The sequence below is a fragment of the Akebia trifoliata genome, chromosome 4, assembly GCF_017979445.1.
Source record: "Akebia trifoliata isolate Shusen 1 chromosome 4, ASM1797944v1, whole genome shotgun sequence".
Taxonomy (NCBI): domain Eukaryota; kingdom Viridiplantae; phylum Streptophyta; class Magnoliopsida; order Ranunculales; family Lardizabalaceae; genus Akebia; species Akebia trifoliata.
The window spans coordinates 20,192,374-20,264,462 of NC_141378.1; the positions used below are offsets into that span (position 1 = coordinate 20,192,374).

Here is a 72,089-nt window from a genome sequence, read left to right on the forward strand (position 1 = left end):
TTTCAAAATAAGATGTATAATGCTCCATTTTAATAAATAATTCTGAAAAATATTCCAGTTTGATAAATTTCTCTAGTTACAAAACTACCCTTGCATACTTGACTTGGTATGCTCTAACGAGTATGAGAGTGCTGTGAATCAAAAATCCGTGAGCAAAAAACCACTCGATCCAATACGTCCCGTACTTTTATAAGAATGGTGTCTATGTGGCATGTTTTAATAGGAGTTTAAATCATCTCGGACTCCTAATTAAGTTGGTCAGGCAGTCCAATGTGTTTATTCTCCAGCAAAAACGTGCCACATAGACACGAAACTCATGAAAAAAATCAGGTTTCTTTACTGAGAGCAGTCTAAGTTTCATAAGGATCTATTTCTTAGGCATCCACAGGTATAAAATTTCAGTGTGAAAAACTGTGGAGCCTCGCAGATCGAGCCTTTTGGAGCCTCTCGCACGTGTTTCGTTTCATCGTCACAATCAGGGAGTTTACAAAAGACAAAGTTGACAGGTTTTTATGGGAAAAAAACTTTGAAGAGGACAGGCGCTTCAAAATTTTGAAAAAACCTCTCCTTTGAATTACACGTGGCATTTTTAAAGAGGTATTTCAGATTTTGAGGAAATGACCACTATTCCTTGCCAAAGGAATTGAGTGAGGACCGCTCAAAAAAAAAAAAAAAAAAAAAAAAATCCAAAAACATTTCCCATTTTTTAGCTCAAAAAGTAGTTTTAACAGAAATCCTCTCCATTGAATTACATGTAACATTTTCAAAGAGGTATTCTTAATAAGGCCTAAACGTGGAAATTGGTTAGTATGCATTTTTCTGTACAAATTTTAACAAAAAGTTGGCCAAACATTTATTTATTTATTTTTGTTAAATATGTTGAAAGTGCAAGCAATAACTTTATGTTAATTGGCCATAGACATTTCAACTTGCTCGCATTAATCGAATGAATTATACATAACAACATATGTTTTGAGATAGGTTGCATGGGACTTACCGATTGAGCAAGAGTGGGTGCCCCGACACCTGAACTTCTCTACATGGTAAAAAAGTGAGGAAATTAGTTTTTTAGGTACTGAGAAGTATGAGAGAATTTGATCTAGAAAATAAGAGTCATGATAATATGACGCCCCCCTCTGACACACATCCCCATCATAGAACTATAGATCATTTGCCTCAGGATACACAAGAAAAGATTAATGATTATGCGTATTCCGATACAAAAGATCTATTCTATGGTTATATGACGGGGGCATGCCAAAGGGGGGCACAAAAAACAAATACAGAATTAGATTATGAGCTAACTTACCTGTGGATCTTGATTATGCTGTTGGTCACCTCGAACTCGAAGTCGATTCACCAAGGAACCATACCACATCATAAACCACTGTGTTACTATTGCAGGTACATTTGCTAGATTATGAAGTGGATTCATCCTGTCGCCTATAATCAACTAAAAAATACCTGTAATCAGCTAAAAAATATCTTAACATACCAAGATGACTCAAATGAGTCAGCTCAGTTGAAACAAATACAGAATTAGATTATGAGCTAACTTACCTGCGGATCTTGATTATGCTGTTGGTCACCTCGAACTCGAAGTCGACTCATCAAGGATCCATACCACATCATAAACCACTGTGTGACTATTGCATGTACATTTGCTAGATTGTGAAGTGGATTCATCCTGTCGCCTATAATCAGCTAAAAAATACCTGTAATCAGCTAAAAAATATCTTACAATACTGAGATGACTCAAATGAGTCAGCTCGGTTGAAACCGTGTCAAGTGATCAGTGAAGTAAATCACAAATAATGAAAAAAAAAAAAAAAGGCAACAAGAAGAAAACTACAAGCCAACATACCAGGCTTGAGCCAATCCGCTCTAAGTTTAGATTCGCAAAAATAATATAGTGAGAATCTCTATGTTGGTTTTAGAATAATTTCTCTACTCACATGAGAACTAAACATAACTAAATCCGTAGTAGGGGTGCACATGGTTCGGATTTTGTCAAAATTGGAACCAAACCAAACATGATCGGTTCTACAAATTTGAAACCGAACCAATCCAATTACCCTATAAAATCGAACAAATCCAAACCAACCTTGGTTCGGATTGGTTCGGATCGGTTCTCGGTTCTCATACTTTCAAAATAGAAAAATTAGTATTTTTTCTTCAAAAGAGAAATCCTTTGGATCAGATAATAAATATTGCCTACTTTTAAAATGAAAATAATTTTATGATTAAATTTTGACTGAAATCTGTAAAAATTAAAAATTAGAGGAAGCTCATTGAGACTACAAAAAAATCACAATTTTAAAATTTGTATTTTAGATGGATTAGTGAGTAAACTAATCCATAAATGGTAGATTAACGTATCTAAGCCTAGGTTCATCTAACAAATACGGCATAAAGGTTCTCGTAAAAAAACAAGTAATCAAATTCTTTGAAAAAGTTTTTCCATAAATGGGTTGATTCATTTGAGAGTTGAGAGAGAGATTTATATATATTTTTTATGAGTTTTTGTTAGAAAAAAAATAGAGGAGATAAAGTTGAAGACTTTGATGAGTTACCTCTACATGACATACATATAGAGGTATGTCATATATATATATATAGTCGGATTAGTTCGATTTTCGGATTGGTTCGGTTCTATCATACCCCTAATTCGGAACCGAACCAAATTAATCGGATTTTTAAATATACAATCCATATCCGAACCAAACTATGCTCAATCCGAACCAATCCAATCCAAAAGGCTTCGGATTGGTTCGATTCTCGGATTTACCCAATCCAATGTGCACCCCTAATCAGTAGTGGTGAGCACGAACTTTATCTCCTTCAGCAAAGATCTCATATTCACGCGCGCGCGCGTGCGCACACACACACAGAGTAACCCACTCATATTTCTTCAATTGTGAACATTAATTAACCAATAACTAACGCTAAAGAATAATAGATGAACCCAATGAGTTAAAATTTAACCAGAAATAGTCGGAATTAAAAGAGAAATCAATCCTTCTTAATTACCTTAATCTCAACGTTGAGAACAAACTTTCCACCAACGCTAAAGAGCTTCCAACCTTCACTGTCCCTTTCTCACTCTTTGCTTCGCAATATATATTGGGAAGAAAAATACTAAACAAATGAGAACGTGATATACTAACGATGTCTTGAAACCTGGACCGGATCGGACCGATCGGTTGGACCTTGTCCGGATCGGACCGGCCGGTTGGACCTGGTCCTAGCAGACCCACAGGGGAAACCGATTGTAAAAAAAATTAATTTCTAAAAAATCCACCAGGTTTGAGCCAATCCGCTCAAAGTTTAGATTCCCAAAAATAGTATAGTGAGATTCTCTACGTTGGTTTTTGAATAATTTCTCTACTCACATGAGAAGTAAACAAAACTCAATCCGTAGAGGTGAGCATGAACTCTTTATCCCCTTCAGCAAAGATCTCATATTCACACACACACACACACACACACACACACACAGTAACCCACTCATATTTCTTCAAATGTGAACGGTAATTAGCCAATAACTAACGCTAAAGAATAATAGATAAACCCAATGAGTTGAAATTTAACCAGAAATAGACTTAGTGAAGTAGAGAATAGAGATTATGTATTGCTCTTTAAAATGATTTATATAATATAGTCGATCGGAATTAAAAGAGAAATTAATCCTTCTTAATTACCTTAATATCAACGCCGAGAACAAACTTTCCAACAACGCTAAAGAGCTTCCAACCTTCAGTTTCCCTTTCTCACTCTTTCCTTCGCAATATATATATAGGGAAGAAAAATACTAAACAAATGAGGACGCGATAAAACAAAGGAGGGCGAGGTGAGGGTGATGTACAAAGGAGGGCGCGATATAACAAAGGAGGACGAGGTGAGGGAGAGGTGCGATGTTCAAAGGAGGACGCGATATAACAAAGGAAGGCGAGGTGAGTGCGATGTACAAAGGAGGACGCGATGTACAAAGGAGGGCGACGTGAGGGAGAGGTGCGATGTTCTAGACGCGATATAACAAAGGAGGACGAGGTGAGTGCGATGTTTTAAGGAGGACGCGATATAACAAAGGAGGACGAGGTGAGGGAGAGGTGCGATGTTCTAGACGCGATATAACAAAGGAGGACGAGGTGAGTGCGATGTTCTAAGGAGGACGCGATATAACAAAGGAGGACGAGGTGAGGGAGAGGTGCGATGTTCTAGACGCGATATAACAAAGGAGGGCGAGGTGAGGGTGATGTACAAAGGAGGGCACGATATAACAAAGGAGGACGAGGTGAGGGAGAGGTGCGATGTTCAAAGGAGGACGCGATATAACAAAGGAAGGCGAGGTGAGTGCGATGTACAAAGGAGGACGCGATGTACAAAGGAGGGCGACGTGAGGGAGAGGTGCGATGTTCTAGACGCGATATAACAAAGGAGGACGAGGTGAGTGCGATGTTCTAAGGAGGACGCGATATAACAAAGGAGGACGAGGTGAGGGAGAGGTGCGATGTTCTAGACGCGATATAACAAAGGAGGACGAGGTGAGTGCGATATTCTAAGGAGGACGCAATTTAACAAAGGAGGACGAGGTGAGTGCGATGTTCCAAGGAGGACGCGATATAACAAAGGAGGACGAGGTGAGGGAGAGATGCGATGTTCTAAGGAGGACGCGATATAATAAAGGAGGACGAGGTGCGATATAACAAAGGAGGACGAGGTGAGGTAGAGGTGTTCAAAGGAAAGGAGGACGCGATATAACAAAGGAGGACGAGGTGAGGGAGAGGTGCGATGGTTCAAAGGAGGAGGACGCGATATAATAACGATGGCTTGAAATAAGTCTTCAAAAAGGGCACCAATTGTAATGCTGGGGTGACAGGCCATACACTGTGATTCTCACAGTTCTGACGTGGCACAGTATTCACATCACCCATTTAATGAGTCAGCTGCCACGTCATTTAAATATTTTAATTCTCCTCATTAGCTCTCCCTCTCTCTTTCTGAACTTGTTCATTTTCTGGAGAGAAAAAACGCCACCTTTCTTTCTCCAGCGTTACACTCCGGAGTCCAGTCCACCGACCTCCAACTAACCTTCAAATGTCGGTGTCTCCACATTCTGCTGCCATTCCTTGCACACGAAAGTGGGTGGCACCACCGTTCCAGCTCTCATGTCCCTCATCTTACATTAACTAAATCCCCAAAATGCCCCTGATCCTCTCCTTATTAACTTAACTGCCTTTCATCCCCCTCCCCCTTCTCGCTTGCTAACAAGCGTTCCAAAGAAACCAAGAGACCAAACCAAAAATGAGGCAGAGCGAGTTTTACTAAAATGACTTTCGTGTGCATAGGCAGCATAGCGACCTATGCGACCGTGATCTTGAACGATCCAGGTCGAGTTCCAGAGACTTTCGTGCCAGATATCGAAGACGCAGAGACGCCTATCCATGAAATTAAGAGGAAGGTCAGTTGATCTTTGCGTGATTTCTTTTACTTTTCTGTTATTTTTTTTACTTTCAAGTGTTTGATCTTTTGGGGTTTTTGTTATTGCTTATGTGATGGTACTTCTTAATTTGATGTGAGAACTTTTAGGGTTTCGATTTGGGTATTTTGTTTCATGGATTCGTTGGTAGATCTTAAACAACATGAAAATTTGAAATGGCACTCTGGAATCTGGATGCAGGATAATCAAGATTTAATTTTTATGGAATCAGACATTTAAGCTAATATTTCAGCTTAATTAACTTAGAAAACACATAAAAATGAAAATTTTAGTTAAATAATTTATGTAATTTCCACATATCTAATATCACAGTAAGGTTTGCTACAAGATTGGATTGTCAAAAATGGACAACTCAGCAATTTCAGAGTGTGAAATTCTCGCCTTTCTTCCATTAATTCTGGTATTGTATTTGCTGGTGTTTAGTTTCTTCCCACTCAATTTTTGTTTGTAGGATTACTAAGTTTCTCTTGGGAGATGACATGAAAGTTTTGAGCTCTAATGGAAACCTAGGATTTCTTAAAGTTTGGGAAATTTAAGTTCTATGTGCATGTTTGGACCTTTTGAATTTAATCTCACTTTATAAGAAATGTATTTCAAAGGTTCTCAAGAGGAAACATACAGTAGAAGTATGTATGGTCAGAACCTCTAGTGCCTCTACTAGGTTAAACAAGCCCTAACTAACATCCATTTCATCTTTAAATTTTACTAATATATATATATATATATATATATATTAGTTAATGATATTCTCTAAATACATGTCTGGAAAGTTATGATTTTCTATATATTTGAAGGGAAAATCCTACTCTCCTCTTTACTATCTCTTTTCTTTGGCGATGCTAAGTAAGTCTTCTGTTAATAGAAGTGTTTTATGTGTAGATCTTGCAAAATATGAACTTTGAAGCCCCTCTCTTTTGTTAAACCTGATGGGTGGGGCAGAGCACTTCATTAAAGAGAGAGGCTTAAGCCTCCATGTGTAGGGCTTTTGCCTCATGAACCCCACATTTTACTAAATATTAAAAATAAAATAAATAAATAATAGGATAAATTTAGTAAAGAGGAAGTTTAATAAAAAAATATTGTTTCACTTTATATAAAAGGGAAGGAGATGTTTTTTGTTGATGTTATTTAATCTAGAATAGCTATTATTGTTTAATCAAGTGTTAAGAGCAAAACAGAAACCACAAAATGAAATTGAACTATTTAAGCTTGTAAGCCACCTCAACCTACCACCAAAAGTTATGCATGTTAATTACATCCAGATGACACGAAACTTGAAAAGGCGTGGAAGGCTTCAAGATATGCCTTTTTAAAGTTTTGGTAGATGTGTTTTATAAGCTTTTACTCTCTTTTTTTCCCCTCTAAAAGGTGTAGGCTTTCTGGGGAAGGCCAACCCTTAGGAGAGGCTCCAGATGTAGGCCTCTAATGTCTTTTAAAATAATGTATGCAACAGACTTTTCTCCAGAAAATATAGGCTAAACAAGTACATAATATATTTCAAGAATTTATCACGTCCTGTTGTTATACTTGGTGGAAAAATTTTGTTTACATTTAAACTCTATGAATGGTAATACCATGGACCTGGGATTAAACCCCGCCTTCACCATCTTACCTATCAAAAAAAAAAAACTTTGTACATTTACATCATAAATCACAACTTTCAAGGGTGATATATTGCAATATGCTTGCCTAGTTTCTTTGACCTTCTATATGATTTCTTTCTAAATAGAAGTAAAAGTTCCCCACCATCTATTCCAAAGTGTAAAGATGGCATTGTTTCTTCACGATTCTTTTCGCCAAAAAAGTAGCCCCAGTTGATCATATCAACAGAAGGAAAAACTAATGTAGATTGACATTTGGTCGTGTTTCGGTATTAAATTTGGGAGTACTTTTAGAAGCTTGAATTTCTCCAATCCAAAACCTTATTTTATATTGTCTTGATTTTCTTGCAGGCAGGGGCGGAGCCAGGATTTTGTTTTCGTGGGGGCAAATTACAAATAGAAAAAATTTCTGATTTTCTATTGGGGCAAAGCAGTAGAATGTTAAAAGTTTTTGTGGGGGCAAATTACAAATAAAAAAATTTTCAAAACTTCTGTGGGGGCAAAGCAGTAGAATGTTAAAAAAAATTTCAAATTATTAATACCTCCCTATTAATTTTAGAAATTCTTGTGGGGGCAATTGCCCCCACTGCCCCCACTGTAAATCCGCCCCTGCTTGCAGGGTGGGGATTTGAGGTTTTGCCAAAAGTGTTCCCACTATAGGCCTCCTCGTGTGTATCATTGCCGTATTTGCAAAAGATGTGTTTTAAGAATGGTATGCATGAGCTATATTATTTATTACCTAGTCATGGCATACTGGTTATCTAAATAGTTTTCTGTTTGGTGTTAAAACTGCCATTTCTTGAATACAGGACCACCACTGCATCTGGATCAACAACTGTGTGGGCCATGCAAACTATAAAGTTTTCCTTGTCTTTGTGATTTATGCCGTCATCACATGCCTTCACTCCCTGGTACGCTTTAATGTCTTTTTAGTCCTATGGGGTTTTATAGCCATTGGGTTGCAAAGGGGAGATCATGGGTTCAATCCCAGCTTACTTCCCCTAATGATTATTATTGATGCATAAAAAGAAAAGTATACGATTTTGTTTCAGGTCTTGCTAGTGGGTGCTGCTGCTCATGATGCTCAAGAGGATGAAAAGTGGAGTGGGGTCTCATTTAGATTTTATGTAAGTTAAAGTGGCAATTTTATAATTTGAAGTCGTATAACAGCCTACCAGTTTGACTCTGGCTGTGTTTATTGTGCATCTGCTTGCTGGCTGTGTTTATTCAATATCCTGATTAGTGTGTTGATGGCCATCGTGAACGGTCATTTAGAAGTTTACAACAACAACGGTTGAGCATGAAAAGTGAGAAACTAATAGATTTGTTGAGAAAAGTATGTGAAAACGATAAATGTGCTGATTGTGGAGCTCTTGAGCCAGATTGAGCATCTTTAAATCGTGGCATTCTTGTATGCATTGAATGTTCAGGTGTTCATCGTAATCTTGGTGTACACATTTCAAAGGCAAACCGAGTTTCACCATTTTTTTAGTTGAACGTTACAATATAGAAATGGGTCATTTTATTCAATTTTACATACTTGTCAAATAAGAATCAACCATGGTTGTTTCTGTCCCATATTATGGCTTACACCTAATTTCAAGAAATGGTTTAGGCCCAAATGTGATATCTACTACTATATATGAAATTATGTTGGCATTAAAAAAAATATGGCAGAATAAGATCCATAATCCTAGTTTATTGAAAAATTATGATTGGGGGATTAGATAGCTCAATTCCTTGGATTTTTTTGTTTCTTTATTTGAAGAGATACCGAGTGGAAACAGAGTTCAAAAATTCATATCTAATGGTAGTTAGGATTGTTGAATTAATTGATCTAAGAAATGGGTTATATTTAGTTGTTGAGATAATTATGATGGTATTTTTTTTATTAAAAAAAATTGGTAGAATAGTATCCATAGTTGTAATTGCTTGAATAATTAATTATTATAGTGGGATTAGATTGTTCAATACCTTGCATTCTTTTGTTTCTCTATTTGGAAATTTTTTAAGTGAAAATAGAGTTCAACAAAACATTTGTAATGGTAGTCAAGGATTATTAAATGAGAATCTTTGATCTAAGAAATGGGTTATATTTGCTTGTTGAGATAATTGTGTTGCTGTTTTAAAAAATATATAATGGTAGAAGAAGATCCATAGTTCTAATTTCTTGATTAGATTACTCAATTCCTTATTCTTTTATTTCTCTATTTGGGTAATTTTGTCTTGTTTTTATTGTTGTTGTATGTAAATGCATGAATTATCTTATTTTGGCCAAAAGAGGTTTCAAAACTAATGAATTTGTTAATTAATTGATGCAGATGATGATCCAAGAGATGTGAAGGCTCGACTGAAGGTGTGGGCACAAGCAGTAGCTCTAGTCTCTGCCTCTCATCTTGTCAGCTAACCCATCTTCACAAGCAATGGCCTTCTTAATGTTAATTAACTAATCTTCCTTTGTAAAATATCATTAGCATTACCCTATTTGTCGATTCTCCAAATGGCCTAATTAGAGATGGGTTACCACCCATATATTCACCTCTTTTGTCTTCTTGTAGGTTTTGATAGCTTTAAGTGGTTGTAAAAAAGTATTTGATTTTATTATATGCATATGGATTGATCTTCAATTTATACTTGCTTTCAATTCCTTTGATTTCAAGTCCATTTTTTTGTTCCAATTGTTGAATTTATAGTTTGAGTATTTGGTACAAAAGTTAATGTGTATCTCCCATTACAATGTCTCTATTCGCATGTGTATATTCAAGCATCTATGATGTATATGTGCTCGAACCACAGATATCCTACCTAAATTTTTTTATGAAAATGCGTGCATCAGACAAAAATTTAGAGGGGAAAATTCTAGACGGATATTACAAGATTTTGTAGGTTACCATTAAGGAAATCAAAATGACAGTTTTTTTCATTGATAATCTACGTTCAATTTCTATTTCCTCCAATCTCTCCATCCACTTTTCAATCTATATTAACACATAGTCCATAAATTTAGCGATGGATAGTACACACACACACAAAAGAACCTATAAGCAAGATAGATCAAATTATATTTACAATTTAGTGTTATACGTACAATTGGGACAATAAAACTTGTAACTGACAAATCTAAAAACAAATTATGATTGCATCATCTCACAATAAAATCTATTAGATTGCATCATCTCACTGTTGGATGATAATAGGCATATATATCATTCCAATAATCCATATATAGCGATCAAGCCTTGATCGGAAATGCCATTCATGCAAGAGAGGAAACTTCGGTTTTGAAAGATCAGGGTCATTGGAATCCTGATCTAAAGGAATGCATGGATAAGAAGCAATAGATATTGTTTATAAAAAAATACAATTGAGAGGAAAAAAACATAATCTTAAAGAACATAAATTTCACATTGTAATGTCAATCTTATATAGCAAAAATCATGTCTTAATCATAAAAGTTACATTTTGAATAGTTTAGAGAGAAATTAAGATAACTTTTTAATTCAGTGTTCTCTAATACAAATGAAAAGTAACTATCTTTCTAGACATTAAGACCATTACCTAATCACTCCAAAACATACAAAAAAGATATCTATTATATCAAACCCAATATTCACAAAGAATCCAAATTTGTATAACTGGATATTCCAATTGAAAACACATGTTCCTTTTCTCTAATCTCATAAAACAATGCTCTCAAGGCTTCCAATAACCACATGTCATTAGAAGCTTAAGGAATATATTCTCATCTTGAGTCGGTACTTCAACATCGTGTGGCCCTCGTCCTGCACAAATATAAACTACATAATTAACTCGCCATATAAAAGTAACGTTTAGAAGAACATATCCAAGTGAACTAATTTATTTAAAATAATTAAAAACAACACCAAAGTTTTGAAACAAATGTCATATACTGTCTACTTATGAGTGAGAATTACCTGTAATACAAAAAATAGATCCAGACTTCAAAACAAATTGAGACTTGCTAACTAGAAGTCTCCAAAATTTGGTAAATTAGCAAAATGTACAACTTCCCCAACTAACAGAATTCAACTACCCGTGAAATTCTGGAAATTACTAGTCATGAAATGAACAAATTGTTAGGGAAGTTGCACATTTTACTAATTTACAAAATTCAGATGTGCAAATCAACGAATTAATTAACATAGGTTTCAACCATTATCATCATACCAACCAACCTGGCATAATTTAATAACACATTGGTCCATGTAATGTCCTACTGGTACCAGGCACTTATATATGCTTCTCAATCATTTATTTCAGGAGATTGGTATATCTTAATTCCGAAAGGATTTTTCAAAAGAGAAGGGCTTCAAAGTTCATATTTTGAAAGATCTACACATAAAACACTTCTATTAACAGAAGACTTACTTAGCATCGCCAAAGAAAAGAGATAGTAAAGAGGAGAGTAGGATTTTCCTTTCAGATATATAGAAAGCCATAACTGTCCAGACATGTATTTTAGAGAATATTAAACTAATATATATATATTGGTAAAATTTAAAGATGAAATAGATTTTAGCTAGGGCTTGTTTAACCTAGTAGAGGCACTAGAGGTTCTGACCATACATACTTCTACTGTATGTTTCCTCTTGAGAACCTTTGAAATACATTTCTTATAAAGTGGGATTAAATTCAAAAGGTCCAAACATGCACATAGAACTTAAATTTCCCAAATTTTAAGAAATCCTAGGTTTTCATTAGAGCTCAAAACTTTCATGTCATCTCCCAGGAGAAACTTAGTAATCCTACAAACAAAAATCGAGGAGCAGGAAGAAACTAAACACCAGCAAATACAATACCAGAATTAATGGAAGAAAAGCGAGAATTTCACACTCTGAAATTGCTGATATTTTATATGTTTTCTAAGTTAATTAAGCTGAAATATTAGCTTAAATGTCTGATTCCATAAAAATTAAATCTTGATCATACTGCATCCAGATTCCAGAGTGCCATTTCAAATTTTCATGTTGTTTAAGATCTACCACCGAATCCAAGAAACAAAATACCCAAATCGAAACCCTAAAAGTTTCTCACATCAAATTAAGAAGAAACATCACATAAGCAATAACAAAAACCCCAAAAGATCAAACACTTGAAAGTAAAAAAAATCACAGAAAAGTAAAAGAAATCACGCAAAGATCAACTGACCTTCCTCTTAATTTCATGGATCGGCGTCTTCGATATCTGGCACGAAAGTCTCTGGAACTCGACCTGGATCCTTCAAGATCGCGGTGGCATAGGTCGCTATGCACACGAAAGCCATTGTAGTAAAACTCGCTCTGCCTCATTTTTGGTTTGGTCTCTTGGTTTCTTTGGAACGCTTGTTAGCAAGCGAGAAGGAGAGGATGAAAGGCAGTTAAGTTAATAAGGAGAGGATCAGGGGCATTTTGGGGATTTAGTTAGTGTAAGATGAGGGACATGAGAGCTGGAGTATAACGCTGGAGAAAGGTCGCGTTTTTTATCTCCAGAAAATGAACCGAGTACAGAGAGAGAGAGAGAGAGAGCTTATGAGGAGAATTAAATATTTAAATGACGTGGAAGCTGACTCATTAAATGGGTGACGTGGATACTATGCCACGTCATAACTGTGAGAATCACAGTGTATGGTGTGCGTCACCGCAGCATTACTCTTTCTTTTCTAAAATCCACCAATCGGATCGGCTCAGTGAAAACGTTAGTTTTTTGTTTTAAGAATTTAAACACTTAAATTTGAGAGCTTCTATTGGCACACCAACTTTTACTTATAACAACCCAATTAATGAATAAAATACACCATTTAAATATTACAAAGTTTGAATGAAGTTTTTACCACTCAAAATTACAAAGATTATATAACACAATCAAACAACTTCTGCAAATTGTTTGCAATTAGGATCAGGCTCATATAAAATCCTAAATCCAAAGCATAATTTTAAATTAAAATAATTAAAAAAAAAAAAAAAAGAGGGAGAGAAAAGGGGCTTTTATTGACACTCCAACTTTTAATTATTCCCGACCATTGACCTATGCATTTTAGAAAATTTTCCCAAGACATGAGCAACTTATGTCCAATTTGGGATGTTGGTACACTATTTTATTCTAATCCCAAAACATGTATTTTGAGTGAAATTCGTCACTTTTATAATCAATGAATTCGCTAATGTATAACGAATTCGTAGATATTAAAAGTGACCAACTGACAAGTATGTTTGTTATAAAAATGACGAATGCAAATTTTGGAAATTAAAATGAACATTGTAATGAACTCAGAAAATTTTCATTTTCAAAGCAAGAAATGGAGATTCACCATATATTTTATTTAAATTGGGGTGAAATAAGTAAAAGTTGGGGCTCTCTTAACTTTTAATATTTTAAAGAAATATTTTATTTTTAATATACAGTAAGGTGGAGGATTGAAACACTCTTCCAACACCTTAATGCATGCCACATAAGTCATTAATCAGGGAAATTCGAAATGGATAAATTTTAGGCATTAATTCCTTAGATTGGGAAGGGGATCCTTTGTAGTACACAGTTCCTATAGCAACCTTTTAGCACATTTTAAACAGTTGGAAGAGTGCCACCACATCAGTGATAAATTTAGATCTTACACCTAAAATATAGGAGAATTTTGTTCATTTTTAAAGACATGGATCTTCATAAAAAAAAACTTATTTTTGATTGTTTTTTTATTTTTTATAATCATATTTAAGTCATGAACACAAGAGTTTGAAATGTTACTTTTTTTTTTTTTTTTTTTTCACTACCTCCCTAATCCTATCGGTAAAGTGTGCTGTAGGGTTGCTACAGGAACATGTGCTACAGAGGATCCACTTTCCTTTGATTGTGGATTACGTGACATACATTGAAGTGTGGGACACAACGTGAAAACTGGGAAATTTGACAGAAAAAATTGACGAGCCAAGGTCCATGAATTTTAAAAATTGAATTTTGACGGTTTAGGACGCGCCAAATTCTTGAAATTCCCAAATTTGAGCGGCTTAGAGCTGTCGAATTTCTCACATTCTTCATTAATTTGACAGTTTTCGACCTGTCAAAAATAAAAAATTTGACAGTGAAAAAATTCTACGCAATTCGATCTCTTGATCCATCGAATTTTATGAAATTTGACGGCCCAAGGCCATCTAATTTGGGCTTTTTTTCACATTGTAGGAGGAGGGTTTTAATCCTCCGCCTTGGGTGCCTAAGATCCCGGTTCATCTTTTAAAATTAAAAAAATCACTTTTCGTGCCAAGTTATCTGTAAGTAAAGTTTCATGACTGCATGCTCATTATTCTAAATTTTCACTATTGAATTTTAATTTTAATTTTATTTTGCAAGGTTGTGTCTTTTATCCATCTACATAACTTTCGGTCAAGTCAAAAGAAATGTTTTTTTATTTATTTATTTTTTAAATCAGATATATGCAATGAATTTTAAATGGTTGAAGTTTTATTTGTCAAATAATTATAATTACCTAATTATATCAATGATAAATGCTTGTATTTATTTGACTTATTTTTTTTTATTATTTCAGTGTTTTTTTTTAGATTTTTATATTTTGATAAAATATTATTTTTATTTTTGGGTCAGATCGGTTTGATCCAACGGTCAGACCGTTTTGTACCTATCCGAATCCGGTTTTTAAAACATACGCTGGTTGCACTACGGTTTTTCAAGTCAAGGGATGAAGGCACCGGTGTCTATGAAGCATATGATCATTGGAGTTTAAAACACATCGGCTCCTAACTGAGCCGTTATTTTAGTCACACGCAGCCCAATGTGTTTGTTCTCAAGTAAATATGTGTCACTTTGACACCATAGGTTGCTATAGCCTTTATGAATGGGACACTAAAACTCTAACCATGGATGGGTCCGAATCCAACCTAGTTTATAATTTAATGGAAGTATATATAATATACATCATATATAAATAAAATAAAATTTTTATGGTGCAATGTACATGTACATTCAAAAAATTTACATTAGCCACTAGATTCTTTCAAAATTACAAATGATCTTTTTTATTTTTTTTATAAAATATAAAAAGAATTCCTAAGAACTACTAATGGGTCCTACATTTAAATTTGGCATGTTTGTTAAAATTGCTTTTTATGGTATGGACTTAGATTTTCACACACCCATAAAATTGCTTTTATTAAAATTCCTTATCCAAGTGATAGATATCAAGTTGTGGAACCATACATCCATAAATTGAGTTAATTCACAATGAAACCATCAAAACCCACTAAATGAGTTTCATAAATCATTAAACAGTTGATCTTTGGTCTTATAATTATTAAAATTGCCCAAACCCATTAAGAAGGTCCAATAACTACTTAAATTGAGAAAAAACAATTTCGACCTTTAAATCAATTTATTAAAATATTTTAAGTTGGAGATATAATTGGAAAGTCACCTTTACTTGATTCTATAAATACCAAAACCTCGACATTTGAAAGAAACGTAGATCATTTTCTCCCACAGAAGAGAAGCAAGTCACGTTCTCCTAAGGAGGAGAAGCAGATAATTTTCGTAAATTTATCAAAAGTTGATCACTTTTTCGTAAATTTAGCAAAAGTTGATCACTTTTTATCAACAATCATTATATGAGGGGCGATATTATCTCACTTTTAATTATGTATTTTAATTTGAAAAATCTCTAGGGATACAATGTCCCATTATATTCGTTCATTTGACACTTTATTGTTATGCATGGTCATAAAATAAAATTTTATTTGACATTTAGAAGTGCTTTCAATCATTGTCTCACTCTAGTGGATACAATTTAGGAAAATGCTAATCACGTATGAGACAGCATCAAACATTAAGAAGAACACATGTTTTCTATAGATTAATTAGTATAAACTCATTTCAAACCAGCTCACTTTCATGGAGACTTATTTTGTGTCGCTCAGATCCTATTTTCTATTAGTATTATGGGGCCTCAATATTGGTTCAAACAATAAAGTCAACAATAGAGACATATATATCCCCATTTGAGCATAGAACGAGAGCAGAGCATCTAATGTATGACTCAGATGAGATGAAAAACACATGCTTTCTATAGATTGTGTAAATTTTCTATATTAATTTATTCAAACCATCTCCCTAATGGAAACTTATTTTGCGTAGTTCAGAGCCCTTTTACTATTACAATTATGAAACGACATTGGTTCAATACAACAACTTCAATATTAGAGACTTAGACCAACCTGAGTAGAAGGAGAGCTATTGCAAAGCCATAGCCTAGTGCAGCCATTGCGATAGCAAGTCCGATTGTGGATTTGAGGATCATACCATTTCCCAAAAAGTTGCGATCCATGATGAAGATCACCGTCACAACTACAATTGCACTAGCAAAAGATGTGCACAATGACACGAGGCAAACTGTGTAGACAAACTTCATTGTTCGATTGCTTGTATTATCGATGCTAAGTTGAAACAAACCAAATGTCCCAGCTGTAGAGAACGAAATAATCCCAAAAGCAACCTTAAGCACCTTCTTTGAAAATTGAACTACAATCTCTTGAGCTTCACTTAACGCAACCTGGAGTAGATCAAATACATTAGACTCCATTACTCGCATCAACCATAATTTAAAATTATTAAAATGGGCCAATGTCTTAGCTCCATTGGGATGCTCCTTTACAATCATGTTTCTTTTGATGAAAATATCCCTCAAAACACACCTATTTTATCTTAGTGAAGGGGAAAAAAAAGAGTAAGGTGCATGTTTCGGTAAATTTTCCTTTAATATATATATATATATATATAGGGGGCGTTCAATGGCAAACATTTTAGCAAACTTTTTGGCAAAACATTTTTCAAAACATGAGTTAGAAGTTTTGAAATGGGCTGATTTTTTATGAGGATGATCTCTACGGTGAGGAGATCATCATCACCAAAAATCAGCCCATTCCAAAACTTCTAACCCCATCAAAAACAGTTTACAAAAAATGGACGGTCCACGATTTTTCAACTTGTAAACATGGGTTAGAAGTTTTGGAATGGGCTGATTTTTGGTGAGGATGATCTCCTCACTGTAGAGATCATCTTTACTAAAAATCAGCCCATTCCAAAACTTCTAACTCATGTTTTGAAAAATGTTTTGCCAAAAAGTTTGCCATTGAACGTGACCCATATATATATATATATAGGTCCCTTTCAGCAACAAACATTTTGGCAAACATTTTGACAAAACATTTTTCAAAACATGGGTTAGAGGTTTTGGAATGGGCTGATTTTTGGTGAGGATGATCTCTACGGTGAGGAGATCATCCTCATCAAAAATCAACCCATTCCAAAAATTCTATCCCCATGTTTACAAGTTGAAAAATCGTGGACCGTCCATTTTTTGTAAACCATTTTTGATGGGTTAGAAGTTTTGGAATGGGCTGATTTTTGGTGATGATGATCTCCTCACCGTAGATATCATCCTCACAAAAAATCAGCCTATTTCAAAACCTCTAACCTATATTTTGAAAAATGTTTTGCCAAAATGTTTGTTGTTGAACATTTCCCATATATATATGTATATATATGGGTCCCGTTCAGCACCCTAAGCTTTACCCTACACTTTAACAAACGTGTTTTGTCCTACATGGGTTAGAAGTTTTGGAATAGGCTGATTTTTTGTGAAGATGATCTCTATGGTGAGGACATCATCATCACCAAAAATCAGCCCATTCCAAATCTTCTAATCCTATAAAAAATGATTTACAAAAAATGGACGGTCCACGATTTTTCAACTTATAAACATGGGGCTAAATTTTTTGAAATGGACTGATTTTTGGTGAGGATGATCTACTAATCATAGAGATTATCCTCATCAAAAATCGGCCCATTCCAAAACTTCTAACCGATGTAGGACAAAACATCTTTGTTAAAGTGTAGGGTAAAGCTTAGGGTGTTGAACATTTCCCTATATATATATGTATATGGGTAGCGTTCAATGACCAACATTTTGGCAAACACATTTTTCAAAACATGGGTTAGAGGTCTTGGAATGGGCTGATTTTTGGTGAGGATGATCTCTACGGTGAGGAGATCATCATCACCAAAAATCAGCCTATTCCAAAGCTTCTAACCCTATCAAAAATGGTTTACAAAAAATGGACGATTCATGATTTTTCAACTTGTAAACTGGGGCTAGAAGTTTTGGAATGAGTTGATTTTTGGTGAGGATGATCTCCTCACCGTAGAGATCATCTTCACCAAAAATCAGCTCATTCCAAGACCTCTAACCCATGTTTTGAAAAAGTGTTTGCCAAAATATTTGCCAAACTGTTGACCATTGAACGAGACCCTATATATATATAGGGTAGCGTTAAATGGCAAACACATTTTTCAAAACATGGGTTAGAGGTTTTGGAATGGGCTGATTTTTAGTAAGGATGATCTCTACGGTGAGGAGATCATCATCACTAAAAATCAGCCCATTCCAAAACTTTAACCTCATCAAAAATGGTTTACAAAAAATGGACGGTCCACAATTTTTCAACTTGTAAACTGAAGCTAGAAGTTTTGGAATGGACTGATTTTTGGTAAGGATGATCTCCTCACCGTAAAGATCATCCCCACAAAAAATCAGCCCATTTCAAAACCTCTAACCCATGTTTTGAAAAATGTTTTGCCAAAATGTTTGCCATTGAACGGGACCCATATATATATAGGGTCCTGTTCAGCACCAAACATTTTGGCTAACATTTTAGCCAACCATTTTTATCCTACATGGGTTAGAAGTTTTGAAATGGGCTGATTTTTGGTAAGGATGATCTCACCAAAAATCAGCCCATTCCAAAACTTCTAACCCCATCTAAAATGGTTTACAAAAAATGGATGATGATCTCCTCACCGTAGAGATCATCCTCACAAAAATCAATCAATTCCAAAACTTCTAACCCCATGTTTGGTGCTGAACATTTCTCACACACACACATATATATATTGGTCAGGTTCAAGGGACATATGAGAAAATATATGTAAAAACAATGTAACATTAATAAAATTTTAAAATATGGGTTAGAAATTTCGGATTGAGCTGATTTTTTGTGAGGATGATCTCTATGATAAGAAGATCATCCAAAAAAAAAAAAAATAGTCAAATCTAAAACTTCTAACCCCATTAAAAGTGATTTTAAAATGTGGACCGTCGATTTTTTGTCAATTTTTGTCATTAATTTGTAAATCACTTTTGATGGATTTAGAAGTTTCTGATTGAGTTGATTTTTGGTGAGGATGATCTCTCATCATTGTGACCATCCTTGCAAAAAATCAGCTCAATCCAAAATCTCTAACCCATATTTTGAAGAACCATTGTTTTTTCATATGTTTTTACATATGGCCCTTGAACCGCCCCCTATATATATGAGAGCGGTTCGGCAACCCTAAAGTTTGCCAAACAGTTTTTTGTAAATCACTTTTGGTGGGGTTAGAAGTAGGCTGATTTTTTGTGAGGATGATCTCTACGGTGAAAAGATCATCCTCACCAAAAATCAGCTCATTTTGAAACTTCTCACCCTAGTTTACAAGTTGAAAAATCGTGGATCATCTAATTTTTGTAAATCACTTTTGATGGGGTTAGAAGTTTTGGAGTAGACTGATTTTTGGTGAGGATGATCTCCTTATCATAGAGATCATCCTCACAAAAAATCAATCAATTCCAAAACTTCTAACCCCATGTTTGGTGCTGAACATTTCTCACACACACACATATATATATTGGTCAGGTTCAAGGGACATATGAGAAAATATATGTAAAAACAATGTAACATTAATAAAATTTTAAAATATGGGTTAGAAATTTCGGATTGAGCTGATTTTTTGTGAGGATGATCTCTATGATAAGAAGATCATCCAAAAAAAAAAAAAAAAATAGTCAAATCTAAAACTTCTAACCCCATTAAAAGTGATTTTAAAATGTGGACCGTCGATTTTTTGTCAATTTTTGTCATTAATTTGTAAATCACTTTTGATGGATTTAGAAGTTTCTGATTGAGTTGATTTTTGGTGAGGATGATCTTCTCATCATTGTGACCATCCTTGCAAAAAATCAGCTCAATCCAAAATCTCTAACCCATATTTTGAAGAACCATTGTTTTTTCATATGTTTTTACATATGGCCCTTGAACCGCCCCCTATATATATGAGAGCGGTTCGGCAACCCTAAAGTTTGCCAAACAGTTTTTTGTAAATCACTTTTGGTGGGGTTAGAAGTAGGCTGATTTTTTGTGAGGATGATCTCTACGGTGAAAAGATCATCCTCACCAAAAATCAGCTCATTTTGAAACTTCTCACCCTAGTTTACAAGTTGAAAAATCGTGGATCATCTAATTTTTGTAAATCACTTTTGATGGGGTTAGAAGTTTTGGAGTAGACTGATTTTTGGTGAGGATGATCTCCTTATCATAGAGATCATCCTCACAAAAAATCAGCTCATTCCAAAGCTTCTAACCCATGTTTTGAAAAATGTTTGGCAAACTTTAGGGCTGTTGATATATATGGGAGCATTTTAGCAGCCCTAAAGTTTGCCAAACATTTTTCATAACAAGGGTTAGAAGTTTTGGAATGAGATGATTTTTTGTAAATCAAAAGTGATTTACAAAAAATGTTTAGCATAATGTTTGGCAAACTTTAAGGCTAGCGAACCGCTTCATATATATATATATATATATGAAACATGGTGGTGGAGGATACTAATGCCCCCGTTGAAATCTAAGACCTTAGTATTCACTTCTTATTAATGTAAAGATTGCATTGCATACAACATTTGAGGATCTCCATCGAACTTATATACCACTTAGATAATATTTCATTATCTTCATAAAAAGTGTATACCACTAAGATATAAACAAACTAGGATCCAATTTGAAAAATTATTTGCTCATAGAAATTCACGATCCACCAATCACATGAATTCACGTGTGTTGAGTGGCATCTCTAATTTAAAAAACTATCCTTTGTTAGTTACAAGGCAAATTTATCAAACCATACACCAAAAATTGAATAATTTCCAAAATGGAACAATTTTGAATTTTTTTTAAAAACGGTAAGTTACCATTTTTCGAAATATTTTATTTTATCAAAACAGTACAAACAATAACTTCCCATAGACAAAGAACATTTAAAAAAAAAAAAAAAATTCAATGTCAACAGGATTCTTTTGACTTGAGATCAAAATTTATTTTTGTACAGTTTCAAAAGATTCCATTGACATTACACTTTAAAAAAAAAAAAAAAAGATATTTTCGATATTAAAATTTTGAAAATTATTGTTTATACCGTTTGGTAAAATAAAATTTTCAAGAACTATTACTTACCATTTTAAAAATAAGATGTATAATGCTCCATTGTAATAAATAATTCTAAAAAGTATTCTATTTTAATAAATTTCTCTACTTATAGAACTACCCTTGCATGCTTGACTTGGTATACTCTGAGGAGTCTGATTGCACTGTGAACAAAAAAATCCGTGAGCAAAAAATCACTCGATCCAATACGATGTCTCGTACTTCTATAAGAATGGTGTTTTATGTGACATGCTTTAATAGGAGTTTAAATCATCTCGGACTCCTAATTAAGTTGGTCAAGCAGTCTAATGTGTTTCTTCTCCCACCAAAACATGCCACATAGACACGGGAGCAGTTTAATTTTCGTAAGGATCTATTTCGTCGGAATCCATAGGTATAAAATTTCAAAACATGCCACGTAGACATGGGAGCAGTTTAATTTTCGTAAGGATCTATTTCTTCGGAATCCACAGGTATAAAATTTCAGTGTGAAAAACTGTGGAGCCTCCCACACGTGTTTCGTTTCATCATCACAATCAAGGCTTTTTCAAAAGTCAAAGTTGACAGTTTTTAATGGAAAAAAAAACTTTGAAGAGGACCGGCCGCATCAAAATTTTGAAGAAACCTCTCTTCTGAATTACACGTGGCATTTAAAATAGAGTATCTCAGATTTTGGCGGAAATGACCCCTACTCCTTGCCAAGGGAATAGAATGAGGTCCGCCCAAAAGAAAAAAGAATCGAAAAACATTTCCCATCCTTTTTAAAAAGTAATTTTAGCTGAAAACCTTTCCATTGAATTACACGTGTCATTTTTGAAGGCGTAAACGTGGAAATTGGTTACTATGCAATTTTTTTTTTTACAAATATTAACAAAAGGTTGGGCAAATATTTTTTTATTTTTTTTATCTTGTTAAATATGTTGAAAGTGCAAGCAATACCTTTATGCTAATTGGCCATAGACATTTCTACTTGTTCGCATTAATCAAATGAATTATACATAACAAAATATGTTTTGAGATAGGTTCCATGGGACTTACTGATCGAGCAGGAGTGGGGGGCCCCGACACTTGAACTTCCCTAGATGGTAAAAAAGAGAGGAAATTAATTTTTTAGGTACTAAGAAGTATGAGAGAATTTGATCTAAAAAATAATAGTCATGATAATATGACACCCCTCTCTGACACATGCCCCCATCATGGAATCATAGATCATTTGCCTCGAGATACACAAAAAAGATTAATGATTATGCATATCCCGAGACAAAAGATCTATTCTACAGTTCTGCGATAGGGATGTGTCAGAAGAAGGGGGCGGGAGGCACATCAGACGTTCATTACATAGAAAAGAAATACAGAATTAGATTATGAGATAACTTACTCGTGGATCTTGATTATGCTGTTGGTCACCTCGAACTCGAAGTAGATTCACCAAGGAACCATACCACATCATAAACCATTGTGTTACTATTGCAAGTGCATTTGCTAGATTATGAAGGGGATTCATCCTGTCGCCTATAATCAGCTAAAAAATACCTGTAATTAGCTAAAAAATATCTTAATATCCCAGTGAAAAGTGAACTGTGAACTGTGAACAGTGAACGGTGAACAGTGAAAACCGCGTGGTGAACAGTGAAAACCGCGTAGTGAACAGTGAAGTAAATCACAAATAATGAAAAAAAAAAAAAAAAAGGCAACAAGAAGAAAACTACAAGCCAACATACTAGGCTTGAACCAATCCGCTCTAAGTTTAGATTGGCAAAAATAAAATAGTATAGTGAGAATCTCTATGTTGGTCTTAGAATAATTTCTCTACTCACATGAGAACTAAACATAACTCAATCCGTAGTGGTGAGCATGAACTCTTTATCTCCTTCTGTAAAGATCTCATATTCACACACACACAGACACACAGAGTAACCCACCCATATTTCTTCAAATGTGAACGTTAATTAACCAATAACTATCGCTTAAGAATTATAGACAAACCCAATGAGTTAATTTAACCAGAAATAAACTTAGTGAAGAAGAGAATAGAGATTATGTATTGCTCTTTAAAATGATTAATATAATATAGTCGGAATTAAAAGAGAAATCAATCCTTTGTAATTACCTTAATCTCAACGCCGAGAACAAACTTTCCAACAACGCTAAAGAGCTTCCAACCTTCAGTTTCCCTTTCCCTTTCCCACTCTTTGCTTCGCAATATATAGGGAAGAAAAATACTAAACAAATGAGGACATGGTGTCATGAAACCTGGACCGGATCGGACCGACCGGTTGGAGCTGGTTCTATCAGACCCACAAGTCTTTAGAAGGGGAACCGATTGTAAAAAAAATTAATTTCTAAAAATATCCGCCAATCGGATCGGTTCAGTGAAAATGTTAAATTTTTAAGAATTTAAACACTTAAATTGAGAGTTTCTATTGGCACCCAATTTTTACTTAGAACACCCCCAATTAAAGAATAAACACACCATTTAAATATTACAAAAGTTTGGATGAAGTTTTTACCTCAAAATTACAAAGCATTATGACACAATCAAACAACGTCAGCAGTTGTTTGCAATTAGGATTAGGCTCGTATAAAATCCTAAATCCAATACGAGAAATGTTTAAAAAAAAAAAAAAAAAGAGGGAGTGAGAAGGAGGTTTTTATTGACACTCCAACTTTTAATTATTCCCGACCATTGACCTATGCATTTTAGGAAATTTTCCCAAGATGTAAGCAACTTGTGTCCAAATTGTGAATTTGGTACACTATTCATTATAATCCCAAAACATGAATTTCGAGTGAATTCCTCACTTTTATAATCAATGAATTTACTAGTATATAACAAATTCGTAAATATTAAAAGTGACAAACTCACAAGTTTATATATTATAAAAATGACGAATGCAAGTTTTGGGAATTAAATGAACAGTGTAGTGAATTCAAAAGATTTCATTTTCAATGCAAGAAATGGAGATTCACCCTATATTTATTTAAATTGGGGTGAAATAAGTATAAGTTGTGGCTCTCTTAAATTTAATGATTTAAAGGAATATATTTTTTTAATATACATCAAGATGGAGGATTGAAACCCTCCTCCAACACCTTAACACATGCCACATAAGTCTTTAATCAAGGAAATTCGACACGGAGAAATTTTAAGCATTAATTCCTTAGATTGGGAAGGGGATTCTTTGTAGCACACAGTTCTTGTAGCACATTTTAAATGGTTGGAAGAGAGCCACATCAGTGATAAAATTAGATCTCACACCCAAAATCTAAGAGAATTCAGTAGCCGTTCATTTTTAAAGACATGGATCTGCATTAAAAAAAAAAAAACTTATTTTTGATTGTCTTTTTTTTTTTTTTTTTTTTTTTTTTTAAATCTGATTTAAGTCATGAACACATGAGTTTGAAATGTTACTTTAAAAAAAAAAAAAAAAAAAAAACCCCTCTCAATTGTTTAAAGTGTGCTACAGGGTTGTTACAGGAACATGTGCTACAGAGGATCCACTTCCCTTTGATTGTAGATTACGTGGCATGCATTGAGGTGTGAGAGGAGGCTTTTAATCCTCCACCCTAGGTGCATAAGATCCCAATTCATTTTTAAAAAATAAAAAAAGATCACTTTTCGTGCCAAGTTATTTGTAAGTAAAGTTTCATGACTGTATGCCTATTATTCTAAATTTTCACTATTGAATTTTAATTTAATTTTATTTTGGAAGGTTGTGTCTTTTATCCATCTTCATAACTTTCGATCAAGTCAAAAGAAATGTTTTATGTATTTATTTTTTAAATCAGATATATGCAATGAATTTTAAATGGTTGAAGTTTTATCTGTCAAATACTTATAATTACCTAGTTTATATCAATGATAAATGCTTGTATTTATTTGACCTTTTTTTTTAATTATTTCAGTTTCTTTTTTTTTTTTTTTTTTATAGATTTTTATATTTTGATAAATATTATTTTTATATTTGGGTCAGATCGGTTTGATCCAACGGTCAGACCGTTTTGTACCTATCCGAATCCGGTTTTTAATATACGCCGGTTGCACTTCGGTTTTTGAAGTCAAGGTATGAAGGCGCCGGTGTCTATTTAGCATATGATTGCTGGAGTTTAAAACACATCGGCTCCTAACTGAGCCGTTATTTTAGTCTCACGCAGCCCAATGTGTTTGTTCTCCAATAAATATGTGTCACTTTGACACCATCGGTTGCTATAGCCTTTATGAATGGGACACTAAAACTCTAACCATGGATGGGTCCGAACCCAACCTAATTTATAATTTAATGGAAGTATATATATGTGGGAAATGTTCAGCAACAAACATTTTGGCAAAACATTTTTCAAAACATGGGTTAGAGGTTTTGAAATAGGCTGATTTTTGGTGAGGATGATTTCTACGGTGAGCAGATCATCATCACCAAAAATTAGTCGATTCCAAAACTTCTAACCCCATCAAAAATTATTTGCAAAAATAGACGGTCTACGATTTTTCAACTTGTAAGCTGGGGCTAGAAGTTTTGGAATGGGCTGATTTTTGGTGAGGATGATCTCCTCACCGTAGAGATCATCCTCACCAAAAATCAGCCCATTCCAAAACCTCTAACCCATGTTTTGAAAAATGTTTTGCCAAAATGTTTGTTGTTGAACGAGACCCTATATATATATATATATATATTATATTATTATATTATATATATATATATATATAGGGGCGGTTTAGCAGCCTTAAAGTTTGTCAAACATTTTTCAAAACATGGGTTAGAAGTTTTGGAATGAGCTGATTTTTTGTGAGTATGATCTCTATGATGAGGAGATCATCCTCACCAAAAATCAGCTTATTCCAAAGCTTCTAACCCCATCAAAAGTGATTTACAAAAATGAATAGTCTACGATTCTTCAACTTGTAAATTAGGGTTAGAAGTTTCAAAATAAGCTGATTTTTAGTGAGGATGATCTCTTCACCGTAGAGATCATCCTCACAAAAAATCAGCATATTCCAAAACTTCTAACCCCATCAAAGGTGATTTACAAAAAAATGTCTGGCATAATATTGTGGAAACTTTAAGGTTGCCGAACCGCTCCCATATATATATATAATATATATATATATATATATATATTATATGGGAGCGGTTCGGCGGCCCTAAAGTCTAACACTTTGTTGCCAAGTTTTTTTGGGTGTTAGATCGAGTGGCATCCGACGGTTCGGATGGAAAACACGGTTTTAAAATTAAAAACCACGTTTTTACTAATTGCCCCCTCTAAAGTGGCATCCGACGGTTCGGATGGAAAACACGGTTTTAAAATTAAAAACCACGTTTTTACAAATTGCCCCCTCTAAAATTATTTTATTCTATTTTAAGTCCCTAAGCCTTCTCTCATTCTCTTCTTTGAAGGTCCCTCCCTCACAAAACCCAACTGAAACATCTCTCTCTGGCTCGAAAACCCATCTCTCTCTCAAGTTACACTTTGACGCCATCTCTCTCTCTCTCTCTCTTTCTCTCGCTCACTCGCTCTCTCTCTCTCAAAAGTTTCAGTTCGAACGACCCGAAGCCATCGCCGACGAATGTGACTCGATCTCTCTAGTTTCAGTTCGAACTTACTTGAGATCTCATTGTCTTCGGAGCTCTCTCAACCCTCTCTCGCCGTCGCCATCGCCGTCAATCTCTTTTTATTCGATCGAACGGGTATTTATTTAACTCTTTATTTTTAGGAAAATCGATTGGGTATTTATTTTTTTTTATTGTAGTTCTTGAATTTGAAAGATAATGTGGATGGGTTTTTTTTTACTTAGACGATATTAAAGAAATCAGGTTTTTTTTTTTTTTGGGTTGTAATTGTTACCCTTGTAAATTTTGTAGTTTTTACCATATGAAGAAGAGGGTTCTTCTTGCTTTTTTCCTGTTTTTTTTTTTTTGATCTTAAGAACAAGATATGATTTTTAAGAAGGTTAAATATGATGGGTTTTGAAGATGATGTTTTATCCCAAAAAAAAAAAAATTATGAAGTCTGATTTCGACTAATCTGAACTGAAACCCTACCAAATAATGGTCGAACCCGAACTTGTTTACCATTGTTCACCAAGAAATTTTTTAAAAGTAGGAAATTTTTTAAAATACATGTGCACTTCTAATGCTAATTTTTCATAATTTACAAGTGCCTATATCGAGATCATTTCTCACGACAGCAATGAAGAATCTAGTGTACAGATTTGTTCAAAAAGCTCTTATTATAGTGCTGTTAGATTCAACTTTGCTCTCATAAAACTTACACAGGTCCTTTAACTTTTCTTTGCTAATTATAGTTCTCACCTGGTACTGTAAACACCATGTTTCCATGTATTACTGTTCTAAAAAATTCACATATGTATTCTTGTGTACATACAAGGTGGTGCTTGCTTGGCTCCATTTTGGTCAGTCACTAATTTTTTCCCACCAAACAATGTTCTCCCAAACAATGCAGGTGCGGGGGGGCTAGTGTAACCCTCCTCAGCACCATTTTGATCTCTCTCAACCTGTCTTCCAATACATGGCTCAATACAGAGTTGGGAGTTGTACCTGTTGCGTACAGAAGGTATGTTATGTGCTATTGTGTTGTCCATCAGTCCATGTCTTATAACACCAATTTTTTTTACTTGTAACACCAATCCTTTCTTCCCAAATCATATCAAATAGCAATCCCCTAACTTAATAAATGAATTGCTGCGAAATTAAAACTTTAGTTACATTCAATCAGGTTAAAACCCATCCTGATTTTATGCAATCAGTACCTGCATCAACCCTTCTCTTTTGAAGTTTCTGCAATGTGTGGAGCTTATAAATTTTGAACATGGTGGTCACTTGCTTATAACTTAATCTGCATATTCAGTGTTCAAGCTTATAACTTTTGAATGATTTGTGCAGATGAGTTTATACGAGAACTTGGTAGCAACTCGGGTACCAGCAAAACATAAATGGTTGAAACTTCGATGTTTCCAAGTGGGGATGCTGATGGCTAATGCCAGACCCTAATCATAATTGTAAACAACAATTGGAATTGATTGTACGAGTGTGTTTGTTATAATGCTTTGTAATGTTGAGATTATAATATGAGCCAAACCTTTGTAATGCTTGAAGAGTGTAATAATCTTTAATTGGGGTGTGATAAAAAAAAAATTTAAGAAATTGGGGTATAAAAGTTGGGTTGCTAATAGAAGCTCTAATTAAAATAGTCCCCAGCTTTAATCTGCTATTATTGATTTTTTTAGTTTTGAAATTTTAATAAGAAAGTTATTGCAGCGGGAATGTCAATAGAATTACCAAGTGGGGATGCTGATGGCTAATGCCAGACCCGTTATTACTCTTCTTTTTGTATTCTGTTTGACAATGACCTTCACACATTGAGGGGTATATTACCCTTTATTCAAAGTAAACTATCTAAAAGATTGGCGCCATTGCTTTGCTTGGGTAGATCTATAATCGTCTCAAAGATTTGTTACAGCAATCATCATTGGTCTAAATTTATCAGTTTTATTCTTCATTTTTTTTTTTTTTTTTTTGAACTAAGCTGACCAAAAGGTAAGAATAACAGAGCTAAGATGACACAACAGAGTCATCTGTCCTTGAAGTTGTGAACTTTGTGTCACCAACTCTTAAAGCTATGAACTTATTAGATGAAAATGAATCTAGCTCTAAGCAACAAAAAAATTCAACAATGGATCTTTATTTGGAGTCTATGATTCTCTTTAAGATAGCAACTTTGGAAACCTCATCAACTGTTGGTGTAATACTGTGACTTTTTTATGAATACATTTTGAAAAGGGTATATTCCCAAATAATTACCGAAGTTTTTCTGTATTTCCAACATGTGGTCTTGAGCTCATGTCCTCCACTCTCCCAAGCCCATCTCTTCGACCTTTCATAATCTCTGTCCGCAAACATCATCTGATGCAACCTTCTCTCTGATGGGTGCCTCCCGGAGGTGAAACCATCATTTTTGGTGTCCTCCAATCATTGTTGCCTTTGAGGACATTAATTGCACCAGCAAGTGATGCCATTCCCTCGGTCCCAACATGCCAAGACCTTTGATAGAAAACAATAAAGAGCCTGTCGTGATTGCACGTGTTGCTGCACTAGCAGCCTGAGACACTCATGTTGGAAGCTCAACGTCTTTCTTCTTCAAGCTATTTGGTACCAAGCTTCAATGGAATATGCTGGAAGAGACAATCTAATATTCTTGAATTGGCAAAGTCTTGTATACATTGAATCAGTCTCTGCCTTGTTGGTGATGATGACAACAACAAAGCCCAGGTAATGAAGACATGGACCTAAAGATTAGAAAAAAAAAGAATATCACAATCAACAAACTCCCAACATGGGGAAAAAAATGGTTAGATGGTCCTCAAGATTTGTGTGGCATTCACAAGTGTTTTGGTTTATGAAAATTGGTCTTAGTATAAGAACTCAAATCATTGGTGGTGGTGTGTACAGGCCTCTGTAGGATTTGCTGATAAAAAATTATTGGTTCCTTGGAAAAAAAAAATAGAAGAGGAAATTGCTTCTGATATTTACAATTGTATGGACTCTGTAGGATTTGCTTATGAAATATTATTTGGTTCCTTGGAAAAAAGAAAGAAAAGGCAATTGCTTCTGATAGTGAAGGCCATAGCTAAATTGCATGTTTGAGGGTTGAACCCTTCTCTACCACTCCAATCTTTTGTGATAGTGAAGGATTTTTTACCAAATTGAAAGTAAAACTCTTAATCTTAAACTTACAAGTTTCGAAGCATGCTTCTTGGTTGACATTCAGAATTGTTAACCAAATCGTAACTATCTAAATTCGACACCTATGGGACCATATATGAGTTGACCCATACATGTTGGTACCTATGTACCAACATGTGATAGCTTCATTTTGTGGACATGAAATCCTAACCCAACTGGCCATTTATTGCAACATAAACATATTGGGAACTATTTCTACATTTTTTCCGTAGACATTCATTTATAATTTTATCATCCCAACATAAACATACACCATTTCATAAATTCAGAGTACAATTCAAGAAGAAAAAAACTATAACAACAGTTCCATTTTGTTTTCCTAACATACACCATTTCATATACGAATCAATGTCAATTATAATATGGGTAATTCAACTAAAACTCAGTACCAGAACCTCTTGAGCAATGTCCACGCGACAGCAATGGCGAGAACTGTTGTTTGGGTGCCAAAATCCGATGGAGAACCATTGGGTTCTCTTGAGAGAGAGAGAGAGAGAGAGAGAGAGAGAGAGAGGGATTTTAGAGGGCGAGAGAGTTTCAATTCTGAGATGGAGTGAGAGTTTCAGTTGGCATCGAAGCTCCCTTTTGGAGAGAGAGTTCAAAGAAGAAGAGGGTTTTTACAATCGGTTCTGTGTAAGAAGAGGGAGAGAGAGATAGTGCGAAGATGGAGTGAGAGTTACAGTTGGCGTCGAAGTTCCGGTGAGAGAGTTCGAAGAAGAAGAGGGTTTTGCTGAATCGGTTCTTATGTAAGAACTGGGAGAGAGTGCGAAGAGAGAGGTTCGTGTATGAAGAAGAGGAGGGATTTAATAAAGAATTAATTGATTGATTAGGGGGCAACTTGTAAAAACGTGGTTTTTAACTTTAAAACCGTGATTTCTATCCGAACCGTCCGATGCCACTCGATCAACGCCCAAAAAAAAACTTGGCAACAAAGTTGTTAGACTTTAGGGCCGCCGAACCGCTCCCATATATATATATTATATATAATAAAATATAAATTTTATGGTGCAATGTATATGTACATTCAAAAATTTTACATTAGCCCTTAAATTCATTCAAAATTATAAATAATCCTTTTTATTTTTTATAAATATGAAAAAAATTCCTAAGAGCTACTAATGGGTCCTACATTTAAATTGGGTCTGTTTATTAATTATTTTTATAGCATGGACTTAGATTTCACACGCCCATAAAATTACTTTTGTTAAAATTCCTTGTCCAAGTGATAGATATCAAATTGTGGACCCACACATCCATAAATTGAGTTAATCCACAATGAAACCACCAAAACCCATCAAATGAGTTTCATAAGCCATTAAACAACTAATCTTAGGCCCTATAATTATAAAAATTGCCCAAACCCATTAAGAAATCTCTATAACTACCTAAATTGAGAAGAGACGTTTTTGACCTTTAGACCAATTTATTAAAATATTTTAAGTTGGGGATATAATTGGAAAGCCACCCTTATCTGATTCTATAAATACTAAAGCCTAGACATTTAGAAGAGGCCTAGATCATTTTCTCCCAAAGAAGAGAAACATATCACTTTCTCCTAAGGAAGAGAAGTAGATCATTTTCTCTATAATAATAAAAAAAACTACATCTCCGAAGAAGAAGAAGAAGCTTACAAGCCCTCCTCCAGAGAAGTAGTAAAGATCTACAATACTTAAAAACCAACATTCACAAAAGATCAAACGCGAAGCCCTTCTTCAAAGACAAAAAATCACATTCTCAACAGATAAAGTGCGAAGCTCAAAGAAAAGAAAATCACACATCATCATCTTCCAATATTCAACTGTTAATCAGATAAGGTCACTTCATCTAGCGAGTGTACACAAAATTGTATTATCATCATTTTCATCAAAGATCAATAAAATCATTTGTCATATTGTTTCACGCTTTCATACGAATAGATCGCAAAATTTGTTGTTGGCAATACATACACAACCAATATATTTCAAACACATGGACGGAGTCTCTATTGAATATAAAGATATATGTTTGGCACCAAACCGATCCAATAACATATAGAAACCCAAATCTTTGATTCAGATTTTTTGAAAGTTACTTTCTTGGTGCCCATTCACACCCTTTTTTTAAAATGAATGGTGGTTACTCCAAACCCAAATAGGAGAGATCTTTAGACTCGAAAATCTCATACCTACAATTTAGTGACTCTAGCTCTGTGCTGACAAACCCCAGCTCCCTGCTAACAAAAATCCAATTCCGTGTTGATTAACTTTCACAAATTCAACATCAAGCCCAATCCAGAGCTTTCTTAATTCAACTTTACCAATTAATATAATTTGACTTAATGAATCATCATGTATCCTCATTATGTAAATAATATAATAATAATCAATCTCTTGTCTACAAAGTGGCTAAATGACCCAAAAAGATGTACTTGCTACCTGATAATCCTCAGTATTTTCTGTGCTCACAACCAACCATGAGCACCTTAGAGCAACCTCAGCAGCTAGTGACAGAAGTAATATCAAATTTCACTTTGAAGTTAGATGTGGTAATGAAGGCATTCGAAAAACATGACAAAATTCTAGATCTGTTAGTGGAAAATCCAAGCATCATTTAAGTTGTTCAACATCAAGCTACTAACTCAAATCAGGCTATGCTGAAACAACGACTACAACAACAATTGCCACTAACACAAAATACCTTACCACCCATGGCTCCCGTCAATTAAGAACCACTAATTCACATTCATTCCAACCAACAGCAACATGAGGTCATTGAAGAGGAAGAATGTGAACTTAAAGCAGTCGAAGTAAGAAGTACTACAAAAGAAAAACTAACCAACAAGCTTGAGACAGTCAAAGAGGAAATCAGAAAAATAAAAGGAAATGATACTACAAACAGAATGAGGTTTAAAGATCTTTGCCTATACTTAAATACGCCATTACTGTCAAAGTTCAAGTGCCCTAATTTTGAGAAGTATAATGGCATCAAATGCCCTTTGTCTCACTTGAAGTTCTATTGTGGATCTATGTGCCAATTTGGAGATGACGATAGATTGTTAATCTAATTCTTTTAGAAAAGCTTAACGTAAACGACCCTTTCATGATTCTCTCAATTGAATCACTCTCGAATTAAGAACTGGCAAGATCTGGCTATCATATATTAAGAAGAGTACATATTCAATATCGACATAGGGATTGGATATGAATGATATGGCTAAGATGACTCGAAAACTAAAAGAAAACATGAAGGAGTATGTCCAAAAGTGACGGGAATCGACCTCTAAAGTAAAACTACCGATGATTGAATAAGATATGAAAACTATATTTATCTCAACTCTGGGTCATTCATTATACACACATTTGGTAGGTCACACAACTACAAGCTTCCTATCATTGGTCCAAGTAGCGGATCGAGTTGAAGACATTCGATTAGGTATAATCTACAACTTGTCTAGTCTAGGGGCATCAATAGGTGGGTCTACCCAAATAAAACCGATAATTTTGTATAAGAAAAATGAGGAAACACAAGTTAACAATCTATAACTTGTATACATTTCTTCATCTCAACACTAGATGTGAACTAGAGGCCACTAACACCTCAGGTCCCCTTTAGGGTAAACATACCTTAAGCAACACCTATTCCGCAAGTACCTCAATTCGATCAGGACCCAGAGTTTGGTCATAACCTACAGTTTTTTGAGAACCATCAAATTGAGTAGCGTAAACACAACATGATCCCTCGAATCTTCACTCATCTATCGATAACACTATCAGAAGTACTCCCAGTACTACTAAGGAGAGAATATCTCACCAAAAGGTAATCAAACCCAAAGACGAGAAAGGGACCAGGATACAACCCTAATCAATTTTGTGAATTTCATATGGGTGTATCAGGGCATGCCACCGACCAATGTTGGCAACTTAAGCACCAAGTCCAAAATCTGATCAACAGATAAACAATCATCCTAAAAGGTTCGGCAGCCCAAACGCCTCAACAGAACATCAATCAAAACTCATTACCAGTATACAATAGGAGAGACAATGGGCCTACAAGTAATGCCACAAAGAGAGATAAATTTAATTTCACCCTTCAGCTCTAATAACACCTATTGGCTCAAAGGTTAGAGTCAATTTGAGGAAGGAGTCAGCATCCTCAAGCATAAATATTTTACCTTAAGATACAACTAACCCATTACTATCCCAAGTTTTGTAACTCCCAATCAGAATAGTCGGTATTACTATTCATTCCAACTCCCAAATCTTGAATCCTTTACGACCACCCCACATCATACCTTACACATTACCAACTTCAAGTTTCTTTTTTCCTTTTGACCATCCCTTGTCATACCCTATACCACACTAACCTCTCAAAACTCAAATTTTTTCTTCTGACCACCTCTCGTCCTACCCTACATTAGCCCACATACCCCTCATCCTGCTACACCAATTACCAAACCCAGTCCACCACCTATTATCCTTCATCTAAAACTAGAACCTCAACCCATGACCATGATATCCCCTAAAACTTTTTTGTATCACTCAAAACAAATCGTTTCATTGAGTTATGAGATGATGATCGTCACATCAACAGGGATTGAGAAGTCAAAAGAGGATATGATTACAAATATTGGTCATATGACTAGATCATAGAGGTGCTACAAAGTGCTAGAAAATGAGTAGAAGAAGTAGATAGAAGATGATGAAAAAAAAAAGAAAAACTTGTGGAAGATAAATGGATACCGCAGAGGGAGTAAAAAAGAATAAGAGTATGGTAACCGACAATGAAGTGACTGATCTCCTCAAATTCATTCAAAAAACGAGTATAAAAAAATGGAGTTGTTGAACAAAATACCAGCTCAAATCAGCATCTTCGACCTACTGCTAAATTTTGAACAACATTGGGACGTGCTACTTAAAATCTTCAGTGGTGCATATGTACCTAAGACTACCTTATCGGAAGAGTTGGAGAAAATGATGGAATGGATTATGACCCTTAATTCGATAATCTTCATAGAAGATAAATTCATCAACGGAAGATGTGGTCACATTGAGCCATTATACATCGTAGTAATATGTAAAGGCATGATGGTAGCAAGGGTGTTGATTGACAATAGTTTAACTTTAAATGTATATCCTCTGCAAATCTTGTACAAACTAAATGTAGATTTGTCTAACATCAGGCAAACTAAGAGGACTGTTAGAGCTTTTGACAATAAGAAAACTGAGTCGCTAAGGGAATTGGATATTTATGTCACCATCAAATCATGCACCTTCGAAGTGCCACTCAAAATCTGCATTCAATCTCCTTATAAAAAAAACCCTAGATTCATGTCGTAGAGGCAGTCCTTTTTTTTCTTGCATCAGCGGTACAAATTCATTATGGGTAGATGGTGATCTTTATCTTTGTTGAGAATCTCATACTAACTGATCGATCACCAAATGTACCTTATATCGATGTAGAAATGATTGGGGATAAAGAGGGGTATCATGTCTTTCAGTTCACATTCGTCAAATCATATCCCAAAAGAAAAAGAAAAAGATAAGGGCAGAGCTGTCAAAAGCAAATTTGATGATCGAGCGAGTAATGAAGAATGTGATGTATCGTCCGAAGCAAGGGCTGGGACCTAGAGGAAAAGATAAGGCCACTCTGATTAATACCCCAAAACATACTCCTTACTTTGGCCTCGAATTCAAGCTTACAAAGAAGACATCTTTGACATGAATGATAAAAAGATAGAGCTTCGATTCATACGAAGACAAAATCGAAAGTCTAATATATGGAATTTGGGTAACGTACCCTATGTTAGCATCAACTTCCCACAATCTTTGAAAAGACCAAATGATCTGTCAAAGCAATCATCGGCAAACTACACAAGAGAACCAAATGTTGTAAGTATCAAGCATATTTAAGTACAAGAATACTAATTTGTTGAGTCCCCACCCCTTCTATGGTGGGTATGGATATCTTATTCAAAGAGGATTTTGAAGGAGCCAAGAAGAAGAAGAAAGAGAATCCACCGAAATGAAAATCGGAGTATGCAAAGAAGAAGAATCACTATTTCCCTTCAAGATTGATTAAGGATCTATTATAATTCCACCCACCCTTCAAATATCTATACCTGGATGACGACAATTAGTTGCAAGTGATGGTCATATTTGAACTATCAAAAGAGCCACTTTCCTGACCTATCTACCCTGTAGAGGAGGGGAAAGTCCTTAAGAATTGAAAGGAATACCCAATCACTTATGAGATCACGATGGGATCCAGAATCTCACTTGTTTGAGGACCATAATGAGCCCTCGTCCTTGGAACAAAGTTGTTTTGAAGGCTCACTTTCATTACTAATGAATTTGTGTGATTTTTTTATCTTGATTTAGAAATTCAGATAGTTCACAAAATTCAAAAAAAAAAAAAAAAAAACTTTCAAAAGCTAAAAGAATAAAAAATCTCTCAAAATCCAAAAAAATAATTTTTTTTTTACAAAATTCAAAAAATCAAATTTTCTCGACATATCAAGACGTTCGATTACTTTAGACTCTTAGTGATCACTGACTAGTTATCTTCGTTTATGCCTATCAAACGTGCATGTGCTTCCCATTATACATTTTCACTCATGTACAACTACCTTTACATTACATGTTACTGAAAAAGATAAAAATGAATAAACCCGAATTCCAGTTGTGATGCCATTATCATACACATCCCATACTACGTATGAGTTTTGTTGTCCCTACCATACATCCCAAGATGATATGATGGATTATCCCTTTAGGCATTCGCAAAATCTTTAACAGTTCACAAAATATATACATATATATCATTTTTCTTTGACAACAAGTAAAAAATTAATATCATAATGTTGAGAATAGATATCCAATTTCCTACCATACAACTATGCCCATTTGGGCTAAATTAAATAACAATACAGTATGGTGCATTCTTGTACAAATTTAAACAACGTATCGTGCTAACAAAAAGTAAATAAACATGCAAATCAGCTTGTGAACAAAAAGTAAATTAACCCTCAATATCCGTTCATCAACCCACACATCACAATAATGTAAAATTTAGATATCACCCATCGAGTGTGATTCTAACATTTTACCGTTTCCTCTATCTTTTTTTTTTCTAATATTAATACTTTTTCGATATTTATCAAATCAATATAAATTCATTTAATATCAAATCATTTTTCAAATTTTAAAATTCATTTTAATTGAAAAATTACAAAATTTGGATCAAAACGGGGTCTTGGTAGTGACATGTGACCGAACTAAAGAAAATAATCTAGTGAAATGTCCCACCCACATATAAATTGTTATAAAATACAATTAAACACATATATTTCTTATGAATTTGAAATAAACTAAAAAAATCCTATGTTTCAAATTAAAATCATAAATTTGATAAAATCTTAAATGTATTTTTTAAATCTATGATTGCTAGTAAGAATCATAAGTCCCTACATATCGTTGGTCATTAGAAACAAAGAACGTGTGCGAAAATTGAGACAAATCAGATTTGGATATGATAAATTTTTTAAACGAACTTGGTAATTTCGAAGATCTCGACAATGACGTCATTTTTCCCTTATTCGATGAAGGACAGTATAGACTCTAAGTCGATGAAATTTTAGGTTGAAAGGGACGAAACTTACTTTATGATCTTGTTGATTTTTGATGACAAATAGAGAAGCAGAAGAGAGAGAGAGAGAGAGAGAGAAAGAGAAAATAATGACGTGGATTTGTAATGTTCAATGACGCGGACAACGTTCACTTCTTTGTCAACGATCAATAGAGTCTCGATTGCAATGAAATTGTGACTCAAAGACGTTGAAAAACCAATATTTTTTTAAGTCATATACTTGTTGGTTTTTGGACTTTTGGAAAAGACAATGAATATAAAAAAAAATAGAAATTCTTTATATAAAGAAATATCGGGACAAAATCAGTATTTTCATACTTATTTCCATTTTTATGATAATTCGACTTTCTTGGCTTAAAAATCGATGAGTGAATACTCTATTTTTCATAATTTTTTGTTATGAACCTAATGATGCGATCATATTCTTCCAATTCTCACTCTAACCAAATTCATTTTTTTGGCTTCGTTAAAATCGATGATTTGCTTGTTTTTTCTGTTTAAACTCGAATTTGAACATGCTTACAGGCTAAAATATGTTTTTCGACCATTTTGAATCCAACAATGAAGTCAAATTTCATTAAAAGTTTACTTTAAGTTTAACTTCTAGAATTTTCTCAAAATTTCTACTATTTGATTTTTCCTCAAGATATGATTAAAAACTCAGGGTATTATAAGAACTACGATGTTCTTCCAAGCTTTTTATAGCCGATCACATAATTGTCACAAGGAAGAAAAATGGGAAAAAGACCCAACCAGCCCACCAAAATCTCCGTGAGTTACCATGCCTTGTTTTTCTCCAAACTGCCTTAACACACAAAGAGAGATGTAGTAAGCAACCCTCATCAAATTGATCAATATGGCAAAACAACTATGCGAAAAAAAGGACAGGGGAAATCGAAGGCTGAAAGATACCTACCCAATGCACCTCTTCATCAAGCAAAGCCTGTAAACCTTTGAACTAACCTAATTCGCCACCAAAATGGATGGGGACTTCTCTTTTATTCATCAAAACTACTAAATATGCATGAACATTAAAAGGGTGACTAATGGTCGCGATCGAAACCAAGTGATCAAATAATCAAAGCTGCACCAAAAGGGAAGTCAATTCAACATTAATCCGAACCATAATGCTTCAAAATTTAAAACAAATAAAAACCTTACCTGCAAAAAAAAAATAAAAAAATAAAAAGATAAAAAAAATGGCATTTTTACAAAAGTTGAATTCAAATTACCTAAAACTCATTGAAAAAATCCAATTTTAAAAAAAATCACCAAACTATCACAAATTCAAGACTTCAAACGACCTCCATGTCACGAGGTCGAGGAATTCAAAAGGCTAACCCTGTTTGACCCTGTGCTTGAGTGGCCACTTCTTTTCATCAAATTCGTCGATCAACTCGATGTTTTCAAAACTGGTTTGAACAAAATTCCCGGGCTCATACATATAAGGGTTTCATCTATTCTTTGCACGTAATTCCTGTAAAGAGGGGCAGTTGTAAACACTCAAATTTGAACGAGCCCTTAATGTAAAATGCCCAAAAATTCATGGAATTGAAATGGACCTCAAAGTCCAAACCCTCCAAAAACTTGTGTTATCCTTTAACCTTGTTCATGGGTTAGGAACCTTACTTCTCTACCCCCACCACCCTACTTTTCAACCCAACCCAATCCTACCCTAATCAAATCCAACCCACTACCAAGCCCCCATTAGACTCAAAGCCCAAGTCTCAACTCAATAATCACAACCAATCACCAAGATCATCATAAAGGGACACATGTCGTCATTTTTTTCCAAATTTCCATCACAAGCCATCCCACACCCCCAACACCTTTTGGACACATGGTACCACATCTTCCACCCTTCCAAAAAAACCTACAATTACTCCCTTACACCGTCATTCTTCTAACCAAATCCCGTTCCATTCAACTCACCTAACACTTAATCAATAACCACTTCTTTACACCCCCATTCTTCTAATCAAAACCCACTCCACATAACTCACTTAACACTCATCCCAAATAGGTTGAAAAATTCAATCTATTTGGATCATAAATAACCCATTAGTCCCCTTTCACAAATACCCTTCCACCATCTTTAAATTACACACATCCTATTCATAAACCTCACACAATTTTACCTTTTTCACTATTTCACCCCATTCTACCCCTAAAAATTACTTACAAAATCTTATAAAACTCCCCTCCTTCTCAACACTATACCCCCAAGAAAAAGATATTTGAACAACCTTAAGACTTAAATTCCCTTACTGAGTCTCAACTCTTAACTTTTTCCTCTTTTTCACAATCACCGTACTCACATCCACCAAAATTAAAATCAAAGCTCATCAAGTGGAAATCAAAAAGAAAGATTAAAGAAGAAGAAGAAGGTAGGATGTGGACAAAAAGAAAGAAAATTAATTCTCCCTTTTCTCCACCTCTTTTAATCCCCTCATCCCTTTTTTTTGTTTTTATTTTTATCTTTTTACTAGAATAACCCCAAGATGTAATGGATACCTTCCTTTACCTCTTGTAGATTGGACTTCGGTTTGATCGAAATGGTAAGGATTGAAAAATTATTTTTAAAATATTTTTTAAAAAATCCCTACACTAGTGCACATACTAAAAAAGGTTTTGAGACTAAGACATTGGGCCTTTTCCTTATGAAAATGGACCATTGACCAAAATGTGTACATTTATCAAGTTTGGCAAAGGTATGAACCATAGAAGGGCCCTTTCCTCAATAAGAAAATCCTTAATGATTCAAACTAAAATCAAAATCCCTTACACTCAAGGGTACAAATTAGATTTTTTTGACTTTTTATTTATTTTCTAAAATTGACTGAATCCAAGGTTACCACCAATAGTAAAGGGAGTAAGGTGCATAACACCTTTCTTATTCCCTAATATGGACCCCCTTACATAGATCTAGGGTAGACCAATGAACCCTATTCGTACGAGAGTCACTAACAAAAAAAAAATTTTTTTTTTGAAAATTACTATCTAGGTGCCCATTCATACCATTTTCTAAAAAGGAATGGTGATGACTCCAAATCCAAGTATGAGAGATCTTCAAACTCGAAAATATCATGCCTACAAGGGTGATATTTTTATCATTTTCATATACAAGTAAATGTTATGTTGAGATGCATTTTAGTGAATTCATATGCCTGTTATTGAAAGGATTATTGAGGGTTATTTAATTTATTATTTAAAAGTTTCTTTGATGAGGGGTATTTTTTGTAGTTTCAGGATACAATTGAACATATCTTCGAGCAGGGATATTTTCATAAATTTATGTGAATATTTTGGTACCAAGTAGTTTATAATTTTCTTAATATGTGGTATTTTAGTAACTTTGGCATGTGTAGGTTGGACTCAAATAATTTTGCAAATCATTTGCAGTATTTTCTGTGTCGTAAATCATTTGCAGAAATTTCTTAAGAATTTTAGTGATCCATGCAAATTTTTTTGCAATACATATCCTTTTCTTTGTGTAACCAAGCACTAGTAAAATGGATTTTAGAAAATTATTTGCAAATAAAGCATACCAAACAAGGCCTAAATTGTAAAATATTTTCTTTGAAAATCATTTGCTAATGCAAATGATTTGTGATTTGTAATGTACCAAGCAGGGCTAAGGATGTACTTAATTGCAATGTAAAATGGGTAGGATAATGGTTTTCCTTAAAAAATAAAATTTAATGTGTTTCATTATGTATTTTCTTTGGAATTCAAATTCTAGTCCAATGTGATTTTTTCCTTTAGAGTAGGGCTTAAAATAGGGTGGGTTCGGGTCGAATTTGAGTATATACATATCCATATCTAAAAAAATTTATCCATATCCAAATCAGAGTCGGATCCTATTAGCTAAAACCATATCCAACTTGAAAAAATTACTTAATTCAAGTTGGTCAGTGTAGACACCCCATTTTCGCACTTGCCTAATTAATCAACTCGTCAACCCCATCGTGACGATTCCCAATGATGGATGTTTATTCCAATGCTTTATTTGTTAACAGATATGTTTCAAAAATTCAGATAAGATATCTCAAACTAACAAAACTATAGAAACCACGCTACGTTAGGAAAATATAATCCCAGAAGCATTGAAATCATCATTTCACAGACAAAAAGAAAATTTACGATAAAAATCACTAAAAAATGACCAAATTACCAAAATACCCCTAACATCAAAATATCCCTAGAGCCCACAGTACGCTTAAGAAAATCCTTTCAAATACATAAAATAATAAATTAAAACCAAATAAATCATTTCGTTAATTTTCATCAAATTCGATAAAATTACGAAAATGCCCCCTCAGAAGGGTTGACAATCATTTCATGTCAAAAAAATTTATAAGTGACATAAACAAATAATCTCATTGAATTCCTTATGAAAAATTGATTCCAAAATATCCCGGAACATCGAAAATCTACTTGAAACGTAAAAGTTCTCTTCGGGGGTAAAATGGTAATTTTTTAATTTTTAAAATTTTTAATTTTAAAATTAATAAATAAAATATTAATTAACGTAAAGTAAAATCTTAATAAAATTAATTTAAAAATCTAAACCAAGTCAATCTCATAAGACTTAAGTCAAAACCATGATCTAAAAAAATCAAGTCAATCTCATAAGACTTAAATCAAAACCCTAATTAAAATCCTAACCAAGTCAATCTCATAAGACTTAAGTCAATCCTAATTAAAATCCTAACCAAGTCAATCTCATAAGACTTAAGTCAAAATCCTAATTAAAACCCTAACCAAGTCAATCTTATAAGACTTAAGTCAAAATCCTAATTAAAATCATAATCTAAAAAGACCAAGTCAATCTCATAAGACTAAAGTCAAAACCCTAAAAAAAACCTAATAAAACACTTACTCTACCCAAAAAACTCTATAAATAGAGAACATCCACAATTAATTTCGTTGGTCAAAGAAAATCCTAGAAAAAATAGGTCAAAAAGCCCTCATATCCTTCCCAAAACCCTGGTTTTGAAGTCCTAACTCCTTACCTATCATCCAAACCCTAACTTTTATATAAAAAAAAGACTCTCAAAACTCTCCAAAAATCACCTAGAAACCCATCACAAAATTAAGAAAAACTCAGATCTAAGGACGAGATATTTCATTTTGGAGATCCAAAATAGATCCGGTGATAGAACAAAGCGAGGAGAATTTATATGAGAAGCTGTTCTACCATATCTGAGGGAACAAGTCGTTGCGATTGTCACAGGTATAATCTCTTTGTCTTTTTTATTTATTTTAGGTCTTTAGCAATGTAATATTCTTGGAAATTAGTAGAGACCGGCATTTGCCATGCAGGGTTGGTGCCTAACACCTTCCAACCCCGTAACGTGATCCCCGGACTTAGTTTCTTTTTGTAAATTAGTTATTTTTATCCATCTTGAGTCAATATTCGGTTCATAAACCGTAATAACTAAGTGGCGACTCCCAAATCTTAAAGTCAAAAACGGATCCGCACACCCCACAGATCGAGGGTACTTTCAATCAGGTTGAGATAATTTTGGTTCGTTAGTTTTTTTTTTTTTTTTTGCTATATTATTATATATATTTTTTATTATAATTTTTTTATTTTATAAGAATTCATGTTATATTAAAGTAGTAAAAGAGAGATATCTTAAAAAATATAAAAATATAATTTTCAAAGTAATATCATTCGGATCTAGGGATGGATCCAAATTTGACCTGGATCTGTATTTGATCTGGATCCGACTCGGGTCAAGGGATATCAACCCATATTCGACTTGTTTTTAATTCAGATATACTCCAAGGAACCAAACCCACTAAATTTGAATTCGGATTGCTCGAATTCTGGATAAAATTTGACCCATTTTATGCTTGTCTGTAGGAAGGAAAATGAATTCCCACCCACCCATAGGAAAATAATTTTTCCACATCCCAATGTTATTCTTGATGATTATTCTGCACAAAAAACTAACAATCATAGTTTTAAAACTCAATTTGACTTGGATCTCCATAGAGTGGAGGCAAGTATAACTCGAATCAACTCAAATGAGAAAATTATATATATATATATATATATATATATATATATATATATATATATATATATATATTATAATTATGAATATTTAAATATGGGTCCGATTAGTTGCACGACACTTGTTACCAATTGCACACTATCACTTAAAAATTTTCCCTACGCTCCATTTGTATGATTGCACTTCAAAGAATTTTTTTTTAAAGGGTTGCTTTCATTTTCTTCTTTTTCCTCAACCATTATCACAAAAAGTATTATTTATTCAATTGTTTTTGCAAGAATAGATTTAGCCCTTTCTAATAAGGTTCGTGAAAAATTCTTATTGAAGAAAATCATTTTAACTTAATCAATTAACCAATAAATAATGATGACTCAATAAAATCATCTATTTATTTTAAAGAAAAGAAATGATGTGTGAGTAGTTATAATGGTAATGTATTCTTTTCTATGTTCATCTTCATTGCAAGAGAGAAAGAAAAGAATAGGCAAATAGTCCAACCCGTACGAGCTTCTGGGTCTAGCTGCGTTCAAGGGTCGAGGTCCAAATGTAGGCTTTTATTAAGGTATCATAATGAAGTACAACTTGTATGTTAAAATATATATATTGGGATGCAACCAGTTACTAGTGATGTGCAGCAAGTTGGTCCCTTAAAAAATAATTTTTACTATCTTAAAATAAATAGGAAATAATAATTTTTGTTCTCCTCAAAGATATTATATTTTTTGAATAACTCGAATATGTGATCAAATGGTAGAAAATGAATTTCCACAATATTCATTTTTCCATAAATTTTTTTTTTGAGCAATCCAAATTCCTTTCAATAATTGAATTCCCTACCATCAAACATACCCTAATTCTCGAGGTTTTTAGTGATTTGCGATCCTAACTTGTTCAAGCCTCATCTCTTATAAATTGGGAGTTTACCCTCAAAAGTTGCCACATTAACAAAAAGTATATTTTCATGTCCAAAATGACTTTTACACTTATCTGACACTAAACATGTTATTGTTGTCCTTTACAAGCGTAATTATTACAGTTATTCATAATATAATATATTTCTCTTACCTCTTCGTTATTTTCATTAAAGGTTTCATCAGAATAGTTGAAGAAGATGAAGAAGAAAACTTCAGACGGAGAAGAGGTTTCATAAGAAGATTAAAAACACAGATAAGAAGATTTCAAATGGATAAAAAGATATAATTGAAAAATGGGAAAGTGCCTTTGTAACAAAGTGTATTACCTTTGTATCGGAGCATAATTTATTTGTAACACGACACATTATCTAATGATATCAAACTTTATAAAGGTGTCATGGGTACATCGTTGTGGTATGTTGAATTCCTTACCATCAAGCATACCCTAATTCTCTAGGGTTTTAGTGATTTGAGATCCTAACTTGTTCAAGCCTCATCTCTTATGAATTGAGAGTTTACCCTCAAAAGTTGCAACATTAACAAAAAGTATATTTTCATGTCTAAAATGGCTTTTACCCTGATTTGACACTAAACATGCTACTGTTGTCCTTTACAAGTATAATTATTACACTTATTCATAATATAATATATTTCTCTTATCTCTTTGTCATTTTCGTTAAAGGTTTCATCAGAATAGTTGAAGAAGATGAAGAAGAAGACTTTGGATGGAGAAGAGGTTTCATAAGAAGATTAAAAACACATATAAGAAGATTTCAAACGAATAAGAAGATGTAATTGAAAAATGGGAAAGCGCCTTTGTAACAAAGTGTATTACCTTTGTATCAGAGCATAATTTATTTGTAACATGACACATTATCTAATGATATCTGACAAAATAAGAATTAAGAAAGCTGTGTTTTTTTGTTATTCTATTTCTGTGTCAAGAGGCTACAATATATACACATATATAAGATCAAACCATGATCTGAATAGCAAGGAAAGAAAATAAAAATTCAACTAATTCCCTTGAATAAAGGGATTACAAATTCTTAAATATAAACAGTAAAGATTATTTCCAAAATTATATTTAATCAAATCTCAACAAATCTTAACAATATCAAATTTTATAAAGGCATCATGTGTACATCATCATGCCATGTTGAGTCATCACACATCTTTTGATATGCGAAATAGTTTCCTTTGGAGGTGTAATTATTATACTTTTTAATAATATAATATATTTTCTCACTTCACCGTCATTTTCGCTGAAGCTTTTATCGAAATAATTAAAGAAGATGAAGATTTCAGATAAATAAGAAGAAGATTTTAAACGAAGAAGAGGTTTCAGAAGAAGATTGAAAACATAATTACAAAAAAAAAAAAAAGATTTCAAACGGAGAAGAAGATGTAATTGAAAAATGGGTAAGCACCTTGGTAACGAAGTTTATTACCTTTGTATCGTAACGTAATTTATTTGTAACGCAACACATTATCTAATGATATCCGACTTTATAAATCTGTTATGTGTATATTGTCGTGCCATGTTGAGATGTCATGTGTATTATAACCCTATTAATTTCTCTATTTTTTTTTTTTTATAGATTTTTTTTACTATGAAGAAAATGAGACAAATGAATGTAAGTATGGAGATTTGAGCTAATACCAAAATTTCATTACATAAAAATGAAGCTTCTTTACTTAATAATGGAGTTTTGTTCTTGTTAATCATGTAAAAATGGAGGGACGAACAATATACCAATAGCTTGAAGGTGTAAAAATGAAGGAGGGAGCAAAATACCTACAAGTAAAGTTTTATCGAGAAGAGAAGGAAGATGCATGTAAAAATGACAATGTAAACTTCAATGAGAAGTTTTGTGTAAAATTATCCGCACTATTTATTACGTACTAGATTTCAGATCTAGGTAACAACTCCAAAGATAAACCTGACAAGATTGAGCGATATTTCGATCTTTTGATAAAATATAAGGGTAAAATGCCATTTCATAATGGATGAGACTTGAACTCCAAACTTGTGAAAGCAAAAGTCCCAATAAATCACCCCATTCTCTTCCCATTTCAGCCTTTCTTTTAGTCTCATATTGGACGTCATGTACCTTTATAAAAGCCCAATAAATACTGCATTTTCAAGGATGTATTTTAAATTTTAAAGAAAATATAGTGGTGTGAAATCAATTTAAAACGCCACGTGTCTTGCAACGAAGAGGCCTTCTTCACACGGACTCGGATTCATCTACTTTCTATTTCGTAACCAAACAGGTTGCATTTGAAGCAGCGGAACAGGCCCCCAAAACTCTCCTTTTATACCAAAAGTATAGATAGAAGGTAAATGGAGTGACTTTAGTGGGACACAACGTGGTAGTGTGGCGACTGTAGATGCATTTTGTCCGAGATACGAGTAAAATGAATCTACCGACATGGGCTTCACCACGTCAAGGTGTCCTTCGTGTGTCCCGCTGAGGTCACCTTACCACGACCATGGAAGCGAGAAATTATCTAGTACTTCGCGACAGTAAATAAAAAGAACACAAACGTTCAACACATCCACGAATCGACCACCATAATTCTTTACTCTAAAGCCTAAAACAAGAGAGAAAACGTAAACAAAGGTTCTCAGAGGCCAGATTACCATAAGAAGCCATATTCAAAACCACTGGTTTTCCCAAAACCGCCAAAAACAGTGGTCAAGTGATTTTACAAAAACCACCCAAAAACCCTAACAATGTCTTCATCGTAGTAAAATCTTCTCTAATTGAAGAAAAAATGCCTCTCTATCCAGAGCACTCTGCTTCAAACCTTTACTGTGGAGAAGACGCTGGTAGCGTGGTCTCTTGGGATGAAGACACGTGGATCTTCAATCCATTTCCAATCATCAACGAAGATGATGATCGTTGGATTTCCAGACTCGTTGATTCAGAGCTCCATTACTTCCCCCAATCTGATTATCTCCAACGCTTACGCGACCGTTCGATTGATCCCATTGCCCGTCAAGACGCCGTTAACTGGATGTTAAAAGTATTTATTTATTAATTATTTCTTTTATTAAATTTAATATTATTTATTTTAGGGTACTCTGTGATTCGCTGCTACGCAGGTGCATGCTTACTTTGGCTTTAAACCAGTAACGGCATCTCTCTCCGTTAACTATTTCGACCGTTTCCTCTCCTCTCATACACTCCCGGTACGATATCTGACGTTTCAGTGAAACTTCATTTTTTCCGTTAACTGAATCTGACACATCTGTTTTGCTATTCTCTTGTTGTGATGGACAGCAATCGAATGGTTGGCCTTTACAGCTGTTATCGGTTACGTGTTTGTCTCTAGCAGCGAAAATTGAGGAACGAAACGTTCCTCTTCTGTTAGATTTACAGATATTGGAATCCAGATTCGTGTTTGAACCCAGAACGATTCGACGGATGGAGCTCTTGGTCTTGAGCAATCTCCAATGGCGAATGAACTCTGTAACGCCTTTCGATTTCCTCGATTATTTCGTCGCAAAGATTCCTTGTTTCGATTCTCGTTACGTCCCTTTGAATCGTGTTTCGTCGCGTGTGTCAGATCTCATTCTCAGAACCAGTCAAGGTAACCAAACTTCCTCTCTTTTATTAAAAAAATAATAATAATAATTTCTAGATCCTTTTCTGTAAATTAAGGTATTTATGAGGTCCTTTTTCGTAATTATCAGTAATTGATTTCTTGGGTTACTCGCCGTCGACGATAGCAGCGGCAGCTGTGCTATTCATTGCCGGCGAAAATGTCATGTTTCCGGCAGGAGATGATCAGAAAATGGATGCTTTTTACGAGAGAGTGAACAAAGTAATTTCTCGCCGATATGTTTTGTAAATTATCGATTTTGTTATTTTCTCATGAGAAATTAGAACTACTGAAATTTTGGACAGGAAATGGTGAGAAGCTGTCACCAACTAATGGTGCAGTACCTGACTGACGCGTGTCCTAGGGCTGCTCGCCTTAGACACGTGAGATTGGAGTCGGCTCCACCCCAGAGCCCAGTTGGCGTTCTTGATGCGGCTGCGTGCGGAAGCTGTGACACTCAAAAGTCAGGTTCTGATAATCCGGAGCCTAACGAAGCCGAGCCTCCGAACAAGCGCCGAAAATCGGCTCCATCAGACGTACACCAATTATAGATAAGATCTTATTTTCCTTTTTGAAAAAAAGAACCCTTTTTTTGCACGGTAAGATGACGGTCAGGATCTGAGGAAGTGAGGAGAAAGAAAAAATTTTGTTGGTATTTATTTATATAAAATTATATATATATATATTTAATGGCTCGTTCAAGCAGCTTAGCTATAATATAATATATACTTCACCTTTACATTGTCCGAGGGTATTTTCGGAAATAAAAATGAGATTAACAGCGCATCTTTTATGGTTCCCCATGATGCTTCAATTATTCCCAATGTATCTATTTCAATCATCTCTGCATGGAAACCGTATAACTTATGATTATAAATTACGTTTTCAATATGACTAAAATACCCCCTTGCAATATGCACGTTCTCCAAGTCAATTTTCGAATAATAAAGTAGAAGGGTATCTTTGTCATTAAGAGATTAGTGGAGGTTATTGTTGGAATCTTTTTATTGTTTTCGTATAGAGTACGGTGGTCCCCACGTCTGAACGCTTTGTCGTACGCCACGTATCAATCCGACAAAAGTACGTCTGTGGGTCCCACTATAATGTGTTCCGTAGAGATCTAACAAGATCTCGTTAAAGGCAATTTGATTTTGACGTGATATTTTCCACTGATTTAACTTTAGTGTATCTAACTTCGATATTAATATTCCGATTATACCCTTTCATTCTTTAACTATATTAGGGATATTATTGTAGTTTCACCTAGTGTTTGTCGACTGTGGAGTATGTACCTTGATTTGTTATAGTTTTATTTGGTCAGATTAGTGTATTTATTGGATAACGGAAAGATTGTGTCTGTGAGATAAAAAAAAGAAGAAGGGACTCCCAACCGTTGAAACGGGATGACGTGCGCGTGACGTTGTTTGTTAGTATTTGAATTTTCCCACCACGTGGCGCCATAATAAAATTGGGGTGCTTGCCAGCTTGCCAAGATCCTAACCGTACACGTGTAAATATATTGAGCCAAAAAAAGGAAAACACTAGATCACATCACGCAAATTTCTTGTAAGAAACAAGAGGAAAACACTCATTGCTGTCCCCATTGGTCCATCACTCCAACTACAAATGTTTTTCCCTTGTAAACCTTATTTTTATTTCGTTCTTCCTTTCTTTGTAATTTTTAATGCCACACCAATTTTTTCTATTAGCACCAACTGTAAATGAAACATATGGAATAGGACTATTGTTTTAAAAATCACTCATTTTTTTAGAGTGAAATGATTCATTGAGTCATGTTGATATCGTTTGTAAATTCTATGTGATTATCGAGATGTTTTTTAGCTTTAATTATTCAGCTTTTTGATTCATTGATTTGTGAAAGATTATCTGGTTCACGATATTGAGATTACTCATCCATTCATTAGTGAGATGAGACATGATTCTAAGATTAAAAACCATAATTAGGTTAATCAGACTTTGTTTTTAATCGTCACTTTTTATTTTTTATTATGTTTCACAATTTAAAATCCAAAAAATGCTTTGGTAGAGACAATTAGTAAGGTCTTTGAGCATTGATGTGCTTGTTATTTACTTGATGGTATATGTATAACCTCATTGATAGATTGTATAGGCGTGTTTTTTTTTTTTTAAAGAATTATTACATTAATACAAATAATATTTAAATTAGTTAAATATATATATATATAATAAAACACAATTGTAGACACCATTCTAACTACAGTGAAGTGGAGTTATCTACACTCCACACTACTCTCATCTCCTCCTCATCCCTTCAACTTTATAATCTTTCATTTTCTTACCTTTCCCTTTTTTAATAATACCTTTTCAATATTACGATCTATCTTCTTTTAGCCCATTTTTCAATATTAACCTTTGAACGTATTATCTTCCTCCTTTATTCTTTAACCCCAAAGTGGATACATGTGCCTTCTTACCCAATTTATTAATAATGACTCAAACGTTATTAGTTTTCCTCTTTTATCTCTTTTAATCTCAAACTATTTTAATAATACTCTTTCTACTTTATTATTTTTCCGATTTTACTCCCCTTAACACCAAAGAGGGTGCATGAGCAAAAACTCTAGTACATTTATATACATAATTACAAAATGTTATCTTGTGATGCTGTTACTAGGGTTGTCAACGAGTTGGTTCCAATTGGATTCCTATAAGAATCTGAATCTGATTCGTGGATTCTCAAATATATAGAATCAAAATTGGAATCATAAAATATTTTTCTTTCATCAATTTTGATTCTCAATCAGTTCAATTCCCAAGAGACCCAACTCTAATCGGTTCCAACAGAAAATGACTTCAAGTAAAAGGATACCCATTGACACCATTAGCTGTAGTTAAATATTATTTACAAAATAAAAGCTGGTGAGACCCTAATAGAGGTCAGGTGGGGTCATTTTAACCTTTTAGTTCTCTCCTCCGTATTAGGAAAAAGGAGGGAAGATTATATATACATGTGACCCTGGCTGACACAGTGAAGAGTCCCACAAAGAGACAGGAGCAGTAGCGGGAGTAGTAAAAGCGTTGCAGATGTGAGGGATAAGGCCTGGGCGAAAGGACAAGGACCGGTGGATGAGACAAAACCGCATTTAACAAACCCCCTTTCTTCTTTTCTTTGTGCGAAAACATGTCATGTACAAACTAGGCCTCGCATTGTCTTTGATTATTCCACATGGGCCTCTCTGATCTCAAATCGACAATGTCATATGTGCCCCTCTTAGTCTTTCCTCTTACTTAGGGCAACTCTTAACCACTTAATTTCTTGTCTCTTAAATAAGGAAAAGTTTTATTGATTTGCGTGGCCCAATTTCTTGTCTCTTACGATAGCCTTGTTTGATGGAAACCTCTTCATTCTATGACATTAACATTAATGGATGGCCCCAATCCTCACCTATACAAGCAAGGGAGGTACATGAGATCCATCATCCTGTTTTGCAACAAGTGATGAGTTGATCGAAGGTTGTCGAGTTCAAACTCATCTTCATCGTTGACCATCTGCTTCATCATCATGATAGGTATGCTTTAGTTGTAAGTTTAATCTTTATAAATAAATAATGGCATAATTTAGTAAAAACTTTTTAATCATAGAAATAGTAAAAATAGATTTAAAAAAAAACTTGCTCAGGCTTTCTTGATCGATCTAACGAAGAGTTTAACCGATGGTCATTGTAAGAACAATAAAAGAAGAAAAATAAAATAAATGGTTAAGGAGAGAAAATGAAAAGATTCTTTATTAATCCTTCATTCCGAACACCAGTTATTGTCCTCTTGATTACAAAGCTTAGAAACTACGAAAGAAAGAAAGCCTAAAATTTAGAGAATAAAAGAATAATAGAAGGTAAAAAAGCTTAATTCTCTCAATAGACTATAGAGATTTTTTGCTATCTTTAAAGTTCTATGTGGTTTCCTATATATAGAGAGACCGAATTAGAGTTTCTAAGATTCAGGATACTTTTGTAACTACACGACTTCAAAACCCTAATTCAATATGACGATTTGGTAGTCACCAAGCTTATGTGCAAATCTCAAGGAATGATCCATCGCCACGTCTCACCAAGGGGCCACAGCGCCGGCGTCCATGTGGATCTAACGGGCCTGAATTTTGGTCATTGATTTTGTTTCGAATTCTGGATTACAGTAGAGTCTTTGGATTTTTCTTATTCATCTTACAACTTTTTCCTACTACACGGAAATAACAACAATTAGGTCTGAAATACATTATTTATTTAAAATCATAGATAAATAAGGACTAACAATGAATTACATCTAATTAAGGGTTTAGTAAATAATTTATCCGTAAAATTTATGTAGTTAGAGCTCCAGAAGTCACTTTTTAAACCCTGATCATGATTATTAACAAGATTTTAAAATTCGTGATCACATGTAAAATGTTTTTGTTTTTAAGATCTTAAATTGAGTTTTTTTCAAAATTATTTTGTAAAAAAAAAAAAATTCACTTTAATACAACCAGTCTAATAGGTCAAGTGGAAAAATGTTATAACCCAATTTAATGTGGCCCATTGACCTACACATTTTAGTAATTTATTTGTACAATGATTCTATATGTTAGTGACGTCAATAATAAAGGATGTTTCCCAATCAAATTGGAATTAGAAATACACTTTTAAGTTTTAGTCGGAAACCTTGATGGATAAGAATCTTACTAAAAGAAGTTATCTAGGCCCTTTATCCCCATCTACTTAAGTGGATTGATAATAGTAAGAAGAATTAGAGAAAGAAAAGCACAACACTCATAGGATTCTGAGTGTGGTGATCTCCATCAATCACTAGAACTCTAACCAATCCAAATAGAGAGGAGAGAGAAGATGGGTATGAAAATTGAAGTACTTGATTAGGGATTTGTGCACCTCGGTGCATTGGCACGTTGATTGCGAAAAACACACCTCCAACGTATATCTTGAATCATCAATTGACTTATGGCACAAGGTAAATACATTAAACTTTGATTCTTAGAAACATAAATAAGTTTTTTGAGATATATGAATGATTATTGATCTTTGGGAATTATAGAATAATAATTATGTAAATAAGATTTTGTATGTTTAAAATCTAACAATCTAGAAAAGCAGAAATCCTAATATTGGATGGTTTTGGTGAGTATGGACTATGGAGTTGCATAACTCATGAAAATGTTAAGGTGAGATAGAAAGGAGTCAATATACATTCTCAATGGTTTATATGTTAAACAATTAAGCTATATATATGGATTAATTCCTAAATCTTAAGTAGCCATTATCTTATATATTATAATTGTTAAGAAAATAGGTGCAATCAAAACAAGAAAACAAATAGAAGATGCAATTACACAAAGATTTTACGTGATTCCCAAAAAATTGAGGTACGTCCACGGATCACACCGATTCTACTATGAAGAGAAAACTCGCAATTACAAATTTTACCCTTTCACCAAAAATGAGAAATATATATACCCTAGGAAATCTAACTAGGGTTTTACAAATAAAACTGCATATTAGCTCAACCGACGTGAAGGTGTGGCTTGATTTACAGTACCTCATTGTTGACCAGTACTACTAGACTCCACAAACTACAACAATAATTTGTTCATGAAAAAAAAATTTAGAGTCAAGAGTTAATGATAAAAATGCCCCAAATTCTATTCACAAAGCTAATTTTCAATTGATTTTACTAAACTAAAGGGATTTAATTTGGCACAAATAACTTGCTCTAATACTTCCGCCGCTATCAACTACCAAACACTTTAGATCTTCTTTTCATATATGCTACAATCTTTGGAACTTACATACTAACTCCTGACTGTATTAATCCATCATTTTACTTACATTTAAGATCAGTTCGATTGGTGATTTTCAACCACATGATCCAAGCATTTTGCCATCATAGGCTTAGGTGTGTTTAAAGCCCATTTTCAAAAGTGCTTCGGTCCAACGGTTATAAATCTCAAGGATTCAAGGAAGAGTAATATATTGAGTCAGCCACGTGGCATACTTAATCGACACCCCTGACATGATAGGCTCGAAAATTGTAGATCTGCTCTCATTGGGATACAAAATTACACTTTTTATGGGGAACCATAGTTCTGTATCCCGAGGAGAACAAATCTTCGATTCCCGAGTCTGTCACGTCAGGGGTGTCAATTGTGTATGGCATGTGGGTAAGTCTGATTATCACGATTCTAATATATCATATAGTGTGAAGGTCCACAAAGGGTAGGGCCATGACACTTTATCAAGCATCAAGCACATCCCTGAAAACATTATTTCTAAGAATTATATAGATAAACGAAGATCTGCCTTAAAATCATACCCAAATCCTAATCCATTCTGATCTAATAAATTTGGGTCTGGATCAAGGATTTGGATCTGATTCAATATCTTGTTGGATTGGTTCTGGATCAACATGCCGTAATAGGGACCCGATTTGATAAAGTGAGAAAATTATAATGTAATTATGCATTTCCTTTATATGCAGTTCATTTAGATTTTGTATATTAAGTCGGTTTTGACCCGATCCGATTGTTATTCATTGACTTTGGATCCATCCAATAAAAATCTAATCAGATAAGAGTCCGATCCTTATTTGATTGATACTAAATCGGCGCTGATCCGATCTGAATCTGGGTCCAATCCATTGACAGCCGGCCCTAGATAAACGTATCCAAAACTAGTCTGTTTTTTAATTCTGAGTCAAACGTCGTTTGAGAATAGAGATGGTCAAAAGAAATAGCAGCGTGTGCGAGGCCTAACATCCAATTGAGTCTGCGCGCGTGTGAAAAAAGAATGGAATTTTACCAAATTAAAAAGAAAAACATTTTTCTCACAACTTAGTAAGATTTTAAATCTTACTAAGGATCGATAAGCTTAAATGGGTTACCACATTGTCAATCCAACACCACAGCCCTCTAGATTTCATGGAAAAACTCAGATCCAAAATAAAATCATTTTTTTGGGGTTTGTTCCATGGTTTCAAAAATAAACGGCTACTCTGTGGTACTCCCAAATTTAAAATTAAAATTCAATAGTGACAAATAGTATTTTATGAATTTTTTTTAAAGTTCAAAAAAAAAAAAAATTCCACTACAACTGGGTGCTTCGAATTGTGTTTTTGGATGCCTAAAAGTAAGCTCAACAACTCTTAGTAAGAGTTGAAATCATACTTAAATTGGTAAAATTAGTCGAACTCAATTAAAAAAAATAACATCCCTTTTGTTGCAATTTTATTACAAAACTTTCTTACTTTATCAAGTTTGTTACGTAACAAACCTTACTTTATGAATTATGCTACCATGATTAGCTTAATAAGATTTCAAATCTTATTAAGAGTCATTGGGCCCATAGAATTATCAAATTGGCAATCCAACAACACCACAGACTTCTAGATTTCATGAAAAAAATTAGATTCAAAGAAAAAAAAAAAAAAAAACCCTTTTCGAACTTGATCGTTAGAATTAAAAATAGATGGTTACCAAACTCCCAAATCTAAAATTAAAATTCAAGGGTAAAAATTAATATTTTTTTTTTTAATTCTTAAAAATTTATTTTTTATAACCCTGTCACATCATATCACATTTTTCAATGCCACAAATTGATGCGGTTAGAATCTACTCCAAAATGTGTTAAGTAACAAATTAACATCATAAAATTTGAATTTTATGATGTGGATCTCCACTTCAGGGTTCGCTAGTTAACAAACTTGATAAAGTGAGATTTGATGGGTAATAAACTTCACAAAGTAAAGTTCCTTTGGAGTTATCGGAACTTCAATGGAGTTTTGATAATAAAAATGCACCAGTTGGGTCTGCCGAATAAATCTCTCTTAAAAAAAAAAAAAAAAAAAGGGTAAATGAGAAATTTAGTAAGAAAAATACTGAACTGCCTTCGTTGGACACTGTGTTCAACACCCGGATGATGTAGTTATTTGTATTTCAAGGAAAGAAATGTGATTATCTGTTCATTGCCACGTCAGTTCAGTGTTGAACACGGTTTCCAACGAAAGCAGTGTAGGACGGCTGGTTAGTTCAATCCATTTCCCTGCGCTGCCTAACGTGCGCATAGGTAATTTTACCAAATTTAAAACAGAAGAAAGGAAAATTTTAGTTGGAGTTCCACTTTGTTTTGGCCAACTAGGGTGCAAGTACCTCAATTGTTTTAGAGAGATTCTACTGTCACAAACTTTTGTTAACGCCACCTCAATATGTGTGTCTATTCTTTGGTGATTTACATATGAATTGGAGTGGCCTTGGAAAAAATTGGTGTAACAATAGAATCTCCCTTGTTTTATTATTTTTATGCTTCTTCTCCCCACTTAACTTCCCAATTCCCAAACTTGGATTTGTTGTTAACAAAATTAGGTGATAGATAGTAAGGGTGACAATCAGTCGGGTTAGGTCGTGTCGTGTTGACGCAAGAGTATTATGAAAATGTATCAAACCCTAACCTAACCCATTTAATAATCGTGTAAAAAACTTAAACTCAAACTCAACCTATTTATAGATAGGTATACCTGGCCCAACCCATATATAATCTATTTAATAAAATTCTTTTTTTTTTTTTTTTGAAAAAATAAATTCCATTTCCATCATCAAAATAATATATATATATATATATATATATATAGAGAGAGAGAGAGAGAGGATTAGGATCAGTATACACATAAAGCTACTCATAAAGCTACAACATGTTTTGTCTTATATGGGAAAAAATGTTTGGAATGGGCTGATTTTTTGTGAGGATGATCTCTATCGTGAGGAGATCATCCTTGTCAAAAATCAGCCCATTATAAAATTTCTAACCCCATGTTTACAAGTTGAAAAATTTTAGACCGTCCAATTTTTGTAAATCACTTTTGATGGGGTTACAAGTTTTGGAATGGAATGATTTTTTGCGAGGATGATCCCCTTACCACAGAGATCATCCTCACAAAAAATCAGTCCATTCCGAACCTTTTTAACCATATAAGACAAAAGCGTTGTAGCTTTATTAGTATATATATATATATATATATATTATATATATATATATATATATATATATATATATATATATATGTCAAAAATAATATCACACATCTGTATATTAAGTTCAATGGTGAAAAATACATTTTTTTGAATTTTTTTTAGTGATGCTAAATGGATGTAGTTTTTGATGCATGCCCTTGACGCCCTCTAAGGTGTTGGCTCACAACCTAATATACATTTGACATGTAGCGCGAATGACATCAACAATAGAGAAAGCTTCTCTCTCTTGCTCGTTGCCCACATTTTTATTTTTTTAGATTTCAAATTGTGAAAAGGGTCGTTGGGCCCACATTGATTATCACATTAACAATCCAACAACACATCCTTTTAGATTTCATGAAAATATTCATTTTCAAAAAAAAAAAAAAAAAAAAAATTAATATTATTTTTCAAGCTTGATCCAAGGTGTTGAAAATAGACGACCACTAAGCACCCAAATTTAAAAATAAAATTCAACGGTGAAAAATAACTATATATATATATATATATATATATATATATATTATATATATATTAAGATTCATATAATTTTGTCCTCTACAACTCCATTGCATCAAATCATGTTTTTGAATGTCACAAGGTGATCAAATCAAAAAGTTTTTTTTTCCACTATTGGAAGAAGAGCGAAAGAAAGGGGCGTTGGACAAAAACAACATCCTTTCAGCATTATTCCTTTTATTTTTTTCAAAATTCATAGAATTTTGTCCTTTACAATTGTGGCATAAGATCATGTTTTTGAATACCATAAGGTGATATAGTCAGAAAACTTTCATTAATTAGTAAAGAAAGTATTTTTCAATATTATTATTATTATTATTATTATTGGCTAAGCAAAATGTATTTCAGTATCACATGAGACATACTAACCTTATTGAGTAAGATCTTCAATCTTCTTGAGGGTCATTTTGCCCGTATAAGGAATCAAACACTAGATACCTCTAGATTTCAATGAAAAACCTAGAGTAAAAATTTATAAATATACATAAAAAGCTTAGTATGAAAAATATTTTTTCTTTCCCTAACTAAAACTTATAAAACACCTTTTATATTTTATAGAATTTGAAAAAAAAAAATTATTATGAAAAAGTTCTAAGAAATTGTAGAAAAAAAATAAATAGTTTAAAAAAGTCTTAAATAATTTGTGATATATTTAAAATTACACGTTAATGATAGAATAACTAAACATGTCAAAACGGGTTAAGCAGGTTGACGCCCAAAACCCTTACCCGACCATATAATATCGTGTTAGATGGGTTGACACTATTATGACCCAAACTCATTTATTTCATGCTGTTTTCAAGTCATGTTGAGATTGCCACCCCTAATAAATAGTCACCCAATTAACATAGAGACACAAAATGAAAAAATTATTAATAATTACAAATAAACTACAAAAGTTTATAATTTTAATTGAAAACCTCATGCTTGTTTAAAAAAAAATCAAAAACTTCTCTACATTGCTCTTTATCCCTTCTTATAATTTGTCCCATTCTTTAAATTCGAGTAACTGTAGACACCCCATTTTTGTATCCGCCTGATTAATCAACTCGTCAACCCGATCGCAATGATTCCCAATGATGGAATGATGAAGGTTGGACAGAAATATTAAAACGTTTTTAGAAAATATTCTAGTGAGAATTAAGTCTGAGAGCCTATTAATAAAACATAGATCGTGTCGAGTAAATTAATTTAGAATCTGAGTTCACTCAATTTCGTTATCGGAAGCCTAAGATATCATCGATGCAAGTTCAATCTGTAAATCTGGAATTATTTCTGAATGAAAGTTGGGACAGCAATGTTAAAACTTTTTTAGAGAATATTCTAGTGAGAATTAAGTTTGGGAGCCTCTTAATAAAATATAGATCTCGTCGAGTAGATTAATTTAGAATCTGAGTTCACTCAATTTCGTTACCGGAAGCCTTAGATATCATCGATGCAAGTTAATCTGTAAATCTGGAATTATTTCTGAATGAAAGTTGGGACAGTAATGTTAAAACTTTTTTACAGAACATTCTAGTGAGAATTAAGTCTGGGAACCTCTTAATAAAACATAGATCTCATCGAATAGATTAATTTAGAACTTGAGTTCACTCAATTTCGTTATCGAAAGCCTCAGATATCATCGATGCAAGTTCAATCTGTAAATCTGAAATTATTTCTGAATGAAAGTTAGGACAGCAACGTTAAAACGTTTTTACAAAACATTCTGGTGAGAACTAAGTCTGGACACCTATTAATAAAATGTAGATCTCATCGAGTAGATTAATTTAGAACTTGAGTTCACTCGATTTCGTTATCAGGAGCCTTAGATATCATCGATGCAAGTTCAGATTGTATTTTCTTAATTCACAGAAAATCTGAATTTATCTAATGTTGGCACAATTAATGTTCTTGAGAGTGAGCTCATCTCAACCATTGTCATTCTATCATCAATGTAACACCTATTGGAATCTCGATTTATTTTGGATCACCCAAAAGTGATCATTGATTGGACCTTAAAAATTATAAAAATTATGCCTGTTGCAATGTTTGTTTGATCATTATCATATGCTATATTTATTGATTAATTTACCATGATCTTGCTTGAAATACATGATTGATGTTGATCGTAATGTTAATGTGCTTATGTGATGGGAATAATGTGATCTTAATTGAATATTCATATGATTTGAATGATTCTGATTTTGATTAAATGTATGATTAGTTTGATTGGATCCATGGGCCCATTTGTTTGAAAAAGGTCCCGGGCACACCCCACCCTGTTTTGCACACACCACATGCACGTTTGCTGTTTTACTCACTTACACATCCCATTTAGCCAACATGGCACTAGTACGTGGCCCAGTCTCTTCGGAGATGCGACGTCATTCATGAAACCCACAACTACAGTCACGTACCTTAGGGTATATCAAACTGGGGGCATTAATACCGTCTGATCAGGTGATTCTGAAAGATATATTGATGCACCCAGGCTAGAGCGACCTGAGCCTTTTACCTATTGTGAGCCACACAGTCACATATCCCGATTGCCAACGTAGTACTAGTACGTGGTCGGTCCCCTCGTGAGATGCCAAACCATTTATGAAAACTACAACTCTTGACTCGTACCCATAGGTATATAAAAGATAATCCAAGTATATCAATTGTACTTCTTGGTCAAAACCGGTGCCTAAGCAAGATCTTGCCCCGCTGTACCCTACTGTACGAGGGGGATAGACTACGTCTATTCTAGATGAGAGGTATTTAAGTGGGCCCTTGCTCAGTATTGTGCGCCACCTCTCAACTGGAGATTAAACTGGCTGTTTTTGGCTTCAGAGAAGTGAATTGAGGTTTTAGATTATCACCTATACGGTATATCAAACCAAGTCACCACGTATCGAGAGGTATATAGGTGTGCTTGGGCAAGGGTGGCTAGATAAAAATGCATTACACGTAGTAAACCTAGAGTCTAAAAGCCTTCCTATAGGTCACGACCCGAACTGACTATGGGTGTTCCCGGGTTGCTTTATTCAATCCAACCAATAGGTAGGTGGGCAAACTGATCCAGAATAATCAAACAAAACCTACAACATCGGTCCGACCCAATCGGTGAAATGTACCGATTAATTTGAACCACTTAAACCAGTTGACCCAATGGACAAATGGATCAAACTGATCGATACCAAATCAGTTGGACTAATTGGTTTCACTTTTAAAGATCCAGACCACTTTATCTAGAAAGATTCGATCTTAAGATCAAATTAATTTATCTGATCAAAGGTTCAATCCCAATCAGGGGTAGACCCGCATCTAACATTTCTCACTTTCTTGGTCACTATAGACTTATGGTGCATTTGGATTCGATTTTTCGTCAGACTTGGACTATTTTATGTCAAAACTTTAATCATGTGGTTAAGAGTCAAACCTTTAGAGTCAATGGTTAACCTTGGTTTACTTCTAATCAGGTGATAATTGGTCCTAAACGTTCTAAACCTCAATCTATACCACTTTGGGTCCGTGAAAAGAGTCGTCTTTCTAAAGTACCATTGCCAAGTAGTCAGTCATTACCACAAAAAGAAACGAGTACCATGGATGAAGCTACGCTCCGTCAGATTTTAGAATCTTTTCAAGCCCAGATTATTGCCTCTGTCCAAACACAAATTGTATCCCTGAAAATTGAAAAGGGAAAAGATAAAGCTATAGAACCTCAGGATGTGTTTGACCTCGTTGAAAACCAAGAAGATGATCAGTTACACGTCGACCCTGTCCTAGCTCATCGAATAACTCAAGTTGAAACTGCTTTGAAGAACATCAAAGACCCTGATGATCTTACTCTTGGATTAGGGTCAATGACCTTGTTTCCCACGGTCCGTCTAACAGAAAAGTTCACAATGCCTGATATGGAGAAGTTTGACGGTATTGGATGCCCTAGGACTCACTTAAAAGTATATGTCGGCATAATGCAATCTCAGGGTTTAAGTGAAGAACAGATGGCTCAACTTTTTCAAAGAACCCTGACAGGTCCTGCACTACGCTGGTTAATGTCATTGGACTCATCTCGGGTAAGAACATGGCATGAATTGATGAAGGAGTTTATTGGTCGGTACTCATTCAACACAGATATTGAACTTACAAGAATAGACCTAGAAACTACTAAACAGAAACCCGGAGAAACTTTCACTGAGTTCATTGCTCGATGGAGAGCTAAAGCCGCTCAACTGTGGGATCGACCTCAAGAAAAGGAACAACTCAAGATTATCCTCAGGAATCTCACTCCAAATTATGCCAAGTACTTGATGCCTCAATACTTGCCTACTTTTCAATCCCTCCTTGAGGCTGGAAATCAAGTTGAAGATGCTTACTCTTCGGGACTTTTTGGTAACTCGTCTGAGTCAAAACCCAAACATTTCAAACCTAATGTCAATTCCTTACAAGTAGCCAACACCTCATTCGCACTATCTCCACAAGCTACTCAACTTTCACAAGCTAAGCCTAGGAGACAGTTTGCCAATCTTGGAATGTCCCTTAGTGTTGCTTATCAAAAATTGATGAAAAGGGGATTGCTGGCACCTTTACAACCTAAGCCTTTACCTAATCCTCTTCCCCCAAATATGGATAATGGATAATTCTGTGAATTCCATCAGATGCCTGGTCATATTCTTGACAGGTGTATTACTCTCCGACATGCTATCCAAGTCCTTATTGAGGAAGGAAAAGTCACCATACCCACTCCTACTACTCCCAATGTTAAGACTAACCCTTTGCCTACCTTTCAAAATCAACCCCCTCATACTCTAAACCTAATATCAATATCCAAACCTGAATCAGTTGACCCAATTTCCTTCATTCACCCAATCGGTCTAAACAGTGCATTCGCTCCATGCCAGAATGAACTCAACTACCCTAAGGCAGTGACAGACTGAAGAATAGAGAAATTATTGAAGCAATGGGTTGTCCCGCATATGACAAGAATATGAAGAGATAGTAAAAACAGGCAAATTCAAGTCATCCATCAAAGATAACTGAAGTGACATAGACTCTAGAATTGTGTCCCTCCATTCATAATGATGTCATAGTTTTTTTTAGCTTTAGTTGCATCAGTCTTTAAATTCAGTTAGTCATCTTTATTTTTGGGTTTTAGTAAGGTTTGTCAGTCTATGTTCTTTTCAATTCCAATAAATAAAAAAACTTTTGATTATCTTGTGTGCAATAATGATGTGAACATAAAATCTAAAATGAGAAATGACTTAAAGCTCACTAACTGAACTTAATAAACATTGGAATTAAAGAGTACACTCAAGAAGTGCAAATTGGTGATACATTATCCTCAAGAGAACATGAGAGAATAGTAAACTTACTTGAGAAATTCAACAATATTTCTTGTATGATCTCATAAGGATATATGGATGAATTACACAAAAACATAGATCAAGTCAAGAGTGATTTCAAAGTCAAAGATTATCGGTCAAAGATAATATAACTGAAAGCATCAACAAAGATGCTAAGACTTACAAGTGGATCTACCATGTTTTTTACACAAGTGAAGAAAGTTATCATTCACAAAAGAATATGAGATTTCTTTTGAAGTTTGGAAATAGTTGAACGAGTCAATGTCAAATACAAAGAACTCAGTCTCACTCAACTCCGTAGAAGAAGACTGAAGATTACTCTTTCTCAGAAGAAGATTGAAGACTCATTCTCAAAAGAAGACCTTACTCGATAGAGCAATCAAGACATCAAGTTCCTAAAACCTTGGCCAAATCAAGTAGTATTTCACAAAAGGAGGCATTCATTGGTCGAACCATTTTTCTGTCTTACCAAGATGAAGATAACCTTCTTTAGCCCCTCGCAGCCTTTAAAAAAAATCAATAGCATTTTTTTTCTAAACCACGCCGACCAACCTTGGGAGGGAATCTTAGTATGAACTACGTTTTGACCTGATCCCAAAAGAGAAAAGAAATATTTGGGGTACGTAGACAACCTGAGAAGTTACTTCAGGCCCGGTCATGAAAAAAAAATATTCTCTTAAGGAAAGTATTATCCAAAAGGAAAATCCCCTATTGAAAGGTTTAAAAGAAAAGAATGTCAAACTAGGGGCATTAGAAAAAAGAATCAAAAGAATTGATAAAAAGAAAAAATGCCAAACTAGGGGCATTTAGAAAAAAAAATCAAAATAATTGATAGAAAAGAGAGAATATCAAACTAGGGACATTTTGGGAAGTTGAGCCTTATATCTTTTCTTTCTAAACCATATCCTAAGCCCACCTATTAAGTCCTCCTGAAGGCTAATTGACTCGGTTAAGGTGCAGGGAACTAAGAAGTTGTCGAGTTGGTTATACAAGATCATCAAGAAAAAAAAAAAGAAGCCCGCTAAGTTGAAAACCTGAAAATGCGGCTTAGGCAAAATTTAGGGCATAACCATAAAAAAGAAAGCCTGCTAGGTTGAAAACCTGAAAAGGCGACCTAAGCAAAAATCAAGGCATCATTAGAAGAAAAAAAACAAAGCCCGCTAGATTGAAAACCTAAAGAGGCGATCTAGGCAAAAATTAGGGTATCATCAAATGGGAGGAAAGGTCCCGTCAAGAAGAAAATTCAGAAGGAAGCTTGTGCAGAAACTGCAGAACCATTCAAGCCACGATATTTGTCTTTTAGCCAAGAGCTCACATCCGACAAAGACAATATTGAAGTCGAAAAAAATCAGAAGTCATCTTGAACATTGTAGGATCTTCAAAAGTATGTTTACTTGTTCAAGTGTTCGCTAATGGAAAATGTAGAATCATCAGCCACTTTGAAGAGGAAGATCTTTTATTCTAATATTTATCAAGATTTTTTAAGTCCAGCTCAAGCATTTTTTAAAAGATACTCAAAAAAAAATGTTCGAATTCCTTATTGCACATATGATAATCTTAAGAGTCTTAAATTTAAGAGAATGTCAGTGCTTCTATCTGTCATACATTAGAGTCCAAGCGTAATCCATTCCATTAGTCTCGTAGTTAAGTCTCAGTTAAAGCCAACCTTGAAACTAGGGGCATTTTTGAAGGTCATTTAATTCCAAAGTTTTTGTTCTTAATCACATGATAAAAAGAAAATCTTACAAAAGCTTAAAAGTCCGGTGAAACCCAATGATAATTATGAATCGAGATGCATGATAAGCCAATAAAGGCTTGATCTTTCAAACTTTGAACTCGATTTTGAATCATAAAATGAATTAATAGGATTGTTTAAGTTCCTATAAATCTAAGCCCGAGAAACGTAGCTTAGTAAGTTGGAGTCCGAGAAACGAGACTCCAACTTTTTGAATCATAGAATGAATGGGCTTGTTGAAATGCCTATAAACCTAAGTTCGAGTCCGAGAAACGAGACTCCAACTTTTTGAATCATAGAATGAATAGGCTTTTTGAAGTGCCTACAAACCTAAGTTTGAGTCCGAGAAACGAGACCCCAACTTTTTGAATCATAGAATGAATAGGCTTTTTGAAGTGCCTATAAACCTAAGTTTGAGTCCGAGAAACGAAATTCCAACTTTTTGAATCATAGAATGAATAGGCTTTTTGAAGTGCCTATAAACCTAAGTTCGAGTCCGAGAAACGAGACTCAAACTTTTTGAATCATAGAATGAATAGGCTTTTTGAAGTGCCTACAAACCTAAGTTTGAGTCCGAGAAACGAGACCCTAACTTTTTGAATCATAGAATGAATAGGCTTTTTGAAGTGTCTATAAACCTAAGTTTGAGTCCGAGAAACGAAACTCCAATTTTTTTTGAATCATAGAATGAATAGGCTTTTTGAAGCGCCTATAAACCTAAGTTTGAGTCCGAGAAACGAGACTCCAACTTTTTGAATCATAGAATGAATAGGCTTTTTGAAGTGCCTATAAATCTAAGTTCGAGTCCGAGAAACGAGACTCCAACTTTTTGAATAATATATAGGTTTTTTGAAGTGCCTATAAACCTAAGTTCGAGTCTGAGAAACGAGACTCCAACGTTTTGAATCATAGACTTTTTGAAGTGCCTGCAAACCTTAGCTCGAGTCCGAGAAACGAGACTCCATATTTAATAGGATTGTTTAAGTTCCCGTAAACCTTATCTAGAGTCCGAGAAATGAGACTCCAGTTTTGTTTGAATCATATTGAATTAACAGGATTGTTAGCGTGGCTACAATAGGTTCAAGTCCTATAAACGAGACTCATACTTTTTCGTGCTCTAAAAAAAGAATTTCAAATATGATTTAACGAAGTTCCTACATTGTTATGACTCCAATTACTTTATTGTTCAACCTTGCCATGATTGCTTTCGTTGCATAAATACATTTCAATTTTGAATCATTATTGTCAGTGAGAGAAGATCTCTGGGACCTGGCACATTTTTACTCAGTTTCACACAGTACACACACTCACACTTGCACTTTTTAGTCAAGGAGAATTCTTTAAAATTCAAGGATCAGACACTGTCAGTGAAAGCTCACGCTTGAGGACCTGACAACCTTTTAGTTCGGGGAAAGTTTTACGCTCAAGGATCCGAACACCTTGACGAATTGCTAAATCAGGCTGCAAAATGAACTGTCACTAGCTTTAGCATTCGGATATCGCACTATCTACCAAAGTAGATTTGCTATCTTGTTTACTTCAACCCTTTGCCAAAGAGGGGCATCTGTAGACACCCCATTTTTGTATCCGCCTGATTAATCAACTCGTCAACCCGATCGCAATGATTCCCAATGATAGATGTGTATTCCGTTGCTTTATTTTGTTACCAGATGTGTTTCAGAAATCCGGATGAGGTACTCAAACTAACAAAACCTTAGAAACCACGCTACGCTAGGAAAATACGACTCCAGAAACATAGAAATCATCATTTTTCAGACAAAAAGAAGCTTCACGATAAAAATCACTAAAAAACTATCAAATTACCAAAATACCCCTAACATCAAAACAACCCTAGAGCCTACATTACGCTTAGGAAAACCCATTCAAACACATAAAATAATAAATCGAAACCAAATAAATCATTTAGCCAATTTTCACAGAATTCGACAAAATTACGAAAATGCCCCTCATAAAGTTCACAACCATTTCACACAAAAAATTTCATAAATGACACAAACTAATATTTCCATTGAATTTCTTACGAAAAATCGATTCTAAAACATCCTAAAACATTAAAAACTGACTTAAAACGTGAAAAGTCCTCTCGGGGGCAAAACAGTAATTTCATAATTTTCATAATTAAAAAATTTGAAATTAATAAATAAAATATTAAATAATTAAAGTGAAACATTAATAAAATTAATTTTAAAATATGAACAAAAAAATCGATCAATCAGGCTTTCAGGCAAAATTGTTGAGGGTTCGTAAGATATTTCTTTAAGGACATTTCCATTTGGGGGTCCAAAGAATTAAAGATATAATAGAGAGGGGTTCTCCAAAAATTTAAAGTCAATCAAGCAAGACTAAAGTCAAGATATTAAAGTCAATCAAATAAGACTAAAGTCAAAATTAAAGTTAATTAAGTAAGACTAAAAGTCAAGTATTAAAGTCAATCTCATAAGACTAAAGTCAAAACCTTAAATCAAAACCTTAATCTCAACTAATCAAGTCAATCTCATAAGACTAAAGTCAAATCCTAAATCAAAACCCTAATCTAATCAAGTCAATCTCATAAGACTAAAGTCAAAACCCTAAGTCAAAACCCTAATAACTAAGTCCATCTCATGAGACCAAAGTCTAAACCCTAATTGAAACCCTAAAAAGAAACCCTAATCAAACCCTAATGCTTCTAAAATTTTTATAAATATGAGCTTCCACACCCTATTTTCGTATCAAAGAAAAAACCCTAGGAAAAGTAGGTAAAGAAGCCTCCATAGCCTCCCCAAAACCCTAAATTTGGAGTCCCAACTTCTTCCCTAACACCCCTACTCCGATTTTAGCCTAAAAAACACCCAAAAACCTCTCAAAAACATCCCAGAAATCCACAACAAATTTGAAGCACTCAGATCCAAGAAGAAAATACCTTACCTCGGAGATTAGGAATCAAATCCAAAGATAGAACGAAGTAAGGAATACGGTACAAGGAGCCATTCTAACCAGATCTGAGGGAATAACACTTTTGCAGATCAAAGGTAAATTTTTTATTTTTATTTTTTTAATCTAGGTTTATCATTAGCAATGTAGATCTATTTGGGATAAGTAGAGACCGGCATTGGCCGGGCAGGGTTGGTGCTTAACACCTTCCAACCCCGTAACATGATCCCCGGATTCAGATTTCTATAGTAGATTAGTTCTTTTTATCCATTGTAGGGTCAATTTGGTTCCTAGACCATAATAACTAGGTGGCGACTCCCGAACCTCAAGGGTCAAAAGCGGATCCGCGCACCCCGCGGATCGAGGGCGCTTTCAGCAACATCTTATCCTTTCCCTTTATTTATTTATTTTGAAAATTGAAGTTTATTTTTGTTTACGATTCCAATCAATGCTGCATTCATCAAATGGTTTTTTTTCTCCTTTATCGTATGTGTTTGTGTTAAATCTTTTGGAGTGTCATCTGGAAGTAAAAGTATTGTTTCGATTGGGGATTAGGCTACTATTAAAAATATGTATTTCAACTCACCTGAGCAATGTTGTGTAATGGTAATTGTGTTTCGATTGAAAAATTGCTTGAAAAGAGGGAGTTCATCATTTAAAAAAATTTATTTTAAGGTTGAATCTCCAAATCGTGTATTGAATATGCCAAAATTTCAATTTTGGTGTTCACTTTTTACCCATCTATGAACTCATAAGTTCGTCACTTTTAAATTTACGAGTTCATAGATGCGTAAAAGTGAATAGTGTACCATGTGCATGTTTTCATAGATAAAATGAACAATGTACCAAAACCGTAATTAGAACAAAAATCATGTATGTTCTCACAAATAATTTTTCGTTTTATTTGAGTTAAAAGGTTTTCAATTAAAATTAGAAAGCTTATATGGCCACACCAACTTTTACTAATAGCACCCCAAGATGTGTGTTAATTCTATGGTGAATTACACAACAATTGGTGTGTTGTGATAGTTTGGGGGTCCAACTCAAAACCAATTGGAAATGAGTGGAGAGACCCAGGAGCTTATAAGGAGAAAGAGACAAAGCAATGAGTATCCAATGTGGGACTAAACTCAATACGCCCCCGCACATGTGGGTCAGACTAGGCCAAAGCACTTGGAGTATGAACTAGGTGACATGGAAGAAAGAAAGGCATGCTCTGATACCATGATAAATTTTTGGGTCCAACTCAAATTCAATTGGTAATGAGTGACGAGGCCCAAGAACTCAACACACCCACGCATATGTGGGCTAGACTAGGCCAAACCACATGGAAATATGAAAATGTGATACAAGTAAGAACTTTTTCAGGTAACCAAGCCGACAAGGGCCCAAATGCACTCAGGTCATTGTTTCGCGTTGAGACGATGAAAATGGATTGTGGAGCCTGTTGAGAGTGTAAATGAAAGGGAAAGATGTGTGCATAAAAAAAACATAGTGGGATAGATAGACATATCCTATAGACGGTTTAAGACATCAGTAGCCCTTATAGTTGAGACTATATCCTAGAACCACATATTTAATAGATCGAAATTCCAATTTATTACAAGTGTAGGGCGTTGCCAAGGATAGCAAATACACCCAAAAATGCGTAAAAAGAATAGTTTGGAGATTTGTGAAATAGGAATTCCCAGCATAAGGCATTAGAAATAGTCTTGGTTGAAGTACAATTAATTAAAAAATTTTGTCGTATTGAAAGCCTCTAGCCAAATATTAGTGGGCATGTGGGATTGAGCTAAAAGAGTAAGTCTGATTTCCACAATGTGTCGGTGCTTTCTTTTAGCCATGCCAGTTTGTTTTCAAGTATGGGGGCATGAAAGGTGATGAGTGATACCATGAAGGGAAATAAATGATTGAAACTTGGTATTTATGTACTCACCACCCCCATCAGAGCGAAAGATTTTAATCTTATGTTTTAAAAGATTTTTAACATGAGATTTGAATGTAATGCATGCATCATAAACATCATAATGTTTAATTATGGGATACATCCAACAATAACGAAAATAATCATCGATACAAATAATATAAACGTTGAAATCACTAATGGGTGGTGTAGGTGTCGATCCTCATACATTACTAAGAATTATGTAAATATAAGATGTTCATCATTGACCCTCAATGCTACATTGTTTGAAGTCACCACCATATTTTTTTGTAAATGGGTGTAAATTGACACCCGAATTAATTTTTTAGGAAATTCATTCTTCATAGTATTGTAGTGACTCGCGTTCATGAAAAAGAGTATGGTCTACCTACGATTTAGGTAAGGGAATTCGATTAGAGAATGGAGAAGGTGTTAGGCACCCCATTCTCTCCACCTAAGGTTTTATCTTTTAAAATTTGACCATTTTTAAGATAGTTGAAAAGGAACGAACAAATGCATGAAATGCATGGAACAAGTATGTGCACATTGTAGGAATGTACTTCTTTGAAAGATGATTTAATTTTAGTGTTGACATGTAAAAATACCCTATGAAAAATTGATATCTCATGGAGACATCACATTTTACATGAGTTGAAATATTAATTTAAGATTTTAGAGAGATTTCATGGATATAATTTCCTTACATCCACAACATTGTTGCATGCATACTTAGCTAAAAATTTAATGTTTCAACCTTACCAAGAGAGTTACACATTTCTTCATCATGGACAAGTATGTGTGGCATGTGTACATAATGTACATTATGAAGCATGAAAAATGAATAGGCTAAAAAATACTTCAACCTCCATCCTTTCAACCAAATTGTCTCAAGCATTATATGCTCAAGGTTGAGGTTCAACGTACTCGGGATGAAGGAGGGTTCTTCATTACATCCTAAAGGTTTTCTAAAATAAAATAAAATAAAAATAGGGATAGAAGAAGAAGATGCAAACTTAAGATAAAATTATATCCTAACCCACATTGTCCTTTAATAGTCTTGAATGAGATTATCTTAAGTAAAAAGTCTTGAAGTTGAGAGTTTTAACTAAGTGTTAGAGGTAAGAGATGATTGATGATTTTTATTTGAAAGCTTGAGGGTTGAGAGATAGTTGAAGGAGTTGAGTAGGGACTTTGGTTTAGTTTGAAGTCGAGAGATGAGGCTTGAGTGCATGAATTGCTCATAAGAAATAAGACTATTTATAGAGTTTTTAAAGAATTTTTTAGGATAAAATGGTCCAACCCTAAAAGTAAAAAAGATTGGACATAAGATTTTGATTGTTTCTTTTATAATTTTCTATCTTTATGAGGGTAAAGGTAGAATTTGTGATATGAAACTCTAAAAACATTTTTTGTTTTTGATTTTTTGGTGAATAAAGATGAGAGAACAAAAATGATTTCGGGGGGTGAGTAGAGGAGTGACATGTAAATGTGGAATGATAGATAAAAAGTAAACTTGTATTATCTTGTAAATATCCCTAAAAACAATGGTAGATATATATTTTTAAAATTAACTAATAGGAGAGCTTCATTTATGTACTTGAAGATTTCTACATTTTTAGTGTAGGATTAGAAATTCTCTTAACTTTTAAGATTTTTACCAAAGACCAATGTATCTTTTTGGTTTGACCTTACTTTTTAAGGGGAGTATTCTTGGGTTTTCTCAAAGAGAGTTGAGTCTCCAATTGGGTTAGAGCATTGGCATTTGGCATTGGGCATTGGGCATTGGGGGCTTATGAGAGACCATCATGTGCCCCCTTTAAGATAATAAACTTGGCATTGGATTTTGTTTTTGGACTCATGATAGTTTGGATTTAAGTATTTGGGCTAGATTTGAAAATGGGCTTGGTATTGAGTTAGGAGATGGATAATGGATTGATTAATGGAGAATGAGTTGGATATGAAGTTACATTGGTTCATGAGTTAGGGGAGTGAGTATGAAATTAGGTCAAAAATAGGTTATGGAATGAGATCGAAAATGGGTTATAGAGTTGGACTAAGGACAAGGTTTTGGGCATGCAAATTAATATGAGGTGATGCATGTGTGTATGTATGCATAAAGAAATGTGCCAAAGGGTAATTATTATGCAACGTACGCTCGTTAAAGGGTTTTGGACCTTTAATCGAAATCAACTTGAGATTTTTAAAATTTTTTAATGAGTTCATGCAAATTAGGGTGTCTACAAGCTAATTTAAGAGGGGCCTAGTTGAAAAAGACAAAGAAGGATAAAAT

At 34.2% G+C, this 72,089-nt stretch overlaps 2 protein-coding genes and 1 long non-coding RNA gene across 4 annotated transcripts; 2 read left to right on the forward strand and 1 right to left on the reverse strand.

Annotated features, from left to right (window-relative positions):
• Positions 1–4,810: 4,810 nt before the first annotated feature.
• On the forward strand, positions 4,811–9,868 carry LOC147404388 (putative protein S-acyltransferase 16). Of its 2 annotated transcripts, XM_086440322.1 has the most exons (5): positions 4,811–5,461; positions 7,721–7,813; positions 7,911–8,012; positions 8,154–8,228; positions 9,423–9,868. In XM_086440322.1, the coding sequence occupies exons 1-5, from the start codon at positions 5,330–5,332 to the stop codon at positions 9,441–9,443; spliced, it is 423 nt and encodes a 140-aa protein (XP_086296448.1). In that variant the 5' UTR covers positions 4,811–5,329; the 3' UTR covers positions 9,444–9,868. The 2 variants fall into 2 exon arrangements, with proteins under 2 accessions (XP_086296448.1, XP_086296447.1); XM_086440321.1 differs by lacking the exon at positions 7,721–7,813 and having other exon boundaries at positions 4,916–5,461; positions 9,423–9,857.
• A 794-nt stretch (positions 9,869–10,662) lies between these two features.
• Positions 10,663–12,769, reverse strand: LOC147404389 (uncharacterized). The gene is made up of 2 exons (XR_015177215.1): positions 12,271–12,769; positions 10,663–10,883 (listed from the first exon to the last, which is right to left on the reverse strand). It is a non-coding gene; the product is annotated as an uncharacterized LOC147404389 (long non-coding RNA).
• A 34,597-nt stretch (positions 12,770–47,366) lies between these two features.
• Positions 47,367–50,063, forward strand: LOC147404390 (cyclin-D2-1-like). Its single transcript, XM_086440323.1, has 5 exons — positions 47,367–47,747; positions 47,827–47,913; positions 48,005–48,314; positions 48,418–48,548; positions 48,632–50,063. Exons 1-5 carry the CDS (start codon positions 47,496–47,498, stop codon positions 48,875–48,877), a joined length of 1,026 nt encoding a protein of 341 aa, XP_086296449.1. The 5' UTR covers positions 47,367–47,495; the 3' UTR covers positions 48,878–50,063.
• Positions 50,064–72,089: the final 22,026 nt, after the last annotated feature.

What these genes read in the sequence shown, in the direction of transcription:
- LOC147404388 (XM_086440322.1), top strand. Translation starts at nt 5,330, where the DNA reads ATGACTTTCGTGTGCATAGGCAGCATAGCGACCTATGCGACCGTGATC. An exon ending in AAAGATGTGTTTTAAGAATG is followed by an intron (nt 7,814 to 7,910) that starts GTATGCATGAGC and finishes TCTTGAATACAG; the next exon opens with GACCACCACTGCATCTGGAT. An exon ending in TCACATGCCTTCACTCCCTG is followed by an intron (nt 8,013 to 8,153) that starts GTACGCTTTAAT and finishes ATTTTGTTTCAG; the next exon opens with GTCTTGCTAGTGGGTGCTGC.
- LOC147404390 (XM_086440323.1), top strand. Translation starts at nt 47,496, where the DNA reads ATGCCTCTCTATCCAGAGCACTCTGCTTCAAACCTTTACTGTGGAGAA. An exon ending in CCGTTAACTGGATGTTAAAA is followed by an intron (nt 47,748 to 47,826) that starts GTATTTATTTAT and finishes GCTGCTACGCAG; the next exon opens with GTGCATGCTTACTTTGGCTT. An exon ending in TTTACGAGAGAGTGAACAAA is followed by an intron (nt 48,549 to 48,631) that starts GTAATTTCTCGC and finishes AATTTTGGACAG; the next exon opens with GAAATGGTGAGAAGCTGTCA.